The sequence below is a fragment of the Suncus etruscus genome, chromosome 8, assembly GCF_024139225.1.
Source record: "Suncus etruscus isolate mSunEtr1 chromosome 8, mSunEtr1.pri.cur, whole genome shotgun sequence".
NCBI lineage: Eukaryota > Metazoa > Chordata > Mammalia > Eulipotyphla > Soricidae > Suncus > Suncus etruscus.
This window is the reverse complement of record NC_064855.1, coordinates 113,336,864-113,408,714: the sequence shown is the minus strand read 5'-3', so window position 1 is coordinate 113,408,714 and position 71,851 is coordinate 113,336,864. Positions and strand designations below refer to the sequence as shown.

At 46.3% G+C, this 71,851-nt stretch overlaps 1 protein-coding gene across 1 annotated transcript; it reads right to left on the bottom strand.

Annotated features, from left to right (window-relative positions):
• Positions 1-27,004: 27,004 nt before the first annotated feature.
• On the bottom strand, positions 27,005-70,988 carry IPO5 (importin 5). The gene is made up of 26 exons (XM_049778635.1): positions 70,887-70,988; positions 63,984-64,064; positions 61,230-61,422; positions 58,761-58,863; positions 57,398-57,494; positions 57,083-57,187; positions 54,225-54,347; positions 54,028-54,148; positions 50,897-50,984; positions 49,428-49,534; positions 46,629-46,753; positions 46,440-46,529; positions 46,177-46,350; positions 43,142-43,360; positions 41,696-41,779; positions 40,428-40,560; positions 40,170-40,291; positions 38,872-38,968; positions 37,478-37,650; positions 36,711-36,822; positions 36,566-36,621; positions 35,426-35,548; positions 31,412-31,631; positions 30,925-31,153; positions 28,992-29,133; positions 27,005-28,412 (listed from the first exon to the last, which is right to left on the bottom strand). The coding sequence occupies exons 1-26, from the start codon at positions 70,974-70,976 to the stop codon at positions 28,326-28,328; spliced, it is 3,294 nt and encodes a 1,097-aa protein (XP_049634592.1). The 5' UTR covers positions 70,977-70,988; the 3' UTR covers positions 27,005-28,325.
• Between the last annotated feature and the right edge of the window lie 863 nt (positions 70,989-71,851).

Sequence of the window (71,851 nt, the reverse complement as noted above, 5' to 3'; positions counted from 1 at the left end):
CCCCCCCCCATCACCAGTGCAACATTCCCATCACCAGTGCTCCAAATCTCCCACCTCCCTACCCCCACCCCCGCCTATATTTGAGACAGGCTTTCTACTTCCCTCCTTCATTCACATTGTTATGTTAGTTGTCAGTGTAGTTATTTCTCTAACTGCACTCACCACTCTTTGTAGTGAGCTTCATATCTTGGGCTGGTCCTTCCAGTCCTCATCTCTATTGTCTCTGGGTATGATTGTCATTCACTCTTTTATTTTTCTTAAATGCCACAGATGAATGAGACTATTCTGTGTGTCTATCTCTCTCCCTCTGACTTATTCCACTCAGCATAATAGTTTCCATGATTGAAGGATACCTCAGTGCCCTACATTTTACTGCCATAAATAATGTTGCAATGGGGCCGGAGAGATAGCATGGTGGTAAGGCATTTGTCTTTCATGCAGGAGGTCATCGGTTCGAATCCCGGTGTTCCATATGGTCCCCCGTGCCTGCCAGGAGCAATTTCTGAGCCTGGAGCCAGGAATAACCCCTGAGCATTGCCGGGTGTGATCCAAAAACCACACACACACACAAAAAATAATGTTGCAATGAATACCGGGGGTGGGGGGACTTTATATATATATATATAAAGTTTATATATATATACATACACAGGAACTTTAAGTATTTGTATAGTTTATTTTCTGTGTTAATATTTTGTGAGCTTTTTGCTTTGCTTTTGGGTAACGTCATACAATGCTTAGGGGTGGGGCCCACTGTTTCTGCAGCTTTTGGAGAGATGCTCAGAAGCAGGATTGTTCTTGTTTGTTTGTTTGTGTGTTTGGGCTCTGTGCTCAGAACTCGCTCCTAGCTGACTCTGGGTGACCATATGGGATGTAGAGAATTGAACCGAGGTCTGTCCTGGGTCAGCGCATGCAAAACAAACACCCTACCATTGTGTTATCTCTCTGATCCTGGCTCTATTTTAAAAAAATTAAAGTTTTAAATTGAATCACTGAGATACATAGAAGTTGTTCATGATTGAGTTTCAGTCATACAAAGTTAGCACATTTCCTGCCACCAATGTCCCCCCATTTCCCCCCTGCCCTCTCCCCTGACTGCCTCTGGCTGACCTTTATCTTCTCTCTCTCTCTCTCTCTCTCTCTCTCTCTCTCTCTCTCTCTCTCTCCCTATCTCTCTCTCCCTATCTCTCTCTCTCTCTCTCTCTCTCACACACACACACACACACACACACACACACCTTTAGATGCTGTGGCTTGCGATATTGTTACAGAAGGGCTATCATGCCTATCACTCTAACTTTTTTCAGCACCCAGTTCTTGTCCTGAGTGATCATTCCCAACTGTCATTGTCACAGTGCTCCCTTCTCTGCCTCCACTGCACTCCCCGCTCTTTATGGCATGCTTCTTCCCATAGACTGGTCCTTCTGGACCTTCATCTCTATCCATGAGGATGGCTCTTATTGTGGCAGCACTATCCTTAGCTTCTTGCTGAAGTATCACAACCCTTTCCCAAATGGCCACACCAGTTGGTACCTCTATGCACAATACACAGGGTTCTTTCTCCACCCTGACCAATGCCTGCTAATATTATGACTGTTAATGTAAGCCATGCTATGGTGTGAAGGTGAAGGACCCAAGACATGCCCCATTTTTATTAACTTTTGGGTAACTGCTAATTAGTGGTGCTGGGGCTTGAACCAGGGTTGGCCATGTGCAAAGTTAAGTGCCCTAACCACTGTACTGCTTCTTCAGCAAGCTTGCCACTCTTGGAAAGAAATCAGTGCACACCTAACCAGACACAAAGTTCTGAGGGAAGTGGTGAAAATCAGGGGACAGAGCCTTATTCAAGGGGAATGAAGCTGGGTTCTTGCCTGCAAATTTATGCATCAGTTCTTTGTGTAGCCTTCTCAGTCCCCAACCATCTTCTGATTAAATGACATAGGCCAATATTTACTTTAGATTTATAAATACTAATGTTAAATCTAGATGATGTAATTTTAAATTGGTTAGAAATGAAAGAAAAGTTAAGTCCACCTGTTTTCAGAATCTGGTCCTTGGAAAAAGCTTCAAACCATGTGAAACTAAAATTCCGAGAACATTCACACACAAAAAAAATCTGTGTGAGTTCCAATTCTAGAAATAAATCAAGAGCTCTTTTGATTTCAGGCATTTCATCCAGTTTCTTGACCTTCTCCAAAGGTAGGTACAGAAATAAAAAAATCCATCTCTTCACACAATGGAGAAATCTCCGCAGGCCAGAGCTGAGCCAGGAGATAAATCGTGTCTGTCGCTGATTCCTGCTATGCTGTTTTGTGTCATTTTTCTGTTATACTTGTTTTGCAAAGAGTATTAGTCAAACTAAAAGCTCAAACTTAGGGTTTATTAAGACCACATTATCAAAGCTTTTTCTAGAAAAACAGAATAAGGTCCTCTGTCAATCTTGTTATGTAAAGTGTGGGGGGAAAAAAACACAAAAAAATTTCAAAGCCACTTTTTCATGGGGCCAGAGTGATAGCACAGTGGGCAGAGCACTTACCTTGCATGCAGCCATCCCAGGTTTGATTCCTGGCTTCTCATATCATCCTCCAAGCCTGCCAAGTGTGATCCCTGAGAGTAGAGCCAAGAGTAACCTCTGAGCATCGCTGGGTGTGGCCCCAAAACAAACTAAATAGAAAGCCACCTTTTCAGACTTCTAGAAATGAACCAGTCTTGCCATAATTTAACATTTCTGGGGGCCAGCGTGATAGCACAGCAGTAAGGCATTTGCCTTGTACGTGGCCTATGCCTGGGTGGACCCGGGTTTGATTCCCAACATCCTATATAATCCCCTGAGCCTGTCAGAAGTAATTTCTGAGCACAGAGCCAGGAGTAACCCGAGTGCTGCCAGGTATGGCCCAAAAGCCAAAAGCCAAAAAAAAAAAAAAAAAAAGAATCCTATTTCCTCTTGAGCTTGCAAGTGGAAGGCCCTAAGTTTGATACCTGAGAAGGCTGGCAGAAGTAAAATGGGTATAGGGATATACATATCTATATATCTATATATATCTATCTATATATATATATATCTATCTATATCTATATATCTATATCTATCTATATCTATATATATCTATATCTATCTATCTATCTATCTATCTATATATATATATATATATTGGAGCCACAAACATTCCTGGCAGTGCTCAAGAATGGCTTCCAGAAGTTTTGGTGCCATGGATGGAGCCCAGGTCTCCCCCATGTGAAAGCATGAACTCCAACCCACTAAGCCGATCCCAAAACCCATGGTGTGGGAGAAGTGGGATGGCCCTGGAGGCCTGGTGGTAGCTGTGATCAGCTTTTGTACTAAAAGTTCAAGCCCTAAAAGTCCATAATATCTAGACTCATGGTTGCACAAATGTCTGTTTCATAGAAATACGAAGATAAAAACATATAAACCCGGCCAAACTGAGGTTCTGGGTCAAAGCTATGCTCCCAGTTTCCACTGAGTCTAGGAGTTAGTGATGTTTTATCATTGGTTTTGGGGGGCATCTCCCAAGCTGTGCTCAGGCAGCCCTTCAAGTAATTTGAGGTTCAATGCAAGAGTCCGAGAATGCATTACTGTGAGGATCCTGCAGTATATTTGGAGCCACCTTGTCAGCCCTGACAATGCTAGAAAAGTTTTTAGGCTGCAGACAGCAATGCTCAGGGGACCATCTGGTGACAGGAATGGATCCAGGTCAGCTGCAGACAAGGCAAGTTCTTAATCCCTTTGCTGTGTCCAGTCTTGGTGCTGTTGTTTTTGCCAGTTCATTTGCTTCCCTGGTTTCTATTCCGTCATATGGGAGTGGAATTATCTGGGCATGATCCTTCACTTCCTGAGTATGTTTCAGAAGGTGCAATCAGGTTCCATCCATGTTGTCCCCAAAGACACAGCTCTGTCTATTAAAATGAGCAGTGCTCAGGGGCCAGAGTGATAGCACAGCAGGGATGATGTTTGCCTTGCAAATGGCCAACCCAGGTTTGATCCCCAACATCCCATATGGGCCTCCAAGCCTGCCGGGAGTGATTCCTGAGTGCAGAGCCATGAGTAACCCCTGAGCATCTCGAGGTATGGCCCAAAACAAAATAAAATAGAATAAAGCAGTAACAGAAATACTCAAGGCTTATCTGCCATTTCATGTTATTTTCACAGTCTCTGTCTATGCAGTCTTGGAACTCTTCTCCCATGGGTTCCATCAGATGTTCTTTGACTCAAATTCTGCATCCTAAAGACTTTCTGAGATCCTCAAATTATTTTTTGAATGAGACTCACTCAAAGTGATCTTCAGAAGTTACTCCTAGCTCTGGAGTTACTCCTGGTATGTTTTGGGGACCATATGGGATGCCAGGGATAGAGTCCAGGTTGTCCACTTATAAGGCAAGAATCCCACATGTTATACATTCCCTCCAGCCACTGGATCCTATATTTTAAAGGACTTCATGTCTTTGGGATAGTTTTGTGTTGGTTTACAACTTATAAAACAAAGATCACCCAAAATAAAGATCATCTTGAGTTTGTATCTGTTTACAACTTGGCTTTATCCAAAACAGAGTTCCCCACTCCCCATTTAGGATCTATCTAGCAAACCTGGACAGAACTGGCTCAGGATAGGCCTTCATCCTTATTCCCTTGCCCAGGTGTTCTCTCTCTCTCTCTCTCTCTCTCTCTCTCTCTCTCTCTCTCTCTCTCTCTCTCTCTCTCTCTCTCTCTCTCTCTCTCTCAGCTCGATGAGACAGATTGCCACTTGGCCACGCATATTTCTCACCCTGTTTTATTTGGATTATGTTCTGTGGCGACTCTAGCTCAAGACCCACTTTCCCTGGGTGAAAGCATGGTGTTTGGGGCCATGATACTTTTGGGTTCCAGCGTCTTTCTCCAAACATCTCACCAGAGCATTTCATCACTCCACCAGCAGCAGAAATAGAAACTGCTTTTTGTGCCAGAGAGAAACTGTCAAGGCGTCAAAGAATTTGCCTCACATGTATGTGGCTATTGACTCTGCTTTGGTTCCCAAATACCACCAAGTGACCCCAGTGTACAGAGTCTGGAGTACTCCCTGAGGATTCCTGGATGGCCAACTCCTCCCCTCAAATAAAAACTATTAAAAAAAATTTTTTTAAGGGGCTGGAATGGGAGCGGACATTTGCCTGGCACATACCTGACCTGGGTTTGATCTCCAGTATCACCAGGAGTGATCCTTGAGAGTTCAACCACCTAGCACTGCTGGGTGTGGTCACCCCCCAATTTTTTTTCTTTTTTTTTTTTATTATAAGAATTTATTCAAGAGACAATATTGATTAGCATATTGAGGTAAACTAACATAATATAGTAACATAACATAACAGATTATATAATTAATATAATATAATAATACATGTAAGTCAAAGAACATTTCTGATTAAAACACAATTTTTTTTTGTTCATAATGGCTTACATATCTTTCACAATCGTATTTTAGGTACATATTAACATTGAATCAGGGGAATACCCATCACCAATTATGTCCTCCCCCCATCCCAGTTCCCTTTCTACAACCCATATCCCCCACCATCACCCCCCTGGGCTGCTAGAGTAGATGGTCCCCTCTTTGTCTAGCTTACTATTAGTGATCATATATCTGTATGGTCCTGGTACCCTTCCTTGTTTCCCCCTCTGTTTGAGAGGCGGAGCTAGATAGTTCGAGTTATGTGGTTTTGTTTGAAGGAAAGAAAAGCAATAGATTGAGGTACAAAATAAGAGGAAAAAATAAAAATAAAAAAAGAAGTCAAATGCGCTGAAAATGGGTGGAGTCCTTCTAGAGGCTTTCAACCTCAGTTTGAGAGAGGATGTGAAAAAGGTAATTAAAACACCACAACAACACAGAAACAAATATCAAATTAAATAACCAGTGAGCACTACAGCAATAAAGACAAGCACCACACTATAGTCTCCATTCTGAAATCAAATCATGCAGGAGTGCAAAAAGAAAGAGAAAGATAAGATAAAATAAAATAATATTAGAGACATCAACTTCAATCTTTACACCAAAATAGAGACATCAAAAAAATCGATCAATCGATAAATAAATCTGTGGAAAAATAATTGTTTTGTGCTTTTTTTTCTTTTCCCCCCTGCATAGGCACAGTAACTATTGGGGATATTGTAGAGGGAATTCCCTTGGCCTAGGAGATATAGTTTCTCCACCCCTGAAGTATACTGTCATGGGATTAACTATAGTCTCCTTGCATGATCATTTACTCTCTCCTTGGTGCTTTTGTGTGTATGGAAGACTTCTGCTTTGTCTTGGAAAGAAACTGGCTTCAATGTAGCTGAGGGAGTAATAACACTTTCCCATTTTGCTTGATCTCCTTTGGCAACTATAGTTTTTGGTCCATAATAAACAGATTTAGAATAGTTTGTCAAATGCTGAAGAAGCAGGTTTTTAAAGGTACTGAAAAACATCACTTGAAAAGTCTCTCCCTGAGACATGAAAGGTGGAGTCACCTCAGGAATGTCATTAGAGGGAGCAGAGGGCAGATGCCATACCCAACCCCCAGCATGCCTTGCACCTGTTGGGGGCCCCAGAGGTGGAGAATCCAGCTTCCATCCAACTCACACACTGCCCTCAGGCCAGGACTCTAATTGGTTCCTGCTCCTTTGCTCTGGCTGCCATCAGACTTCACAATAACTCCGTCCCCCAGGGCTTGTGAAGATGAAGCGATAGCAGGTCTATAAAGCGTGAGGGAGGTGTCTTGCATCTAGGAAATGCTCCAGAGGCTTGAAACAGGGGTTGCTGAGGCTGAGTGCCAATTCCAATCTTCCGTCCCACTACTCACACTCCCTGTTTCTGTCCTTTGTTCTACCAGACTGATTAGCTCTCCTGTTTTTATGTGCTTCTCTTGGAAGAAAGAGGAGAGAGATTCACTCCATCTCTTGGAAGAATATAGTACAGGTTCTGAGGGATCCAACTTTCTCAAGCTCTACCACCTGGTGAAAATTCTCTGCCAGGGGCCATAACAATAGCATAGTGGTTAGGGCATTTGCCTTGCATGTAGAGAAGCAAGGTTTGATTCTGGCATTCCAGCAATCCATATGGTCCCTCGGACCTGCCAGGAGTGATTTCTGAGCCCAGAGCCTTCAGTAATCCCTGAACACCACTGGGCATGGCCCCCAAACAAAAACCAAAGAAACAACAACAATAAAAAGAAAGGAGCGAGGAGTTTTTGTTGGCATAGGATGAATGAACATGACAACAAAGCAAATGTCACCTGCAGGAGGGCTGTCACCAATCTTGGGGTTTTGTTGTCTTTTATGGGGGGACCATGCCAGGAAGTTGCTCAGGGCTTCCTCCTGGCTCTGTGCTCAGGAATCACTCCTGAAGGGGCTCAGGAAACCCCATAGGGTTCAAGGGTATAAAACTTGGGATGATAGTGTAGCAGGCAGAACATTTTGACTTGTCACCAACTGGGGGCCAGGCTATTTGGAAAGGAGAGGCTGGTGAGTGAGCGAGCCCTGGAACACTGCCTAGAAGGCAGCTGCTGACTGAAGTGAGGCCATCTTTGTCTGGAAGCTTGATGATGAGTCAGACAGTCTCCTGTGTGACATGTTCTGAGAGTCACCTCTGCCCTCAGGTGAAAGAGCATGTGTGGCCAGGTGATTCTTTCCCCATGAGTCAGCCTCACCAGGTGCCCTTTGTTCTGGCAGTTCTGGCCAGATGCCAGAGGACACAGCAAAGCCTGATTGGACTTTGGATTCCAGTCACTGGCCTCTCTTTGCCTCTGACTAAAATGAAAGACTTGGGGGTAAAATGCTTCTGAAAAAGAATCTCAGCTAGTAGATGGGGGCAGAGATGAGGAAACTGGACCATGATGGTGTCACCAGTGACGGCAGCGAGTACATTTTCCAGTGTCCCCCCTTTTTTTTTTGGATTTTGGGTCACACCCGGCAGTGCTCAGGGGTTACTCCTGGCTCTACGCTCAGAAATTGCTCCTGGCAGGCTTGGGAAACCATATGTGATGCTGAGATTCAAACCACTGTCCTTCTGCATGCAAGCCAAATGCTTTTACCTCCATGCTATCTCTCTGGCCCCAGTGTTCCCCTTCTTTTCTCCTATGGGCCTGGTTCTGAGCCATTCACTGCTCGATGCACCATGTGAGGCTTATTCTGGGATGGCACTGCTTGTTGAGCATTTTATTTTTTATTTGTCTTGTTTTTGTTTTGGGGCCACATCTGGTGGCACTCAGGGGTTACTCCTGGCTCTGAGCTCAGAAATCGCTCCTGCATGGGGCCGGAGAGATAGCATGGAGGCTAGACATTTACCTTGCATGCACAAGGATGATGATTCGAATCCCAGCATCACATATGGTTCCCCAAGCCTGCCAGGAGCAATTTCTGAGCACAGAACTAGGAGTAAGGGGCCTTGTGGTGGCGCTAAAGGTAAGGTGCCTGCCTTGCCTGCGCTAGCCTTGGACGGACCGCGGTTCGATCCCCGGGTTTCCCATATGGTCCCCCAAGCCAGGAGCAACTTCTGAGCACATAGCCAGGAGTAACCCCTGAGCGTTACCGGGTGTGGCCCAAAAACCAAAAACCAAAAACCAAAAAAAAAAAAAAAAGAACTAGGAGTAAACCCTGAGTGCTGCTGGGTGTGACCTGAAACAACAACAACAACAACAACAACAAAACAAAACAAAACAAAAAAACCAAGAAGTTGCTCCTGCAGGCTTGGGGGACTATATGGGATGCCGGGAATTGAACCCAGGTCTGCCTCGAGTTGGCAGTATGCAAGGCAAAAGCCCTACTGCTGTATTATCACTCTGGCCTTGTTATGCATTTTAAAATAAATCAGTGCGAGCCTGAGAGACAGTACAAAGGTGAAGGCATTTGCTTTGTAGGCTTGGCTGACCTGGTTTGATCCTGGTACCCCATATTGTTCTTCAAGCCTCATCCAGGAGTGATCCCTGAGCACAGAGGCAGGAGTATGATAGAGCACCACTGGATGTGGCCCCCAAATAAAAAAATCAATCAATTAATTAAATGAATCAACAATTATACAGATCAAAGAGGAAAAGCCATATGGTCATCTTAACAGATACAGGAAAAAAAACTTTCAACAACAAATTGACACCACTCACAATTTTAAAACTCTCAGTAAACTAGAAAAAGAAAAGAGCCAGAGCTGGAGAAGTAGCACAGCTGTAAGGCATTTGCCTTGCAAGTGGCCAACCCAGGACCAACGGTCGTTCGAATCCCATATAGTCCCCCGAGCCTGCCAGGAGCGGATTTCTGAGCACAGAGCCAGGAGTAATCCTGGAGTACCACTGGGTATGGCCCCCCTCAAAAAAAGTAAAGAGCCCCCAGTCTGAGTTTATACTTATGAAAGTTTATATTTATGAAACCCACTATTTTACTTAATGAGAAATACTGGAGCCAGAGCAATAGCACAGCAATAGGACATTTGCCTTGCACATGGCTGACCCAGGATGAACCCGGGTTTGGACCATGGCATCCTATATGGTCCCCGAGCCTGCCAGGAGTGATTTCTGAACACAGAGCCAGGAGTTGCCAGGTGTAGCAAACAAACAAATAAAAACCAACCAAAAAACAAAACAAACAAACAAACAAAAAACCAGAAACATTGGATTGTTTCCACCCAGAATTAGAGACAGGCAAGAATGTCTACTCTCTAAACTTCTTGTCACCATTGCTCTGGAAATTCTGTCTAGTGCAATAAAGGAAGAAAAAGAAATAAAGGAAATATGACTTAGAAAGAAGGAAACAACACCTTTTCTTTTCATAGCTGACATGATTCTTATTATTTTTTTTGTTTGTTTTTTTGGGCCACACCTGTTTGATGCTCAGGGGTTACTCCTGGCTAAGCGCTCAGAAATTGCCCCTGGCTTGGGGGGACCGAACCTCGGTCCTTCCTTGGCTAGCGCTTGCAAGGCAGACACCTTACCTCTAGCGCCACCTGGCCGGCCCCAATGATTCTTACTATGAAAAAAAAAAATCTCAATGAGTGAGAAATGTCCAAGGGAACTAAAAATAAGTAAGACTATTTGGTCTCGGGCTGGAGAGATAGCACAGTGGTAGCTGTCTTGTTCGCAGCTGATCCAGGACTGAATGTGGTTCGAATCCAGGCATCCCATATGGTCCCCATGCACACAAGGAGCTATTTCTGAGCACAGAGCCAGGAGTAACTCCTGAGTGCCGCTGGGTGTGACCCAAAAATTAAAAAACCAAAAAAAAAGAATATTTGGTCTGAGTTACAAAGTCAGACACCCCATAGCCACCTCCATGTAAACAATAGACCGATTTCATAGTGTCATGAGTAATCTCAGAAGCAATGCAAGCCAAACTGCTCAAGTTTTCAGGTTGAAAACTCTGGGGCATCCTCGAGAGGGGGCTAAAAAAGTGGCTGCCCTGCTGAAGCTCCAACAGCCACAAACATACCCCACAGCAGCTGCCCTTCAAATAGCCCAACTTTATTGTTTTAGTCCAATCTCTGAAGAGATGCCAAGCAGATGAAACTCCCAGGCACATTGAATTAGGGGCTGAAAACTCAAGTGTCTTCTTAGAGTGAGAGCAGACAGCCTCCCTTCATGTCCCTCTGTACTGCAGGAATCCCCAGCAACCACACCCACCTCAGACAGCCACTACCCTGTAAACAATGGTCCAGCTTCATATCTAATCTCAGAAGAGACTTCAAGACAAACCAGTGCAACTAATGGGATACCAGTCTTCGACTGAAAACTTTGGGGTGCCTTCAGGAAAAAGGCAGAGTGAGAATCATCCTAGCTCTACAGATTATGGAGCTTCTGGATGCTGTTACACCTCCAATTTTCACAATACTGACAAGTTCAGTAGGAGCAAATTAGATAGGAAAGTAGCCTAGAAGATAATGAAGCTCAATAAACAACAAAAGAACAGAGAAGATCCAAGTGTAACAGCTTAGCAAACCTTCAGAAAATATTAATAACTCCAAGGTGAGATATAACAAGTTCCATATTTCTTTTACTAAACCACTTTTTTTTTTTTTTTTTTTTGGTTTTTGGGCCACACCCGGTGACGCTCAGGGGTTACTCCTGGCTATGCGCTCAGAAGTCGCTCCTGGCTTGGGGGACCATATGGGACGCCGGGGGATCGAACCGCGGTCCGTCTCCTAGGCTAGCGCAGGTAAGGCAGGCACCTTACCTCGAGCGCCACCGCCCGGCCCCACTAAACCACTTTTTAAAATTTATATCAGTTGCCAATTTTGTAACAAGCAAAGAAAATTCTTTTGTGCCCGCCAAGGAGACAAGCTTGAGTAAGGGGTGGGAAAGCAGTGATGAAAGGAAGGTCGCAACGGTGATGGGTCTGATGTTGAAACATTGAATACCTAAAATAACTGTATTATGAACAGCTTTGTAAATCATGATGTTAAATAAAGTTAAAAAAAATAAAATCAGGATAGGAATGATAACAGAGCAGATAGAGCATTTTCTTTGCATGTGGTCAACTCAGATATGATTCCCAGCATCCCATCTGGTCCCCTCTCACCCAAGCCTGCCAGGAGTAATTTCTGAGTGCAGAACCAAGAGTAACCCCTAAGCACTGCCAAGGGTGGTCAAACATAATAATAAAGAAAATCAATACAAATAATTCACCCTGTTTTTAGAGTATACATGATCTGTTGCTATAGTATACATTACCCAAACTTAGTGCGATAAAAGGCTATAAACTTCGAGGCTGGAGAGATAGCATAATGATGGGATGTTTGCCTTGCATGCTGCCAATCCAGGAGGAACCCGATTTGATTCCTGGCATCCCATATGATCCCCTAGCCTGCCAGGGGTGATTTCTGAATGCAGAGCCAGAAGAAACCCCTGGGCGTGGCCAGGTGTGGTCCAGAAACTAATCAATCAAGTTATTTTGTGACCTGTATTATTGACTTTGCAATTTGGTTTTTGTTTGTTTGTTTACTTGTTGTTTGTTTTTTGGGGTCACACTTGATCTTGGGAATTTGCCTTCTCTTTGGATTCTTGCCAGATCTAGGCCATTAGGGAAGAAGAAGCCCTGACATGTGAAAGGTGACCTCTAATGGGTGAGCAAAATGTGATTCAAAGTAGTACTGTCCACGCAAGCCCATCTCGACTGCTTACCCACAGTCTTCTGAAGGGAAACAAGAACTACTATTCTATGCAATAATTTTGGAAGTGATTTATTATAGAATAAAAGCTCATCGGTAAAAAAAAAAGAAAGGATATAAACATCTCATAGTTTCCATGGACTAGACTGTATGTGTGTGTGTGTGAGTGTGTGTGTGTGTGTGTGTGTGCGCGCGCGCGCGCGCTCGCACCTTGATCAGGCCGACCAGCTACGCAATGTTGGCCAAGGCTGAAATGAAGGTTTTGACTGACATCTCAATCTCATCTAAGTCCATGGTTCTCTTTCTACCTCCTTCAGACTGGAAGCAGAATTATAGAATAGTCGCCCCCATTCAGCACCTAGTTACCACACCTTTGTAGAGGGAATTCACAATACTGCTGGGTTTTTCCTGACCATCAGGATAACACCCTCTGGCACTGCCCCCTCCAATCCCTTGCATCTCAACTTCTGATCTTTAGATTTTCTCGACAAATTCCCACTTGGTTAGGTTATGCCCACTCAGAGTCATATATTCAGTATAATTTAAAGTCAATTCATTATATAGTTTGTCATGGGGGCAAACCTAGGTGGACTCATTGCTCAGGAGTCATTCCTGGCACTTCCCAGGCCTTCTTCATGTAAGACATGAGCTTGGTCCTTTTGAAATAGCTCTCCATCTTGATTGGCATCTCAATTATATCTAAAAAAAAAAAAAAGTCCCTAACTTTGCCATCTAATATAATCTCTTCATAGAAGAGAGACCACCAGGCACAGAGTATGCCTGCATTCAAAAGGAAGGGAATCAAAAAATAAATAAGTAAGACAAAAGAAAAGGATCTTATGCAGTATGGATGCACCATCTGTTAGGAGCTGGGAAACATCTCAGAATCCTGCCACCAACAATTAGTAATAAAAATCATAAGTCAAGGGCCCAGAGAGATAGCACAGCGGCGTTTGCCTTGCAAGCAGCCAATCCAGGACCAAAGGTGGTTGGTTCGAATCCCGGTGTCCCATATGGTCCCCCGTGCCTGCCAGGAGCTATTTCTGAGCAGACAGCCAGGAGTAACCCCTGAGCACTGCCAGGTGTGGCCCAAAAACCAAAAAAAAAAAAAAAAAATCATAAGTCAAAATGAAAAACAATTAAATTAACAAAAATTGTGTGACTTAGAAATCTTACCATGAGTGTGCACAAGCATATGATCAGATGCCCCAAACAGTAAAACAATGATGAAAGAAATCAAAGACTTAAAAGGATGGAGAGTTGGGCCATATCTATGCCCTGGAAGGTTCAGGACCAACTAAGGCAGCACTTCTCAAACTGGCCTTTGTATAGAGCAAAATACAAATAAAATTCCAGCAGGGGGCGCTGAGAGATGGCTCTGTGGCTATAACACTTAATTAGCAATCATAATTTTAATGACTACTGTTACTGTGTGCAGAAATTGGCCTAGATATGTGATTTTCAACAAATTCAGTGGAGAGAGGATGCTGCCTTTTCAGAGAAGAGGGCTGGGAAACTGAACATCGATATGTAAATTTGACATCAATCGGGGCCGGAGAGATAGCATGGAGGTAAGGCGTTTGCCTCTCATGCAGGAGGTCATCGGTTCGAATCCCGGCGTCCCATATATGGTCCTCCCGTGCCTGCCAGGAGCAATTTCTGAGCCTGGAGCCAGGAATAACCCCTGAGCACTGCCGGGTGTGACCCAAAAACCACAAAAAAAAAAAAAAAATTTGACATCAATCCATATTTTGTCCAATAAATGAAAGGTAACTCAAAATTGATCACAGTTCTAAATAGCAAACCTAAAGATGTAATATTGAAGAGGAAACACAGGAGGAAATGTTTATGACCTTATATTAGGGAATAGTTTCTTTCATATAACTCCTAAAGCACAATTCACTGAAAACATGAAAAACAAGACTTGGCTAAAGTGAAAACTTCTCCTCCTTAAAAGACACTATTACACAAAAGAAAAGACAAGGAACATTGGAATAAAGTAATCTCAAGTCACCTACAGTTTTTGCCAGATACTGGATCCCGAATAATTTCTTTGTCAAAAAAAAAAAATAGAAATGTAAAAATAAATTTGAGGGACCGGAGTGGTGGCACAGCGGTAGGGCGTTTGCCTTGCACTCAGCTGACCTAGGACAGACCTTGGTTCGATCCCTGGTGTCCCTTATGATCCCCCAAGCCAGGAGTGATTTCTGAGCACAGAACCAGGAGTAACCCCTATTTCACAGAGTTCACCTCCCTTGTTTAAATGAACAAAAACAGGAGGGTCAGAAAGGAGAAAGTTGGGACTTGGAATTAGAACAGAATTAATGTGGTTGAGGAAACATGTGAAAGGTGGTAGGCTGAAAAGATAGAGAATGGGGGAGAAACACCATTCCCAAGTCCTGCAGGGATACTGGGGAGCACCTGGGGAGTGGAGGTTACAGTCCCACCTCCAGATGCCCACCTTGATCAGCTTGGCCAGTTCATCCCCACCCCAGAATTGCTTTTTCCTGACACCAAAGCATCTAAGGAAAGGACTGGAGATAAGTCTCGGTATTAGACGTTTTAATCACACACAGGATTAACAACTGGGCCACTTAAGCTTATGAATACAACAACCAGGGCCACAAATTTGGATCACCAGTGTTTTGGGTTCTAGTAGTATTATAACTGCTCCCTCCTCTCTGGAATGAATACTGCCCTACCACTGTGCTATCTCTCTGGCCCCTAATGTTCTCATTTTGATTGTTTAAAGTGAGATTCTTTGGAAGTGCGGCGATTAATCTGGTAAATAATTCATTAGTATGAGAGGCCTATTTTTTTGCTGGTAAACTTGTGCAGAACCATTCGGTGGAAGCATGTTTCATTACGTTGTTCCTCTCTTAAAAGCCTTCCGAGAAGATCCATTAGGTAACTTCCCCTGGCCTTGGTGTTGAGATATTCAGAGAGAGATTTTCTTCCAGAGAATTCGCTGCATGCACAAATTAGGGTGTGGAATGTCAGTTTGTGTTTTAAAAACAGGATGTTGATTTTTTCAATGGGTCTGTTATTGTGGGGAGAGTTTTTAAATTTTGGGATGGGGGTGTCTTTCTTCTAGGTACCGGGTAGTTGGTGCAAAAAGGAGAAAATAATTGAAATACTCCTTCTTAGGAGCCATGGCTAAAAGCTCAAGCTTGACTTGCCCACCAGTTTGGTGGTCCTGCTTTTTTACTTCACAGGGTTGGGCAGAAAAGACAAAAGTTTAGGAACCTGCAAGAAGTTAGTTGGTCCAACTGGGGACAGGCATCCACATCCAGGAATATAGGAATGCCCCCCACTTCTGGATGACTGGGGAGCTGGCAACAGCCAACCCTGAGTGTGAGCTGGCTTCATCTTTCCCTGATACTAGGAGGATGATAACCTACCTCATCAGCACACCACCTGCTTCAACAGCCAAATGGACTTAGTGGAAGCAGAAACCCCTCAGTGGGTAGACACAGACTCCCCAAAGAGGAAAGGTAGATGATGAAAAAGCAAAGGCCATTGGAGAAAACCAGAAGTTGTAAGTGTCCTTGCTTCTCATTGGCTGAGCTGTTGGGTGGGGAGGAGCTTCTTCTCCAAGGTTACAAAGCACCAGCATGGCCAGAAGGAGTCGTGAGTTTCTATTCCGGTTGCGCCCTGTGTCCTGCGCTAAGTGCATGAGCCCTCTCCTTCCATCTCTCTATTGTTGTTGTTGTTGTTTTTTTGTTGTTGTTTTTTGTTTTGTTTTTTTTTGGGTCACACCCGGAGGTGCTCAGGGGTTACTGGCTATCTGCTCAGAAATAGCTCCTGGCAGGCGCGGGGGACCATATGGGACACCGGGATTCGAACCAACCACCTTTGGTCCTGGATCGGCTGCTTGCAAGGCAAACGCCGCTGTGCTATCTCTCCGGGCCCCCATCTCTCTGGTTTAAGTGAGATTTCTGTTCATCTTGAGACTTTGCATTGTGAAAGTACACAGCAGTGGCTATTTCATAAGCAACATCTAACATTTGATATGATCTAATTTCATCAGCATATGCTCTACCTATATATTGTTATCTTCTGTTTACTTGCACCTTTTTAACATATGGATATTTGGAGTGCAAGAGAGATTCATAGACGTTTTTTAAAAGACAACTCTTAGAATGAGAATGTAGTTCAGTGGTAAAGCATAAACGTGGGCGTGTATCCTTATGCCGAGGTTCCTTTCATTACTATTCTACCTCCCATCCCCAAAGAATGTAAAAAAGAACATTCTCTTTGATCCAAATCTCTGAAAGTCTTTATTAAGTCTACTTTATTACTGGTCCTGTTCAGCTAGGTTTAATTTTCGCTCTCCTTTTCTTTATTTGATGTCATAATCTGAAATCTAGGTTCTAAGGAAACCTAAAAAGTTTCATTTCTTTCTTTTCTTCTTGGATAGCTGTTCTCTTTTACTTATATATTTTGGTGTTATTAAATGTGTGGCCTTTAATGAAAATGTTTTCATTTCAGTACCCTGTGTCATTCTAATGTGTCAACCATGATATTTCTTGGGGCTTTTGTCTAAAGTCAGAGATCATGAATAAGACCCTCCACTTTTCTGAGACATCTTCATTTGCTTCAAGTCTTTGGACATCATCTATCATTCAGCCTCTCCTTGGACTTATACAATTCATTTGGTTACTCTAAGAGTCAAAGGGTCTCCTTTTAGCAATCACATGGCCTTATAGCTTGTCATTATGTGGGGCTTGCTTCCTGTGGCCCAGCTGTGAAAAGGCCCTTGACCTGTTCAGTTCTGTCATTTGGTGCATTTGGCTGTGTGTAGTATTAAATAATTAACGATGGGGCTGGATGGCGATGGATGGAGGCCTTTGTGCTTAGGCCCCAGCCACGTGGCTTCATCCCCCATCCAGCTGGCGGGTTCCAGGCCCAGGTGATCGGCGTAATCAAGACTCACTCACAGGCAGGCTTCAGGAAGCATTAACCTTATTCATACCCTATTCACCACATGTGTGTGGCCTATCTCATAACCTTTTAAGCACTAGTTATTCTTGGCCCTGCATCTAAACTCCTTTCAGCCATCTTCCTCAGAGCGCCCAGCAGTGCAGCAAGGGCCAAGAGCCAAAAAGGCCCCGAATCCCCTTGGTTCCGCCTTATCTAACATTTCCCAGACCCCTCCCAGGAATGGGAGGGGCTCGCAGGTAAAGTTACACCTATTATCCGGTTCCCAAGACCCCTCCCAGAAAAGGGTGGGTCTAGGGTCTTAAATAGGTACACCCACAGCTGTGGACTTTCTTTCTTTTCTTTATTTTATGTAGAAATTCTTTTCTTTTTTCCTTTCCTTTTTTTATGGGGGGGGGGGGCATATCCAGCTATGCTCAGAACTTACTCCTGTCTCTGATCAGGGCTCACTCCTGGCATTGCTTTCAGGGTCAATGGGTGCTCTATGAATGTGGGACCTTATTATCCCTCATACCTTCCCGCCCCCACCCCAATTTTTATTTTTTTATTTATTTTTTGTTTTGTTTTAGGACCACACCTAACAGTGCTCAGGGTTCTCCTGGCTCTATGCTCAGAAATCACCCCTGGCAGGCTTGGGAGAACATATGGGATGCCAGGGATTGAACCCGGGTTCATCCTAGGTCAGCAGTGTGCAAGGTAAATGCCCTACCACTATGCTATAACTCCCACCCCATCCCAATTTTTTTTTTTTTGGTTTTTGGGCCACACCCGGTGACGCTCAGGGGTTACTCCTGGCTATGCGCTCAGAAGTCGCTCCTGGCTTGGGGGACCATATGGGACACCAGGGGATCGAACTGCGGTCCGTCCTAGGCTAGCGCAGGCAAGGCAGGCAACTTACCTCTAGCGCCACCGCCCGGCCCCCCCATCCCAATTTTTAAAAATAAGATTGAATATTTTAAAAATAAAACTGAGCGGGGCTGGAGAGATAGCATGGAGGTAAGGCATTTGCCTTGCATGCAGAAGGACAGTGATTCGAATTCCAGCATCCCCTATGGTCCCCTGAGCCTGCCAGGAGCGATTTCTGAGCTTAGAGCCAGGAGGAACCCCTGAGCGCTGCTGGGTGTGACCCAAAACCCAAACAAACAAACCAAAAATAAAACTGACGGAGCCAGAGCAATAGATATACAGAGGGCTGGAGCAATAGTACAGTGGGAAGAGTGATTGCCTTGTACTTTGCCGCTGGGGTTTGATCCCCAGCACCTCTTAGGGTCCCATGAAGCACTGCCAGGAGTGATTCTTCACTGCGGAGATAGGAGTAAGCCCTGAGCACCACTGGGTATAGCCTGAAACCAAAAATTAAAAACAAATAAATACAAATTAAAAGTATATAAATACAAATTAAAAATAAATGTAAAATATACAATAAATTTAAAAAACCCAAGTAATCAAAGCAAACAGACAAAATAAATTTAAAAATAATGTGACCAAAAGTCACATGCACTGCATTCTCAACACTGCATGCTTCCTCTCCCCGCACTCTGGAAGGAACCTTTGAGCAAAGAGATGGGATGAGCTCCTGATCACTGTGGGGCGTGGCCCTCAAACAAAATTTAAGAGACAAAATCTAAAAAGATTGTAGGGGGCTGGAGAGAGAATAGAGAGATGAAGGCAACTGCTTATGTGACCACACCAGCTGGATCCTAGGCATCAAACGTGCTCTTCCAAACACTGCTGGTAGGAGGGTCACTCCTGAGCACTACTGGATGTGACCAAATCCTTCACACACACACCCCAAAAGATGAGTGTTCCCCACCATCTCCTCGTTTTCCACAGATAGCTGGAAAGACTCAGAGGTCAATGAGCAGATTGAACAGAATAGGAACATTCTTTCTCTCCTACCTGCCCACTTTCACCTCTGAATCCAGCAAGCCATGATTAAATCGAGGCAGAAAACCCCTCTGGGTTTGTCTGATGCGTTTCCAAAGACGGTACCACTTATTAAGTCCTTGAGGGAAGAGAGGGTTTGTCTGCACAGCTAATGATCCGCAGCCGAGCTGGTCTCCATAGCTCCTGCAGTCCTAATGAGGCCCTGGCCTCGTGTTCTGGCCCCAGGTGGACACACTAACGTGGCTTCGAAGACGGTGACAAACCACCTCAGTCTGGTCCTTTCTGCAAAGGGCTGGTCCCAGGAGGGCTGGAAGAGACCCGCTGGGTTTGTCTGAAACTCTCAGCCACCCATCAGTGGCCTCGTGTCGTCCTCAAAACAGCATAGAACAGGAGGGCCAAGAGAGTTTTGTGACAATGGAGCCAGACCCATTTAGAAGGCCCTTCACCAACCCGAGAACAGTCTTCAGAGAGATGCAGTAACTTAGTTGGCAGGCTACATCATTGCCTCGTAATTTTTGCTTTGAATGTTGATCCTCCTTGGAGGTGAGCACTCAAAAGGATGCATAGTTTTTAATAAAAGAGCATGAGGGAGGTAGCTGGGGCTCTGATTGAGTGCCCAGCGGAGCCAGGGATTTCATGATTTATTCATATTCTAGTCATTTCCGGGCCCCTTGTGCACTTTCCTTCAGGCGAAAGTGCATGCATTGTTGAGGGACATGCAAAGAACACCTGTGGTATGTACAGAACATGACAAACAACACTCAATCCTTCCCAACTTCAATTCTTCCATTGCCCATTTACCACATCTTTTTTTGTTTGTTTGTTTAGTTTTGGTTTTTGATTTTTGGTTTTGGGCCACACCTGGCAGTGCTCCTGGTTCTGAGCTCATTTATCACTCCAGGCAGGCTTAAGGAACCATATGCGATGCTGGGAATTGAGCTCTCATTGTTCACATGCAAGGCAAATATCCTGCCCACTGCTATCACTCTGGCCCTTATCCCATCTTTTCATTCTGGATGTTACTGTACTTTTGGGGAGGATGCAGTTTTTTTAAATTTTCTTATCTGGGGGCCAGAGAGATAGCACGGAGGCAGGGCGTTTGCTGGTGGTCTGAATTCCGGCATCCTACATGGTCCCTTGAGCCTGCCAGGAGTGATTTCTGAGCCAGGAGTAACCCCTGAGCGCTGCCGGGTGTAACCCAAAAACAAAAAAACAACAACAAAAAATAATAATTTTCTGTTCTGGGCCACACCTGACAGTGTTCAGGGCTAACTCTAAGCTCTGTGCTTGGGGGTCACTCCTAGTGGTGTGTAGGGGATTGTATGCAGTGTCAGGAATAGAATTGGGGCTTGCCACATACAGGCCAAGTGCCTTAATCTCTTGTGTTCTTTCTCCAGCCCTGAAAGGTGTCTTCTTTATAGCAGGGATGAATTTAGGAATGTGTAAGGAACTGGAGGGAGACTGAGTCGAGTGTTGGGGGTAATGGACAACAATCCAATCTGTACCATCAGCCCAAACCCCAAAAAGTACTGGTACCCCTTGTTTACAGCTGTATGATCCACAATAGCCAAGGCCTGAAAATTTTATTCAGAGGCCCAAGAATTGGTGGGAAGAGATTATTTTTTATAAGTATATATAAAAGATTAGCTTTTATAAGGAATAGCTTTTATAATAAAAATTGTAAAGTTTAAAAATTAAAAACTAAAGTAACACTAGGTATGTGTTTCCCTCTGCTATATATACACACACACACACACACACACACACACACACACACACGCACACATACATATGATTTTTATATTATACTATATATTTCTATTCTTTTTTGGACGGGGGCATACCTGGTGGTGCTCAGGGGTTACTCTCAGCTCTGTGCTCAGATATTACTCCTGGCAGGCTCGGGGTACCATATGGGATGCCAGGTATCGAACCCGAGTCAGTTGTGTGCAAGGCAGACAACCTCCCCGCAGTGCTATTGCTTCAGCCCTGTTTTTCTTTTTTTCTTTTTGGTTTTTGGGCCACACCCGGCGGTGCTCAGGGGTTACTCCTGGCTGTCTGCTCAGAAATAGCTCCTGGCAGGCACGGGGGGACCATATGGGACACCGGGATTCGAACCAACCACCTTTGGTCCTGGATCGGCTGCTTGCAAGGCAAACGCCGCTGTGCTATCTCTCCGGGCCCAGCCCTATTTTTCTTAATGGGAAGGTTCACAATTGGCTCTGTGCTTAGGGCCCACTCAGTGGTGCTCAGGTAACCAGGTGTGGTGCTGGGATTTGAACCATGTCTGCATGGTGCTATTCTGTATTAGGCCAGCACCTTAGCTCCCGTACTATCTCTTGGGGCTTATTTCTACCCATTTTGGGGGGGGGGTGCTCACACCCAGCAGAGCTCAGAGGTTACTCCTGGCTCTACGCTTAGAAATCGCTCCTGGCAGGCTCAGGAACCATATGGGATGCCAGGATTTGAACCACCGTCCTTCTGCATGCAAGGCAAACACCCTACCTCCATGCTATCTCTCTGGCCCCTATTTCTACCCATTTTTATGTCCCTTCCCTTCATTGTTGATGTTGTGAGAACTCGCACTCGTGCCTGGCTGGGGTGCTCACATACCTGACCACAGTGCTCATAGAAGCTTGCCCTCCTTTTAAGTTGGGCACTTGCCCTTGTGCTCCCTAGGAGAATTCTCAACCCAGCTCAGGCTTCCACTGGGGCCACTGTGAGCTTGCCCGAGTGCCCACCAGGGCTTATAGGCAGCAGAGGACATATGAGCTGGCACCAAGGATCAAACTTGAGACCTCATAAGGCAGGCTTTGAAGCCACTGGCACCCCCATAAAGTGTTGGGTGTGACAATTCATCATGTATCACTTGATCAGTTGACACTGGTCAGACCCAAAATTTTGAAAGCATTTATTCTCTTGTGGGCACACTGTCCCTATTCAGGGGCTACTCTGGCTTTGTTGTCAGCAATCACTTACTTATTATATTATAGACAATATATATTATATAATTACTCCTGGTAGTATTTGGGGGACCATAATGAGGTGCCAGGGATTGAACCTGGGTTGGCTGCATGCAAGGCAAACAACTAACTGCTGTCCTAACGCTCTAGTCCCATGAAGTACATATTTAAAATATATTAATATATGCATACATTTAAAACATATCTATGTATAAAACATTATATAGATATATTCTATATTATTTCTAATTCATATATGTATGTCTGTAGTTGGGTTTTCCAAATATTACAGAAATATCTCAAGGCTCTTTAAAGCTCTGTGGCTAATCAGATTATTTGCCCCATCAATGGAGAAGTGTAATACAAACACTTGTCATTAGCCAGGATGGGCCCCTCCAGAGACTCATTTGCTCTTCGGGGCTCCCGAGGGCTCTAATTATCCAGGCTAACCTGCACTCTTGCTTATTCATTCTCTGAAAGTGGATCTTGGAAAGATGGAAGTTTATTTAATTTTGGGGTGGGGGCATTCCAACACATTTAATTCTAATGTGATTATGATCAGTAGAAACAACCTAAGAAAAATTCATGAAGTAATCCAAAGTTGAAATATTATCCATTTGGTTGTCAATTAAAGATTTTTGGGGCTGGAGTGATAGCACTGTGGTAGGGCTTTGCCTTGCATTTGGCCAACCCAGGACAGACCCGAGTTCAGTTCCTAGGCATCCCTTATGGTCCCCAAGTCAGCCAGGAACAATTTCTGAGTGAAGAGCCAGGAGTAAGTAATCCCTATGTATTGTCAGGTGTGGTCCCAACCCCCCAAAAATAATAAAAAATAAAATATAAGATTTTTATTGGTTGGGTTTCTATGATTTACAATACTATTTATAATGGGTGTGGAGGGACCCAAGTGATAGTACAGTGGGGAAGGCATTTGCCTTGTCTATGGCCAACCCTGGTTTGGTCCCTGGCATCCCAAAGGGTTCCCCATGCCCCTAGCAATAATATCTGAGCATTGAGCCCAAAGGAACCCCTGAGCACCACTGGTTGTTGGCTCAAAACAAACCACAAAAAACCTTAAGCACATCCAAAAGGTTAAGTCATCAATCATTACTAATTACTATTAGTGCAATTAAGTGATTTAAAACCAGTAATAGCACCTTCCACATCCTTATTTTGTGGTGTGGGTTTACTTGTCATTAGCAAGACTCAGGAGTGATGAATCTTGGAAATGTATTTTGCATACATTTTCAGGCAAAGAGCAAAATCTCTTTTTAAACATTGGATGTTCTTAGGTACTGAAGGTAACCAGAGTATCGATTAGTCCAGAAGAATCCCATTTTGTTTCGGATTTTAAGGTGTTCACCATCAGACTAGCACCTTAAGTTGTTCAAGGCAAAAAATTTAGTGTATCGGGGTGGAGTGATAGTACAGTGGGGAGGGCACTTGTTTTACCAGTGGCTGACCTGGGTTCGAACTCTGGCATCCCATATGGTCCCCGATTCTTCCAGGAGTGATAACCCAAGTGTAGAGCCAGGAATAAGCCCTGAGCATTGCTAGGTGTGGCTCAAACACAAACAGAAAAAGAACTAGTGGGTAATGTAAAAACTTTGTCAGGGACTATCCACTCTGTGTAGACACTGTGAGTGTGTGTGTGTGTGCACTGATCTTCATTTTAGGCCACACCTGGACACTGTGTGTGTGTGTGTGTCTGTGTCTATGTGTGTGCGTGGGTGCACTGATTTTCATTTTAGGCCACACCTGGCTTCCTCCTGGCTCTGTGCTCAGGAATCACTCCTGGTGTATCTATGCCAGAGATGGAAGCAGGGTTGGCAGAGCCTTACAGGCCAGCACCTTCCCTGCTGTCCTAACTCTGGTAGTACATAATCTATTGCCCCCAGAAATGCCACTTTACTCAGTTTCATGATTAGTCATGTATATTGCAGCTAGCAACTGCATGTCTAGACCAAAATTGGGAGAATAAGAGAGTGAGAGCTAGAGCGAGCGAGGGGAAATGTGCACTGGTGAAGGGTGTTGGACACTGCAAGGCTGAGAATCATGAACAGCTTCATAACTGAAAAAGTAAAAAGCAACTGTATGAACAACCTTGTAGCCACAATTTTTAAATAAATTAATTAAAAGACTTTCCTAAGATGAGGACTTCTAACACCTACTTTTATCATTGTGTTTTGGTGCTCAGGATCAAAATGAGAGATTGTACACATATAATACGCACTCAGTCCTCAGAGCTATTCCCGACTTTAAAATGTTTTATTACTGGGGCTGGCGATAGTACAGCAGGGCAGGGCTTTTGCCTTGTATAACTGACCCAGGTTTGATCCCTGGCATCCCACATGGTCTCCCAAGCACTGTCAGTAATGATTCCCAAGTGCAGTCAGGAGTCAATCCTAAGCATTGCTGGTATGGTCCAACCCCTCTCCCCAAAGCGTTTTATTTTCATTTACATACCTTGGTATCGGGGCCACACCCAGTCATGCTGAGGATTGACTCCAGACTCTATACTCGGGCTCACCCTAGGCAGGCTTGGGGTAGGTGGTGGGTGCAAGGCAAGTTCCTTCTCTGCTTTACTCACCAAGGGAGCAGCAAGAGGTGGCTAGAGGCCAGGACAGAAGAGAGTGCAGGGAAGAATAGGTTCTAAATCTTGAGGGGTTTTTCTTGTGGGAGGGTGGGGTTTGGGTCACACCTGGCAGTGCTCAGGGGTTTACTCCTGGCTCTGTACTCAAAAACTACTGGCAGGCTCAAGGGATCATATGGGATGCTGGGAATCGAACTGGGGATTGGACGAATGCAAGGCAGACACCCTACTGCTGTGCCATTGCTCCAGCCCCTAAATCTTGAGTTAAGAGGCAGGCCTAAGTCCTATGTGTTTACAAGAAAATAAAAAATCATGACTCCAGCACTTGAGGGTTCCTTTCAACACTCACATATCCTGCACTTCATGACAAGAGAATCTTCCTTGCTTAACTGCTGATCTCTGCCATGTGATGATGCCATTCTTCCTGTGTAACCTTGCCTGATGGTAAGACCTGCCCATTTCTGGGAGGGGTCTTTAGGAGGTATCAAGAGGATTACTTCAGGCAGGATGGAGGGAGAAGAAATGCAGGGCTGACTATGGATTCAGTGTAAAAAGTTATGATAGAAGCCACACCTGTTGGCTAGGGCCTGAATAAAACCAATGTCTCCTGAAACCTGACTGCTATGAGTCTTTTCCTCGCCGCCACACTAAGACCCACTGGCTGGAGGGAGTTGGAGGAGCGTGGCCCAGGCTGGAGGAGAAAGGCCTCACCCTGCATTACACCATCACCCACCTCCATCCTGCATTTCATAATTAACGTTATTCTACAATGAACAGCCTTGTTGGGGCCATTGAGACATTGGTCATAAAAACATGTTCACAAACCACCAGAATATTTCCAGAACAGTCAAATACAGATCAATCAAGGGACCAGGTAAACTGCCTCGCACTGGGCCACCCTGGCCTGATCTCTGGCAGCACGTGGTCAAGTGAGCACCAGGGGATGCACTGCTCCCCGTTACCCTCAAAGAAACCATCATTTTAAAACTCTGTATCCACGTTCATGCTGCTACACATTTCTTTTTTTTTTTTGGTTTTTGGGTCACACACGTCACTGCTCAGGGGTTATTCCTGGCTCCATACTCAGAAATTGCTCCTGGCAGGCACGGGGGACCATATGGGACGCCGGGATTCAAACTTATGACCTCCTGCATGAAAGGCAAACACCTTACCTCCATGCTATCTCTCCGGCCCCAGCTACACATTTCTTTACTTCAGAGATAGGACAGGAGTCTCGGACGTGGAGGATTCACTAAAACTTGCTCCCATGATACGTTTCCAGTCGAGTCAGGACTTATCTTTATTTTTGATTTTGAGGCCATACCCGGCAGCGCTGGGTACACTCCTAGCTCTGCACTCAGAAGTCGCTCCTTGCAGGCTCAGGGGACAATATGGGATGCCGGGAATTGAACATGGGTCGTCCGAGGTCCGTCACCTACAATGCAAATGACTTACCCCTGTGATTACTCTGGTCCCAGGACTTAAGATCTTTAATTGCTGTGACCACCAGTTCTTCCCATTTGAACAGACACATTTCCGTGTCTCTTGGCAGCCAGCTGCAGGGCCAAGCAATGCCCTGGAAGTGATACAGATCGTACTGGTGTGTCAGAGCTACATGTGGTGGCTACTGGACCTTTGACCTGTGAGCACCAAAGTGCTGACAACATGGGACCTGGCAAACTGAAGAGCAGAGCAAGCACTAGGATGGAAGTCAGGCTGGGCCTTTTACAATTGCCCATTTCAAGGCTTGAGTGACCTCTAGCTGCTGGGGCTGCCAGTGAGGGCCCAAGTCCTGGAAGTCGAGTCCAGAGGGTGGACCAGACCAGCTGTTCTGTTGTGATGTCCTCTCCTCCTCAGCCTGCGCTTGACTTGGAGTGACTCCTACAGCCCAGAGCATCTCTTGGGGAGCCTTGGTGGCTGTGTCAGGGTGCACTGCCCAGTACACTGCCCATCACCCCTGGCGTGGAACCAGTGAGCAGATCCTTCTTACCTGGCCGAGTTTTGTACAGTGCTTTTGCAGACACCAGATTCTCCCAGGCACACAACCACCTTCTTTCCACTCAGTCTTGGAAACTGGGTGTGGGAGAGGTGTGTTTGATGTGATGGAATGGAAAATAAACTTTTCTGCATTACTGAAGTCGGTGTCGGAAGAATAGGATCTGATTTTCAGTTTCTGTGCTGCCAGAGAGAGCACTAAACTGATTTCCAGTCTTTTGCAGCTCTGAAGAATGAGAAAGGGTTTTTTGCATTTTTTTATCCAACAGAAACCAAACACAGAGTAACTTGCCTCCAAGTTCCAGTGTAGACAAACCACTAGTTGAATCTAGGCTGCTTCTGAGCTAGTGAAGCCATGTTGGAAACTGATGATGGAGTTGAAGTTTATTTATTTGCTATCCAGAAAAAAAAAATATTGCTTTGATCTAGTCTCTTTCTCTTTTCTTTTTTTAATTCATCTCAGGTTTAATTTTAAGAAAATAATGCAAATCACTTAAAAGAAAAAAAATCTTTTAATTTCTGATCTAGGCATAAAATTCATTCTTAGAGCAAGGGTAAATTGAGTACAAACTATAAAAAGATTAACACTGAAGTTTCAACAGAAATCTGTTTAAGATCCTTTAGAAAAAGTAAACAGCATTAACTGCTAGGTTAATACACAAAGGAAAAAAAAAAGACCACATTCCCACATTTTACGGAATCATTTTCAGCCAAAAATTTAGCCATAATACTTTTTTTACTTATAGTAAAATTGTTGTGTGGAGCTTCAGGGCATTACAATTTGCAATAAAAATACTCAAACCGAATTGCAACTCTAATTGAAACCACTAATTTAAAAACAAAACAAAACATAGCCAAACCCCCCAAAAACCTAACAACAAATTGAAATGGGCAAACCTCTAAAGGCTATAATGGTGAAGGTGCAGACTTGTGTCATTGCTTGGTTGAAAGGCGAGAGGGCCAAAGTACTGCTTCTGCCTTTGAATGGCCTCGGGAAGACACTTGGCGAGGGTGGAAATTCAGAGTGACAAACTATTCCTTTAGGAAAATATCCACTTACTCTTCTATGAAAAAAAAAAAAAAAAACCAAACCACATTCAAAGGATCCAAAAGGAGTGAATTTGTACACCAAGTTCTTTTAGCATTTTCAACGCTATTTATTGAGCGAATGAGACTATTGCCAGGACATGCCAAGGACATTCAAATCAGCGGTGGGAGGCTGAGTGGCCTCTGGCAGTCACTGCGCCTTTGGGAACATCCCACGGGACATTAGAGGGTGACATGGCCAGGCCGGGCACTTCTCTCCTCCACTCTGCGCGCCCCTGCTTGCCTCCCCGCAATCCATGGTCACATCTACTGGTTTGCTGGCTAGAAGGCCTCTGTCTGCCTGTCCGTCTCCCTCCTCGACATAAACACTCACACTCCGATCAACAGAACCGGTGCTACTAGTGTGTCCGTTTGTTGGATGGAAACGTGTCTAGTGAGAAAAAAAATACTGAGGGGTGGTGGGGTTCCCTTCGCCTCCACAGGGCTGGGTTATCCCAATAGAAAAATACTCTCCGGGGTCACGGCCGGGCTTGCTTGTGGCCAGGGTGGGCTGTTCTCCGGGGGGTTCCAGGGGATGCCAGCCGTCCATCCGCATCCACACCAGCGCCAACCCCAGCGTCGCACTTCCTTTGCTGGGGGAGTGGCCCCCACACAACACTACTGTTCTCTTCTGGCTCACAAACAAAAACAAAAGAAACCTAAACAAAAGGGTAAACGTTTATTTGGAGTTGGCTGGGTGGCGGCTGCAGCGTGGGCGGCGCTTGCTTGCTTCAAGGCCCTTCAGGCCGAGTTGAGCAGCTCCTGGATGGCCGCCTGCTGCTCAGGGCTGAGCTGCGCGATGCATTCAGTCCACAGTCCTCCGGAGGTCTGGGGGGGAAGAGGGAGGCCATGAGACGGGCTCAGCAACCCCAGCTCTATGGCCCTAATGATGCCATGGTGCCTCCTCTCGATGGAAAGGGGGCCCATCTTTTGGGAAATTGGCGGCTGCTCCAGGGCTAGTCCGTGAACTCAAACAGCACCCTCAGAGCAGCTCCCCTTTCGTTCTCAGGGTTCCTAGGCTCCGTTCGGTTACAGGGCACCAGCAGAGAAAACCACATGGGAAATGGCACATGAGGCAGAGGGCATCAGGGACTTCTGCCAGGCACCCCCATTTTCAAGAGCATGCGCGCTCTTCCCCCAAAGGGAAGATCCCAGATATCCCACACCCGAGATGAAGGTTTCTGTTCTGACCAATAGCGAGTCTATCTAGACAAGATAGTATGTGAGATATGAAATGAGGGAGAGGAAAGAAGGGAGAGAGAGAAGAACAGAAGGCGAGGGGGAAGAGAGAGAGAAAGAGAGAGAATAAACTAGAAAAATGAAATGAGCTTGTGCAAATCTGGTTCCCTCCTTGGAACAATCCAGAAGAACCCGAAGAAACGATGGCCCAGTGGCCGAGCAGCTCACCTGAACTTGACGAACCACGTTAGCCAGGCGTTTGGCACAAGGGTCTTCGTGCTTAATGGCCTCGTGCATCTCTCCCTCAGCGATGATACTGAATATTTTGGGCAGATTGGTATTGTTTGGGCCAAGAACGATCGGGTGATTGCTGGCGAGAGGAGAAAGCCGGGGTGAGGAGTCATCACTGGAGCTGTGGTCTCCCCACCCACCCGCTTCCCCAAACAGTAGCTGCCTCAGATTCTGTGAGAGGAAAAGGCTAGGCTCATCTCTCAGGGCTGGACACTATCTGGATCCCAGGGTTGTTTCATAAACAAACGACCATAAAAGCTGACTGAAGCGGAATTCCCGTCCTGGCCAGACATCCACCTTGACAAAGGGCTGCATCCACCAACAGACAGACTGACTGGGCCCTCCAGGGGCAAAAAGGCCAGGACTCTACTTCCAGCTCCTCGCTATGGGCAGCCTTCAAGCCTGGACTCAGGTGCCTGGAGGCATGAAGGAAGGGCTTCCACACACCACAGGAGAGGCCTGGCGGCACCCCCACACTGATCTGAAAGAACCATTTAACAATTCTGCACAGCCGGAGCTATTTAATAGGTAGAGATACTTGAATGAGCAAAGGGGCACACCAGACAACACATCTCTGACCCAACAGTGCCACAGGCCAATGTGACTGCAATTCTGAAGCAGTGTCCCCAATGCCGGGGACCCAGGCCGACTGCCCTAATGGCTAACTTTTCTCATTATACCAGAATCTTTGCTTTTGGAGGAGGGTAGCAGAAGGGGCACACTAGCATTGGATTTTTAAGCCGCTTGGGACTTACTCCCAGCTCTGTGCTCAGGAGACCACAGGGATGCTGGGGATTAAAACTGAGTTCCTACATGCCAGGCAAGTGCCCTGCCCACTGTCCTATCTAATGGGCCCCTGAATGTTTAATGCCGGACAGACTTTGTATGAGCCTCTGTCATCACAGTAGTCAGAAGTGTGAGGATAACCCCCAAAAAAGGGGAGGCAAAGAAACAGACCTGAGTAAAGACACCTAAAGATGTGTTGGTTTATAGCTTATAACTTGGTCCTACCCAAAATAAAGATCTCCACCCCCCTTCTTTTTATGGTTTTTAGGTCACACCTGGCAGCGCTCAGGGGTTACTCCTGGCTCTGTGCTCAGAAATCGCTCCTGCAGGCTTGGGGGACCATATGGGATGCCGGGATTCAAACCACCTTCCTTCTGCGTCTAAGGCAACGCCTTACCACTGTGCGATCTCTCTGGCCCCTGCTTTTTTTTTTAAATGTTAGTTTACAACCTGGTTTTACACAAAACAGATTTTTCTACTTAGTATGTCTCAAGCAAATCTGAGCTCAGGATGGGCCTTTGTCTCTCTCAGGATAGGTCATCGTCCTTACTCTCCCACCAGAGGATGGTATGCCTCATAAAACCTGCAGTCTCAGGGCCAGAGAGATAGCATGGAGGTAAGGCATTTGCCTTTCATGCTAGGAGGTCATCGGTTCAAATCCCGGAGTCCCATATGGTCGGTCCCCCGTGCCTGCCAGGAGCAATTTCTGAGCCTGGAGCCAGGAATAACCCGAGCACTGCCGGGTGTGACCCAAAAATCACCAAAAAACAAAAAACAAAAAAACCCTGCAGTCTCATGTCGTGTGCGTGTGTCTGTGTCCTCCCACCTCCCCACCCCCCGCTTGAGGAGCTAGAATACTGCTTAGCCATACGTATTTCACATACTCCCTTGGCTTGCCACACATATTTCTCTCCCCCCATCCCATCTCTCGGCCTGACGAGAGATGCCAATACAGGGGTGGCCAAGAGAGCGCCAGGAGGCAGAAGGATGCCTCACTGTTTCATTTGGATGCCTGGACACTTCTGGACCAAGGCCTCGGTGCCGGCACATGTGCAGTGATAATGCGGGATGCTGAGGGCCTCACCTCTCGATCAGGTCGCACAAATAGCTGAACGTCTGCACGGCCTCCTCTTTGTCTTCGTGCAGAGGCAGCCATGACAGCCAGTGGGGTAGGACCTCTTCGACGTTTACACAGTCAGGCTTGTACTTCATAATTTTCCCGACTGCTGAAATACAGTTTTCTGTAGCATTGACATTTTCTTTGGTCTTCGAATCAGTAGACTGAATAACTCTTACCAGCAGTGGAAGCGCTTCTACACAGGGGGAGAGGGAAAAAGAAAGGCCAGTTATGGTCCACATCTTCCAGAGAATCTCACAGCCAGTGATTTCCCTCTGGATGATGGTAAAGATGGTCAAGGGCCGGGAACTTCTCAGAGCAAGAGCAGACTGCGGGGATGGCCAAGGACACGGGCGCTCGCTCCCTGAAGAGCCGCCCAATTAAATAAAGCATTAAGGTGTTTGTAAACTAGGGGACTGTGCTCAAGGCCTTTCAGTCTGTCTCTCAACTGTACCTGTACAGAAAGGTCGGTAGCTCTCTCCGCCATACTGCGCCATGACACCCAGGCCATAGGCGGCTGCCTGCCGGACCTCAGGGCTGTTGTCGCACACATACTGGAGCATCGGCCGCAGGAAGTACTCGGCATATTTAAATGAAGACGGACTACAGTGCTCGATGACATCATCAAAGATGCAGAGTCCCCACTGTCTGTCTGGCCATGGTCTGTGTGGACACTGAGGGAGAAACATGGTCTTAACCACAGCAGGAAGCAAGCGGAGCACGGGATGGGAGCACAGCAAAGAACAATGTTCACTTGGGAAGTGGAGGATGTCGCAGTAGCCGCCACTCTCTGGGACAGATGGACCAACCTTGCAACAAGGACACTGAGCAGACCACATGCTACAGGCCTGGAGATGGGGGGTGGGGGTGGAGGGGGACTCTCAGAGGACCCCATGATCTTCAAGTCCCAGAAGGCCCTCACATGTGTAAAAAGTGACACAGAGTAACTGGCAAGGCCTGTTTTCCAGAAACATGGCAGAATACCAAGTTGTGACCTGCCATGACTGTTGCACCCTGCTGGAACAGAGGAAGTCTGAGCCCTGCAAGTGAGCCTTGAGCCTGAACACAGAGCCAGGAGTAAGCCTTGAGAGAAAAAAATTGTGGTACTATTGGACATGGACTTGGATGGAGGCCTTTGTCCTTAGGCTCAGGACCACATGGCTCCATCCTCCATTAACCGTTAGGTCAGGGGTCTTAAACTGCAGGGTGTGACCCAAAAACCACACACACACACACACACACAAATGTTTTAAAAAAGGGGAGTAATAACAGCTTAGCCCAACTAAAAGATCTAATTTCTAACCGCCTGCATCTAACTTTGTTTTGATTAAGTTATTTTCTTTATAATTTAATGTGGATAACTAACGTCCTTTGCTGTTTAATTTTTTTTTGTTTTGTTTTTTGTTTTTGGTTTTTTGGGCCATACCCGGCGGTGCTCAGGGGTTACTCCTGGCTGTCTACTCAGAAATAGCTCCTGGCAGGCATGGGGGACCATATGGGACACCGGGATTCGAACCAACCACCTTTGGTCCTGGATCGGCTGCTTGCAAGGCAAACGCCGCTGTGCTATCTCTCCGGGCCCCGCTGTTTGATTTTTTTTAAAACATCCCACGGTTGAGGTTGGCTTGCATACAACCGCCACCTAGACAGTGATTCGAACCCTGGCATCACACAGGCATTCCTGAGTACCACCACACCATTCGAAGAAAGGACTCAATGCTTGTCTTTTCTCTTTCGGGTTTATGCGTTAGTGAGTTAGTGATTGGTATTCACCTTGCTTTTTCCTTAAAAGATTTAGCTAAGCACATGAGGCTGGGGTGATGAGTGAGCTGCAACTCATAATTGGACTCACTGGGACTGGAGCAGTAACACAGCAGAGAGGGCACTTGCTCTGCATGTGACCAGCCCGGGTTTGATCACCAGCTTCCCATATGTCCTCCACTGCCAGAAGTCCCTAAGCATTGCCAGGTATGACCCCCCCCCAAAAAAAAAAGTTTTAGATGCAGGTAAGGTTACACCTAATATCTGGTTCCCAAGACCCCTCCCAGAAAAGGGCGGGTCTCAGGTAGGTACACCTAAATCCAGGGTGAAGTTACATCTCTCCCTTCTCTGAAATATAAAGACCCTTTTGTAATTCTGACTCCACCTTTAGCCAAAGGTGGGTTAATATTTTCATGCAGCAACGTAATAAAGTGAAAATTAACATACCATCCCTTTTCAAAAACATAACATTTCTGCAAAATATACTATAAACCTGTAACTTAAAATTCTCTTAATGCTTTTCTACCAAGCACTATTCCGAAACTTTCATGTTCCTATACTTTTAAACTATATTGGGGGAACTTTTTGTTCCTATTAACCTTCCCTACACACAAGTACTACAGCATAAGTGCATAACATACATTTTATAAACAGGCTAAGTACATTAGACTTGTAAAACATTTTGCAATTGAAAATATTAACTGGAAAACAAAACTCATTTAAATTATAAAGAAAATGACTAAATCAAGACAAAGATGCAGGCGGTTAGCAATTAGATCTTTAAATGGGCTAAACTGTTACTACTTCCTTTTTTATTTTTAAACCACGAACTAACTAAAACTTATCCATCACCAACTATGAGTAAAATATATGACTACCCACTTAGTCCCTACACCTAAAACCATAAGTTCAGATGCTGGTTTGTCCCACGCTGATCTCACCACGTGGCTTCCTTCCATAGTCCCAGGTCCCGCAGACGGTTTGCTCACGCTGTTTCACCTTTGTGATCTGGAGGGTGGATTCCAGGCTTGCGCTTTCCGGAGCAGAGCAGAGCTGAGCCGAGCTGCTTAGAAGCTTTTTGCCTGCCGTTTGCTTTTCCCCTCAGGGCGGCACTTAGCAAGCAAGTTTTTGGCCACAGCTTTTTTGCAGGGGGCTTTTGGATGTTCAGAGTTCTAAAAGTTCAGTCCGAAGTTTTTCAAAGTCGAAATCCAAATTCAAGCCGAAGGTCATTCTCAGAAAATCTGTCCACTTTCAATAGTCTTTTTTCTCCTCCGTTTCCAATTAAGCTTTTAATCAGTCTTTGAGGAGGCCGAGGTTTTTGTTTATTGTAACAAAGTGTCAGTCCTAGTCCTGGGCCTGGGCCTGGGCCTGGGCTGGAGGTGATACAAGCTTCCATCACCTTTGTTTCAGTGGCCTTTGAGCCCCCAGATGGGGTGTCGGCCATCTTTGAAAATTGTGGCAAGTGGCCCACGAAAAGAGCCAAAATGAAACTGAAAAGCAGAAATCTCACCATCATTGCTGTTTTCTTGGGTCCAGGGTTCAAATCACAGTTTGAGCACCATTTGTTGTATTAAATAATTAACGATGGTGGTGGATGGATGCCTTTGTCCTTAGGCCCCGGCCACGTGGCTTCATCCCCCCATCAACCGGCGGGTCTGGGGTTCAGGAAAGCGACGGGTATTGAACTCACTCACAGGCAGGCATCAGGAAGCATCAACTTTATTCATGCCCTATTCACCACATGTGTGTGGCCTATCTCATAACCTTTCAAGCATTCAGCCATTCTTACCTGGTTGATCCTGCCAGTAGCATATGCTTGTCTCAAAGATTAAGCCATGTATGTCTAAGTATGCGCAGCCGGTACAGTGAAACTGCGAATGGCTCATTAAATCAGTTATGGTTCCTTTGGTCGCTCGCTCCTCTCCTACTTGGATAACTGTGGTAATTCTAGAGCTAATACATGCCACGGGCGCTGACCCCCTTCGCGGGGGGGGGGGGGGGGAGAGCGGGCCCTCGGCTCTGGCCGTGGGGCGGGCTACGGCGGCTTTGGTGACTCTAGATAACCTAGGGCCGATCGCAGGCCCTCCGTGGCAGCGGCGACAACCCATTCCAACGTCTGCCCTATCAACTTTCTATGGTAGTCGCCGTGCCTACCATGGTGACCACGGGTGACGGGGAATCAGGGTTCGATTCCAGAGAGGGAGCCTGAGAAACGGCTACCACATCCAAGGAAGGCAGCAGGCACGCAAATTACCCACTCCCGACCCGGGGAGGTAGTGACGAAAAATAACAATACAGGGCTCTTTCGAGGCCCTGTAATTGGAATGAGTCCACTTTAAATCCTTTAACGAGGATCCATTGGAGGACAAGTCTGGTGCCAGCAGCCGCAGTAATTCCAGCTCCATCCAGCACCATCTTTAATTATTTGATTCAATAGAAACAAATGTATTATGATCAACTATGCAATACATGCTCTTTTTAAATTAAGTAAAGAAAATCATATTGTAATTTAATGAAACAAACAAACAAAAAAACCGTAACCAGCAAACTTTAGACACATTTTGAGTGAGAAGACACTGAGTGTGATAAAGGAACCTTGGAAAAATGAAAGAGTCTGAGCTCTGAGTTCACATTGTTGAAATGTGGCCACAGAAGAGCTCCAGGCCTGCTTTCTCACGTGCTGTGGAGAAGAGAAGGGAGCACTTACAATTAGGTTGACGATCAACGGAAGCAGCTGTTCAAACCAGGGCAGTACTTTCTCCTTGTAGCTACTGAATATTGAATGTAGAATGTCTGACACTTTGGTCAGGATATAGACATCGTTATCATCCTAGAAAACAAAAAAAGGAGCAGTCAGACGAAGGAAGACGAGCCCACAATGTTTATAGCAACATGCATGATTTAAAACCATGCAAAGTGAAATGACCAGGAGCTGGGCCCATGCAGTGAGTGGGTGGCCTGTTCTTGCTCTGAGCAGACACAAGCGATGTCAAGTGTGGTGCTGTTTACACAGGCCCCAGAGCTGGGACTTGGCGTCCACTTGCCCAAGGCTTTGGGTTGTCTTTAAGAATCAAGGTGGGGGGCCGGGCGGTGGCGCTGGAGGTAAGGTGCCTGCCTTGCCTGCGCTAGCCTAGGACGGACCGCGGTTCGATCCCCCGGCGTCCCATATGGTCCCCCAAGAAGCCAGGAGCGACTTCTGAGCGCATAGCCAGGAGTAACCCCTGAGCGTCACAGGGTGTGGCCCAAAAATCAAAAAAAAAAAAAAAAAAAAAAGAATCAAGGTGGGATCAGTTATACCAGGTATTGTGTGGGTGTGTGTGTGGTACGTGAAGTAGGGTGTGTGCAGTGGATGACCCAATTGAGAGCTGTCCTGTGCCTCAGATCTGGATCCCAATCTGTTTGCTGCCGTCAAGTGGCTGGCTGAGAGGAGGGGCAAGTGCTTGTCATGCTGCAGCCCAGCTATGTATGAACAGGACTGAAAAGCTATGTGGGTCTGGAATGTGCCAGAGAGGCAGTGGCCAGGGCTGAGAAATCCTTAGGGCTTACTTTACTATCAGCCCAGCCTTATGTGCGGCTTCTGGCAGCTAGTCAACTTCATTCTGGAGGGGAATTGGGGGTTTGGGTCACACCAGGTTTGCTCAGGATTTACTCCTGGCAGGGTTTGGGGAACCTAGGGGATGCTGGGGCTCAAGTCAGAGGTCAGCCGCATACAAGGCAGGCACCCTCCACACTGTACTGTCTCTCTGGTTCCTGCTAGTCCACTTGCCACTATCATGGCCAAAGCACTACCGAGAATGTCAGATGAACTAGAAATAAGCACTGAAAACAACATCTTCAGCTACTTTACCTCATCTTGGAGTGACTCTTCCACCTGCTCATCATAGTCTTCGTCTTGTCTTTTAACTAAAAGACACCCAAGTAAGTCCCTTTTTAAAACGTTTGTGATAAGGGTCAAGTCTATGTCCAGAAAACAAGATGCAGGGCTAACTTACCTTGCCGCAATTCTTGATTTTTAAAATGCTCTTCCAGCTTTGCTTTCAATATACCTCCCAATTCTTCAAAATGTTCATTATTAAGGCATCCATCTCCCATCACTTCAATGCACTAAAATGAGATGCAAGGAGAAAAGATGACCAGTGAGACAGGTGCACAAAGTAGGGACCAATTCCTCAAATAGTCAAAACCAGTAGGTGTCTTGCGAACATCCCGAGCACAGACTCTCAAGGGCCAGGCCTGAGGCAGAGGGGCTCAGAGCTGGCTGAAACGAGCCCTTCTGGGGGAGCAGTGACACCACCCCCCAGCAGATGCCATGGAGACAGCTTCACCTGGAAGGAGCATCCCATGGGCAATGGCAGCATCTGAACTGGAGTATATTGGTGGGGAGAAGGAAGATACTGGGGAATGTCCACACCATCATGTAAAGGCAGCTCTGGGGTTCCCAGGAAAGAAGAGGGGTCAAGGTGGGACTCAAAGGAAGAGGTGACTCCAATAGCAAGGGCAGGGGAAAACGGGAATGGCAGGACAGATTGATTACTGGACAGGAACTAGAACAGAGCTACAGAGGACACCTGAGCTTCTGTAGTCAGATCATTAGACAAACGATAGAGCAAGACTAGAATCGATAATGACGATTAAAAAGACAAAATAAGAGCACCAGCCAAACACTCAAAACAATACAGCAAAACTTAGGAAGCTGTAGAAAGCCAGTTTAACAAGTCCAGTAAATAAATCTAAGTTGTGTGAAGGAAAGAGAACTCACCTTGGCAAAAGAATGCATTATTTCCGAGAGCACGTCCGAGTCAGGCTCTGTGCCGATGGCCTTGATGAGTGCATCGCACATGAAGTGCCACATCTGCGTGAGGTACTCGGGCCCTCGAACTTGGGCACACTCCAGGAGAAGGGGCATAGACTCGGCTGCCGCCACTCGCACGCGTTGCTTGTTGTTAAGGAAACGAAATCCCTGGCCTACTCGGCTGTGGCCTAGGAGCACCTGGCGGCGGCTGCTAACCCTGAACTGCTCGCCAAAAGGCCGGTGGTAAATATAACCCGAGCTTAAAAATAGAAACCCCTGTCCGTTCAGACAGACTTCCGTCCCATCACCCGTGACATTGGCAGTGAAGTCAGTGTCACGAGGAACCAGACATGTGTGCTGGGAAGGCACTGGTGTGTTTAAGATGCCCACACGGTATCAGCTTTTAGCAGCAACAGCACTGTCCAGGCAACTCTACAGCAGTGACTAGATGAATCACTTGGAGGAAACGGCTTTTCTAACTCCCGCCCTCCTCACTTCAGTCCCCAACTAACACTAACCTGCACCCCTATGATGAATCTGTCAAGGAAGGTCCTGGGATTTCTGGTGGACTGTTCGCTCTGCCCACTGGGATCCTGGGAAATGGGTGGGGCAGAGTCTCCAATGAAGCTCCCTGCAGGCCTCTGTGGTCAGCCTGGGGCCCAAGGACCCCTCCACCCCCATGGGCTTGTTCTCCTGCAGAAAATGGTGCCTGTATCGAGGCACAAAAACATACGTGTTTCTGGTCCAACTGTGGAGGGCAATGTTTAACACACAACTGATTTGTCTCCAAAGAGGTTCTTTTCATCTGCAGCTTTGGCTTTTAGGTTTTCAAGTATCAGTGGGTCTCTGACCCAAGGGGAGTGTAAATATCAGTGGGTCTCTGACCCAAGGGGAGTGGAGTGTGAGTGAGTGAGTGTGTGTGCGTGGGGGGGGGGGGGCGGGGAGAGGGAGAGATAAAAGACTAGCAAGCTGAAGTCCTTATGATACTGTCATTTTGTCATGCTACGGGCAGTAGTAAGACCCAGGGACATACAAGGAACCAACTTCAGAACCAGAAGCTTGCTAGTGCTGACATTACGAGGATCGCCCACCTCACAACTACATAGCTTAGTGCTCCAATAAGCTCCTTCATTACCTCTCTGTAGAGATACTTTGTTCTTTTTTAAAGTCTTTTTTCTTTGTGACTTTTGGCTTAATGGATCCCCCCAAGAGTAAGCTAAGGGAGCTCGGGGGGGGGGGGTGGTGGGCCAGGTGGGGGCATATACAGTGCAGAGGATGAAACCTGGGCTGGCCACAATGCAAGACAAGTACCCTGCCCCACTCTTCAGGCCCCAAGAAGTTCGGAACTTTGACTAGGATATCATCGTGGAAGTAAAATTTCAGCAAAGGGACCATCAGTTTGACCACCTGTTCGGTATATTCCACAAAGCCTTCCTTTAACTCCTTTGCATAGCAAACCTGAAGCCAAAGGATTGGAAAAGAAGAAAAGTCCAGGTTAACTTTACATTTTAAGTAGTTATAGCAAAATAGCAAAACCTGGTGCCACAGATCTTCTATCCTGACTACAATTACATTTAGAGCTGCAGGATTAAACACACATATGCGCGCGCACACACACACACACACAAAATCCTAAGGTAAAACATCAAAAAAAAAAACATTGCATCTTGATTTCCAACTAAGGATACCAAAAAAAGTATTTCGATTAATTTTAGGCACTAAATATTGAAGGTCAATATATATACTTTCATATAATTATATACATATACATATATATATAAACTTACTTTAAATGAAGCAGAGAACCCAACACTTTAAACTGAATCATTGACTTATATCTAAAAACATGCCTTCTTCATCCCTGCATTTGGAGCATTTAGTGATAATCTCCATTCTATCTTAAAACAAATCCTTTAGTGTCATAACACAAGCTCAGAAAGAAACCCAAATCCCTTACCACCACCACCGATAGTAACCAACAACATTTTCATTCCCAGCCTCCACTGTTCCTCAATTCTGGGTTGTCCCTAAAGGACCACACCCTGCAGTGCTGGGGCCCAAATGAGGAGCACACCCAAAGTCTGATGAGCCCACCACAATAGGGAGCAATTGGTCCTTAGCAGAGCCCAGCTGCTTGAGCCTGGCTATGTGATAACAGAACCGCTGGAAGTATTCCTGGCAGTGTTCGGGGGTCACGTGGTGCTGGGGCCTAAATGTGGGACACACACACACACACACCCTTAGGAATGTGCTCCTGTGTTCCCCTTCCCCCACCCGGCCTCCTGTATTTCTTTACTCAACTGAAATCACACCATTTCTATCTTTAACATCAAGAGCACATTCCTGCTCATCCATTCAAAGTTAATCCTTGGCCAGGGACTGCACGTTAATCAGAGAACAGAGAACCCCTTGTTCTTGTGCAGCCTTGCAAGGGCCACTGTCCTCCTTCCTGGCCAGAGCGGTTCCTGCCACCTCCCTAACAGAAGGGCTCCCATGGGCTGTTGCACGTTGTCCCACTTTTACGGCAACAGCACCAGTGGCCACAAGGAGTGGTAGGTCTTCAACACGGAGGAGCAGCAGCATTCCTGCTCAACGAACCCTCACACGCGCATGGCGAGAAGCTGGAAAAGACACTGAGTGAACAAAGGGGACCACTCACCAACATCTGGCACGCAGTGGATTTTTCTTCCAATCCTGCAGTTTTAATACCAAAACTCTGCTGGTCGCCAAGATTCACAAACTCCCAACCATCATCATCACTCATGTTCTCCATGTCTTGGGCTATTTGAAACAAGAAGAAAACGAGGTCAGGTAAAGAAAGGGCAAAGGTGTGTGCATGAAAGAGAGAGAGAGACAGACAGAGACAGAGAGACAGAGACAGACCTTTCCAGCACTGGGTTCCTCTGATGACACTTACTGTCCAGAAGGGCGACTTCTGGCTTGATGGATGCGGTCTTCATCAGGGGGCCCATGACCACTGGCAGGTACTGCTGAAATTCCTTCCCGAGGATCTTGCACATTCTGGCCCATGCAGAGATCATGTAAGAGATCTGAGGGGAAATTAAAACTGACTTCAGGGCCAGAGAATTGGCATAGTAGTTGAGCATTTGCCTTGCATGCGGCCGACCAGAGAGGGACCCGGTTGAATTGCTGGCATCTCATATGGTCTCCCAGCAACCAATAAAGTGTAAAAAACAACAACAACAACAATTAAAAAAAAAAAAACTGACTTCAGAAAAGAAACAAGGGCTAATTAAGACAGCCGAACCAGGAGGTCCTAATTTGACAAGGTTTGCAAAACCCTTTAAGCACAATTCTGAACACTATGGGGGTGGGGGGGGTGGGGTGGGTGGCGCAATAAGAGTGATGTGGTCGCCTCCCAGGAACAGGGGCAGCAGAGGCGAAAAAGGCCAGTATTGACCAGGTTCCCTTTCTACCTGAGAGGGCAATACGTGATTAAGGCCCATTTCAACCCAAGCCCTAGGCACTAGCTTTCTCTGGAAGGTAGGATCTATTTCATTTGCTTCAACCTTACTGACAGGCCTCCCGACCATTAAACATTAACAACCCACAAGCACGTCTTTCATAAAACTGCACAAATCCGTATAAATGGCTGCATCTACTTAAGACACTCTGATGACTATGTTTAGACAGACGGAGCACAGAAAATTACCACTGAGCGTGTCTGTACTTCATTGTGCTTACAAGCCAGAAAATGACTTTTACTCTGCAATATCACACACGTACCCACCTACATATTCACCCACTATTAAGACTAAACTATTTGAACATTAAAATAGTCCCTTCACGCAAAAACGTACTGGATGCTTCCCACACAGCAGACAAACCTTAGATCCATCTTAGTACGCGGCTCCCCGCCTCCTCCGTTCCCATGTCCTCCCATCTACTGGGTGGGGAAACCACCTGCTAGCTTGTCTCTGTACCTACAAAATACAAGCGTGCTCTACCTTGCCTTATTTATTTCTTCCTTTTCTGTCTAAGCATTCAGGGAGTTATAGTGGAGCTTTGTGAAGGCAAAACTGAATCCAGCCATGATGCCTGAATGAATGAATGGTAGGACATCGTGCCAGGGACCCAGAGAAGGATGCCTGAACCAGGGGCTGCTCTTTGGACACTGCGCTCCCTTGTGTGCTTTGGTCACTGCACCTGCGGCAGCAGCATTACCTGAGGGTCGTCATCCTCCATGTCGCTGAAATCTGTCTGGGTCTTCAACAACAGCTGCATCACATCCGATGCGTCTTGCATGAACTAGAAGGAGCAAGCAGAAAGGAAAGATAATGCCATCAGCAGGCAGTGTCAGCAGCTCTCGTTGATAACCAGCTCTGCTTCTGAGGCGGGAACAGACTCCAATGGCATGGCAGGTACATTTCCCATAAGCCCCAATCTCTCTCCATCCAAGCACTATGCTAAAGATTCTCACCATGGTGCAATGCATGGAGGAACTCCCTAAACTCTATTTAGGAATCCGAGCATGAAGATTTCCCCCAATGACAGCACGTTCATGTATTTCTTGTAACAGAAACCCACAGAACTGTGGGGGTCACACCTGCTCCCTATAATCCAGACAACCTCCAACATTTGTGTGTATGTTGAGTTTTCAAGAGAGCTGGGAAGCCAGAGTGCAGAAAGAATTATGCAACTGGCTTCTTAAAGGCAAGCAGCATGAAGTTCCCACTGATACTGGCTCTGAGAACAGACACATGGATCCCCAATGGATGCAAGAGCAAAAGATGCAGCAGACCAGAGCCACAGAACCCATCCCATCTTCTGTGCTGGTCTTAGAGACAAATGGGAGAAGAGGGACTCTAGTCTGAGTGTGACCTCAGAACAGGATTTGCTGGCAGGAACGAAAAAGACAATGTCCTGGGGCCGGAGAGATAGCACAGTGGCCAAAGGTAGTTGGTTCAAATCCCAGCGTCCCATATGGTCCCCTGTGCCTGCCAGGAGCTATTCCTGAGCAGATAGCCAGGAGCACCCCTGAGCACCGCTGGGTGTGGCCCAAAAACCAAAAAAAAAAAAAAAAAAAAAAAAAAAAAGAAAATACAATGTCCAACAGGCCCTTCAAAGCCTTTCTTCAGGAGCCTACAGCTCTGGGGCCAGAGTAATAGCATAGCAGGTATCGAGGCCTTGCATGTGGCTTAATGGGGTTCAATCTCTGACATCCCACATAGGTCCGAGAATCACCAGGAGTAAGCCTTGAGTGCAGAGCAGGAGTGACTCCTAAGCACTGCCGGGTGTGGCAAAAAAACAAATGAAAGACCCTCAAAGAAACAAAAATGAAAAAAAACAAACGCAAAGAGCAAATAGTACTCTCTGAATTCTTCACACCCTCTGAAGCAAACGCCATGTTCCCAGACATGTTTAAACAGGTGGAATTTAACCTAAAGCCTGTGAACTCCACAAGGTAGGCAAAAGGCAAAACCGCAGGAGGAGGAAACCTCAGCAGCCAACCAAGAAGAAAAACAAGTGAACACATGTGTCAGGCACAAAACAGAGTGATAGGGTGAGACCAAGGGGAGACAAAGTGGAGGAAAACGCCCAAGTGTCCCCAAGCAACTGGCTGGGAGAATCTCCGTGTCGCTTGACCCACTCGAAGTCCCCAGGACTCACCTTTTCCTTGCCAACCGCCAGCCCGATGAGGCTGATGCACTCAATGGTCTTCCCACGTAGGAGCCGGAGCTCCTTCTGGACAGCATTCTCCACGATGTGTTTCAGCGATGGCATGAACAAGTCATAGTAGGGAACAAACTTTTCCTCAGCAGTATCAGCAACTGAAGCAATGGACGTCACGACTTGTTCCAGGACTAACTTGGTACCTTTCTGAATCAGCTGGAAAGATACAAAAAAAAAAAAAACATTAGTGGAGGATGAGAAAAATGAACAAGGACCCTGCATCAAGTCCCCAAATGCCTGTGTCATACAGCAGGACAGAGACCACCAGTCCTTCAGTCAGAGCGGAGCATCTGACAGAGCAATTTCAAATCTGAGAACCCCTAAGGCTCAACTGGAGCATGGGGCATGGATCTCATCTCTACCAAGCTTCCAAGAGCACGGTGCTGGCCTGGAAGAAATTCTCTGTCTTCGTACACTGGAGCAATAGCACAGAGGTAGGGCATCTGCCTTCAAAGCAGCCGGCCCAGGGCCAAGGTGGGTTCAATCTCCAGCATTGCATGAGGAGCGACTTTTGAGTACAGAACCAGGAGTAACCCAAGAGTTGCCAGGTGTGGACCCCAAACCAGAAGAAAAATAAAAGTCTGTCCTTCACCTTCCCATCTGACCCTGCCCAGAAGCTCCCACACACAATACCATGAGCGCCTGCCCCTTTCTGTGCCTGATGCTGTGTTGGTAGGACCAAGGGACCACCCCTTTTTCTGCTTAAGGATGGGTAGTGTCCTCCGAACTAGTGGTCACAAAGGCAGATGCAAGCTGTCAAAATTATCAGGACCAACTCTGGATGGAACCTTAAGAAACCTGAACCAGCCAACTACCTGGTGGTCTCACCCGAAACGTGAAGGACTCTGATGATGGCAGAGGAGTGCTGTGCCTTGGGGCACACTCAGTCCGACTCACCAACCGAGCTAGACCTCCTTCCCAGTCTCTGCATCTACCTGGTCACCCCAGGGAAGATGAAAGCCAGTCACCGCACTGCAGCCCCTAGCTCAAACCTTTCTTTCTTTTTTTTTTTTTGGCCACACCCATTTGATGCTCAGAGGTTACTCCTGGCTAAGGGCTCAGAAAATGGCCCTGGCTTGGGGGGACCATATGGGACGCCAGGGGATCAAACCTCGGTCCTTCCTTGGCTAGCACTTGCAAGGCAGGCAGTTTACCTCTAGCGCCACTTCACTAGCCCCAAACCTTTCTTTCAAGCCCTATCTGAGGGCCTATTGCTGAGTCAACCCCCTCCTCCCAAGTCCTCCCATATACTATTTTCTTGGACACTCTTGGTCTGCTGACACTCAACGTTACCGCTTCAAACTCCATTCCTGACATTTGAGATATTCCACTGACCCTCGCCTGTGCTCTACTACATGGTCTAAACTCACTACACACAAATTAATTTAGTGTTAGGAATGAATGAAAGCCTTTTCATTTTGGTCCTCTGTTCTACTGTCACTCTATTAGAACAATAAACTAACTGGACTCAATCATTGCTATTCTTTTTTGTTTGGGGGCCATAGAGGGCAGTGCTTGGGGCGCGTTCAGGAATCACCCCAGAAGGGATTTTTGGGGGGGGGGGGGCCCATAGGAGGTGCTGGGGATTAAACTAGGGTGTTATAAAACCAGTGTAAACTCACTACAGCATCTCTCCAGTTCCAATCACTGCTATTTTTACCAGTACCTTTTTGTGCACTTCTTAACCTCCAAATATAAAACCTAGTTGGATAGTTAGCAAATAAAAATAAAAAATTCATAGCTTAATTTTTTGGAGTGGACCTTTTCATTGTTTCGGGGCCACACCTGGCAGTGGTCAGGACTTACTTCTGGTTCTACACTCGGGGAATTACTCTTGGGCTTGGGGGACTTAAAGGAGGCTGGAGATGAAACTGAGGTTGGTCGCATGAAAGCAAATGCCCTCTTGACCTGCTGTACTATGCCTCTACACCCCCTCATACTTATTTTTAAATATTTAAAAACATATTTTTTCTTTTTTCAGGCCACACCCGTTTGATGCTCAGGGGTTACTCCTGGCTCAGAAATTGCCCCTGGTTTGGGGGGACCGAACCTTGGTCCTTCCTTGGCTAGCACTTGCAAGGCAGATACCTTACCTCTAGCGCCACCTCGCCAGGCCCTTAAAAACATATTTTGTCTGGGCCCGGAGAGACAGCACAGTGGTGTTTGCCTTGCAAGCAGCCGATTCAGGACCAAAGGTGGTTGGTTCGAATCCCGGTGTCCCATATGGTCCCCGGTGCCTGCCAGGAGCTACTTCTGAGCAGACAGCCAGGAGTAACCCCTGAGCACCGCTGAGTGTGGCCCAAAAACCAAAAACCAAAACAAACAAACATATTTTGTCTACTACTGACACAAGATTTTTTTCCTTTCCTCTCTTTAAATGCAAACCAGCAGAAAGAAAATGTTAAAGCTTTCCAAGAAATGTCATTTAGAGTCACCTTTCCTTCTAATTCCCAGTGTTACCACACAAGTTCCCAGAACAATGGTTGCACTTTCTCCTCATGCCTTACAAACACTACAGTGTTCATCTGCTAAAATGGCATTATCCTGAATCTGTGCCACTGCTAAGAACACAAAATAAGTACTTCCAAATAACCTATATCTTGGGGCCAAAGTAGTAGCACAGCAGTAGGGTGTTTGCCTTGCACATGGCTGACCCAGGACGGACGTGGGTTCAGTCCCTGGCATCCCATATGATCCCGAGCCAGGAGCAATTTCTGAACAAAGAGCCAGGAGTAACCTAAGCACCATGGGGGGGGGGGCAACAAAAATATCCCGCCTCATCTGCAAGCCAACCACCCCAGTATATTCCATTTCACATCAAGCTATTCTCATTGAGCCCAATCCAGGATAGACTTAGTCTGCTCAGCTCAGCTCTCAGTGGCAGAGTTGGGTCTAACTTCCTCCCTGTTAAGTCCTACTGAGAAGCCCCCTTTCTCCAAGCTCCTGTCATTCCTGAGCAGATGGGCCCTTACCTCCTGCAGTTTAAGTGCCATAATGGAGTGGAGGTGTTTGACCAGGTTGTCCAGGTAGGGAACCAGCAGGGACTTGGGGCAGTCTTCGGTGAAGTTGATGAGCGCGGCTGCAGCATGGGCCTGCACGCGCTGGTTGCCTTGGTCTTCCATGGTCTGCAGCAGTGCAACAATCACCTGCAAAAAGCCATGGCCTGAGCACAATGACTTGTCCTAATCTAGGCCCTCCCCGCCGACCTCCCTGACTCCGAGGCAATGTGGCTGACCTTCTCGTGGAATTTCTTTTGGAAACCAGGAGCAAAGTCTGTTGCCATCTGTCCTACGGCATTGCAGGCTGCATACCTGACTCTGGGGTGCTGAAGAAGGGTCCTGGGTATTAGTAAAGCGAAGGGGCACCCAAGGGATAAATTGTGGCAAAATAAAAATCAGCGAGAAAATCACTTCCCCATACTTACAGGATCCTGAAGAAAAAGCAAGACAAAATTTACTATCTCATTGAGAATTCCTTCCATTTGCTGGTGGCAGCCCTCGCCAATGGCAGATAAGGCCATTAATCCCGCGTGCCGGTATTTCCAATCAGCTGCAGAGAAGAACCCACACACAAAACAAGTCACTTGGCACTGAAATCATGCCCTCTGGGTAGCCACAAGCACTAAGACAAATTTTCATTTCTTAGAGAAAAAAAGATTTTACGTAATTACGAGAAAAAGTACAGCATGGAAAATCTCACTGTTAATGTGGCCATATCAAAGAATCATTCCTATTCCCCACGCTACAAGGGGCAGGTGGCAGAAAACAGTTTACCATATTAGCTACTTAAAATAGGATTTTCCTCCAACATTACCAATTGGCAGTAAGTATCTAGACCGTGTCATACACTCTGTTGAATATAGACTTAACGGATTTTGGAAGCAAAATGAGGAACTGAGCTGGCCACATTTCTCTAAATGGGGTCTAAGAATTCTGGGGCTCCTGAGATGCAGCCTGAGGGGAAAGCAGTTTTAATTATGCCTTTCTTTCACCATTCTCAGCTTGAGGGTGCCCTGAATCACCCCAGGGATTAAATAGAGTGTGAAATCCCAAGGAGTGAGGATAGAAGCAGCTCAAACTTTTACAACTGAAAAAAAAAAAAAAAAGGGAGGACATTCTTACTGAATCCTTTTTCGGTTTTGGAAGTGATTCTTCATGAAAAGATAGTATTTCTGTTACTATTTTTTTAGTTTTTGGTTTTATGGGCTGTAAATATGCCCCAAGTGCTGTATTTCCAACCATGGGTGAGCAGGTCAGAAGTAGGGTCCCTGCACAAAATCCAAACCAGGCTGAGGGTGAAACACATGTAGTCTGGCAATCTTCTGCCTTGTATTGAAAGCAAGCGGCTGGCTAAAACTATTTTTTTTTTTTTTATTAAGAACAGAAACCAACCCTGGGTGGGGGAGTAAGGACAGAGTAAGGACAGACAGCTCAGGCTATCCTGGGCCAGTCCCACCCAGGTTTACAGGTAAGATAATCTCTGTTTCGGGTGAAACCAAGTTATAAACAGATACAAAGCCAGGGGTGATCTTTGTTTTGAGTAAAATAAGGTAGAATCTAACAATGTACCATCCCTGTTGGTGCTCAGGGCTTACTCCTGGTAGGCTTTAGGGACCCTATGGGGGTGCCAGTGACTGAACCCTGACCAGCAGCATACAAGAACGCAATAGTCTAGATTTAGAAGTGACTTCCTACTTCAAACTGTTATGGTTAGTGTGTAATCTTTAGTATTTAAAGCAAAAGCAATAAAATCATGTTTTATTTTTATTTATTTATTTGGTTTTGGGCCACACCTGGTGGTGCTCAGGAAGGAGTTCATATGGATGCCAGGATCGAACCCGGTCGCCCTGTGCAAGGCAAACCTCCTACCACTGTTCTACCACTCTAGTCCCAAAATTATGCTTTAAAAATAAAGTGTTTCCCCCCCTCTGGAGAGAAAGTGCTTTTCTGTTAAGCACGGATCCCTCATTCAGTGCCCCAATTCTCTAAGTAAATTTCTTTTCATAAAACTATTCTGCTTCCAATAAAACCACACACACCAACCAACAAATAAACTATGTGGAAAATAGGCGCCAGCTGTCAAGAAACTTTCCTCATATTGATTAACTACAACCTAAATCCTGGTCTACGCCAAGCACCCCTTTTTTGCTTCCAGAGACCACAATCCCAGTGTAGGAATACAGCTCAAACTCCTTCATGTAGTTTAAGTACATCTACATAAGAATTCACTATCCTGGATAAATCCATGTGGATCCAGCTAACAAGCTGTTGCAGCAACTTAAAGTCAAGTTCTTATATATCACAATTATATCAACAACAAATTTGGATGACCTTATATACTTTTGTGGTTTTTAGGCCACACCTGGCAATGTTCAAGGATTACTCCTAGATCTGCACTTAGGTAATATGGGGACCATATGGAATACTGGGATCTAACCTGGGTTGGCTGTGTGCAAGGCAAAGCACTACCCACTGTGCTATCGCTCCAGCCCCAACAGAGTACAGTCTTTTAACAACTACTGACATAAGTATCTTTTAATTTGAGAAGAGAAGAGTTTGATTCTAGCAGCTACTGGCTAACTGTATTCCTTCAGAAGAAAAACCCTCCAAACTCCAAGGAGGCGTGGAAAAGGGGAAACCGGTCACAAGATCCGGATACAACAATCACCTCACTAGGCTAAGAAGGACGGCTCAGATACTTTTCATGCAGAACCCTGAGCTCAGGTCCCCAAAGAGAGAAGGTGGTAGGCCCCTCTCCTTCTTTCCCCCAAATCTAACTACCAAATAAAATGGTTCATTTTCTTTGAATTTGCTAAGTTTTCCTTCCACACTGAAGATGCTTTGGAAATGCACCAAATACCTATAGTAGAAGAAAATATTTTTTGACTCAACAAATTTAAGATTCCAAAAATACGAAGATATGTGTGTGTGTGTGTGTGTGTGTGTGTGTGTGTGTGTGTACTCACACATACATGTGTGAACATTCTCCAACTATTGCTGCTTTGAGCTCATGGGACCAATCACATGGTGCTGGGATTTAGACCTAGACTTCTTGAGTGCAGACAGCAAGCAGTGCACTGAGCTACTCTGGGGTCCCAGAAAGCATTTCCCCAGCATCACAGACACAGTGAGGTCATCTCTCTCCTCCCCTCCTATTCCCCCCCCCCATACACACACCTCTTTCTCTGAGCCACAGTCCCAGCAAGGGAGAAAATAGAGCTTACGGTTTTGCAGCATCTGCATGATGTGTTCCTTGATCATGGGCAGAACCAGCTTTCCACCGAGTCCACAGGCCATTCGGTCGAGAGCGCTCTCGCCAGCAACTGCATTGCTGCAGAGACAAGGGGGGAGCCACTCACTACCACCACCCAGAACCGGATTCCCGACTCAACACACACACAACCACACATGAACGTGAACCACACAAGGAACCAGCCCAGCCACCTTTTGAATGGATGCAGTGACAATGTGAGCCACGAACCCCAGGGAAAAAAAAAACTTAAAATAAAAAAAGGTTTTGTTTTTGGGTCACACACACACCCAGCAATGCTTGGGGGACTCAGCATTCACTGCCAGGGATGAACCCAGGCTACCTGCACATAAATTATGAGCTCAGTCCACTGAGTTCTCTTGTCTGGCTTGCAAATAAAATTTCATCACAATTTACCATGGGTAAAAAAAGTTCTTTAGCTTTGAAATGCTTCCCCCCTTTCTTGGGCAGCAACTGTACAACGGGGCGGGCATTCCCTTGCCCAAAGCCAATCCAGGTTCAATCCTTGGCATCCCATATGGTTTCCTGAGCACTGACAGGAGTAATTCCTGAGTGCAGAGTCAGGAGTAACCCTGGAGCACCAGATATGGCCCCAAAACTACAGGGGTAAAAAAAAGAAAATTCTCTCTTCACTAATCAAACTTAGTATCTAAGGGCCAGAGAGACAATCCAGTTAGTGAGTAGGGCCTCCTCTTGCATGTGACTGCCTGACATCCCATATGACCCCCAAAGCAAAACAAGTATCACCCCACCCTAAATAATACACCACATACACAGCCAATTTCTCTTCTCTCTTTTTTTTTTGATCCTTCAAGCCTCAGTAGTATTTGATCCTAAGATTTATCTCAGTTCTTACCAATACCTGCAAACCCAACCAATGGGCAGAACACAGAACCCTAATGGTTCATTCAGGCTGTGTGTGTGTGTCCCCCTTCCAGGATAAGTTTATTTTACCTCTAAAAGAGGTGCAAACTGCATTGCTAAAAACGGTATGGGGAAAGAGCTTAATTCCAGCATTTTTCACTGCAACAGAACTGGAGCTGCCAAATCTGTTGGCTGTGAAGGCTTTCACACTTGGGAGCTGTTAAGGTTGGTAGTGAGAACTATTCTTTGAAGATAAGCGACCTTGACAACAGTTTCTTCGAACCAATCTCCAAATATACTTCCAGTCAACAGGCTCACAAGACGATCTTATACGGCGTGTCCAGCACCACTGAACTAGAAGCCACCCAACCAAATTCAAGGCCAGTAACTGAACCAGGGGAGGGAAACACGATCTGACTTCTCTGGAGAAGCATCACTTTCAGGGGACACAAAAGCGAGCCAGAGTGAGACCAGTCACTCGCAGTCATGGAACTGAAGTCCTCACTCTCAGACTGGACAGTGCTGAGCAGAGAAGGCTGGGGGAGGGTCAGTCCTTACCTGTCAAAGTCGTCATCCTCCAGCTCGTCTGCATTGGCCCAGTCTTCATCCTCTTCAAGATCGACCATCATCGCTAACATCTGAGGAACTAAGTAAGCCAATCGTTACTGTGAGCTCAAGACTATGAACTGTCCTTTGGGACAAACAAGAAGTTTAAGATTTTATTTTTAAAAAAGGGAAGGATTGACTTTGCCTTGAAGAGCAAGACAAAAAAATTATTTGCCTGTGTAACCAAGTACCTGGCTTAATTTCTGCTTAGATCTTCTTGGTGGTTTTTTGTTTTGGAGGGGCACACCTGGCAGTGTTTGGATGTCACGCCTTGCTTTGCACTCAGGATATACTCCTGGCGGTGCTCATGGATCATAGGGGAAGAAGAATATCGAACCTGGGTCCATCTGTATGCAAGGCAAACACCCTCCCCACAGCACTATCTCTCCCATCCCAGATCTTGCTTTTTTTTTTTAAGTTAACATCAAGAGGGGCCAAAGATGAGACTGGAGAGATGGCGCAGCGGTGGGGTGTTTGCCTTGTGCACGGCAGATCCAGGACAAACGGTGGTTCGAATCCCGGCAGCCCAAAAGGTCTCCTGACCCTGCCAGGACCAATTTCTGAGTGCAGGGCCAGAAGTAACTCCTGAGCGCCACCGGGTGTGACCCAAAAACAAAACAAAACAAAAAAAGGGGCCAAAGAGATAGTAGTTTGCCTTGCACAGAACCCCTAAATTGAATCCCTGGTATCTGTATGGTCCTTTGAGCACCATGGGAGTGATTCCTGAGTACAGAGTTAGAAATAACCCCTGAGCATTGCCAGGTGTGGTCCCCAAAAAGCAACAAAAAAAAGTAACAAGAATTTTTTAAAGTCAAACTTCTCCAAACCTTTCACACTTTGAGGAAAGCAGTAATATCCTAACCTATCTCACAATTGAAGTTTAACTTTTATGTAAGACTTAGGACTAAGTATCTTGGTTTTTGGGCCCCACCCAGCAGTACCTCTAGTGGCAACAAGGCCTTTTTGCACCTTATATCCTGTTCTTTCTCTCTCTCTCTCTCTCTCTCTTTCTTTCTTTCTTTCTTTCTTTCTTTCTTTCTTTCTTTCTTTCTTTCTTTCTCTCTCTCTCTCTCTCTCTCTCCTCTCTCTCTCTCCTCTCTCTCTCTCTCTCCCTCCGTCCCCCTCCCTCCCTCCCTCCCTCTCTCTCTCCCTCCCTCCCTCCCTCCCCCCCCCCCTTCTCCCTCTCCCTCCCTCCCTATCACCCTCCTCCTCCCCCCTTCTCACCCTCCCCCAAGATTTTACTTGTTTTTCTGGAGACACCAAAGGTCTCAGGACTTCAGGAGTAAGTGCTAGGGAACCACATGGAAAGTCCGGATGGAATCCGAGTCAGCTGTGTACAATGCAAGGGCTCCACCTGCTATGCTATGGCTCTAGCCCTTTATTTTTATGTAAAAATACATAAAATATTTTATGTGGATGGATCTTAGCCATTTCCAATGTTTATTTCAATTTCCATTTCTAAATTTTTCCACAACAAAATTTGCTTTGATGAAATTCTTATATCGATCTTTGGGGTCACACCTGGTGGTGACCAGGGCTTATTCCTGGCAGTCAGTCTTGATGAGGCTTAAGGAAACATATGGAGTTGGGGATGCAAGTTAGGTTGGTTGTGTGCAAGTCAAGAACCCTACCTGATGGGGCCGGAGAGATAGCATGGAGGTAGTGAGCTTGCCTTGCATGCAGAAGGATGGTGGTTTGAATCCTGAATCCTGGCATCCCTTATGGTCCCCCGAGCCTGCCAGGAGTGATTTCTCAACGTAGAGCCAGGAGGAAGCCCTGAGCAATGGTGGGTGTGACCCAAAAACCAAAACCAAAAAAAAAAAAAAAAAAAAAGAATCCTACCTGCTATAGCATTCTCTCTAGCCCTGCTGAGATGTTGCTCAGTTGAAGAGCATTTACCTCCAGGTCTGTCCCTGAGTTTGTTCTTGACCCTCAGCACTGCAGAATCAATCAATCCTTCTTTAAGAACATACTACATTAAGCATTATTTAGGTCTTAAGGGGAAAAAAAGTTTTTAGGGGCCAGAGAGACAGTATAGCAGGTAGGACATTTGCCATGCATGTAGCCACCCTGGATTCAGTCCCTAGTGTCCCATATGGTCCCTGAGCTACACCAGGAGTGATTTCTGACACTGCTGAGTGTAGCCCCAAAAACAACAAAAATAACAAAAATAATAACAACAAACACTAAAAACCAAAACAAAACCTAAAATAGCGTTTATAGGATAGTTGAGATTGGGACCCCCCCCCCACACACACACACATAAACTGCAGGGGCCAGAGCACTAGTAAAGTTGCATGTAGCTGACCCAACCCAAGTTAAATCCTCTGCATCCTGTATGGTCCCAAAATCTGTCAGGACTGTGGCTCCGAACAATGTGGGGCATGGCCCAAGCAAACCTAAAGAGAAGGTTGCAGTGACTTGTGATAAAAGATCTAGTGGCTCTTAGACCTGCCCTCCCTCAGGTCTATCTGCCTACACGCATACCACTGACTGATTCTCCAGAGAGCCCACAGCATAAGGACTCTTAATTCTGCTCATCCAAAAGTCGTTGCTACTCATTTTCCACATGAATTTTAGAACCACTCTTAATGGCCTGCTCTGCTAGAACTGCCCTATTAAAATAGCTTTGGTTTCACATGAAACCGAGAACGGATAATTGGTTCTTTCACTGTATCCGATTTCCCCCACTAGTCTTCTGCTAGATATCAGGGTCCAACAGGAGCAAGGTCAGGGTGCCTGTAGCCTGGCCAGTGGGGAAATCAGGCACTCATATTCAAGAATATTAGAAAAAAACAAATTGCTATTGCTGCTCTTTGGGGGGTGGGGCATGGCCATATCTGGCTGTGCCCAGGGCTGACTCCTATCTATATGCCATCAGGACTTAGTGGAGCTGGGGTAGGAGAAATGATGCCATATGGGGCGCCAGGGATCGAACTCGGGTTGGCAGCATGTAAGGAGAATGCCCGACCCGCTGTCCTACTCACTGTTCTGGCCCAGAGCACAACATCTTAGATGTGACCTGCTCAGCAAGTAGGTTTAAGGGACAGCGAAAACAGACCACCTGGAGCCCTGCGACTTACTAGTCTGCGCGATGATATTGGTGTGCTTCCGTAGCATGGCAGCGGCGGTCTCCGAGAGGGTGACGATCACTTCGAGGGCGAGCTGGCGCTGCATGTTGTTGAGGCTGGTGTCTGCGCAGAGCTGCAAGGGGGACAGCAACAGCTCAGGGGCAAGCTCGTGGCCAAGAGCGAAGTGAGGCTTGCCGGGAGCTGTTTACCTTCAGACTGAGCTGTAAGGTGGCTTCTAAGTGAGGACGCAGGTACTTGGGGACCGTGTCTGCAATCTCAACGAGGGATTTTAGGACCGAGTCGTCGTTCTGGTAGCATGAGTCGTTCACAGCCTAGGAGAGATGAAGTGGTTCAAGGAGTGGAAGTTTGTCCCTCTAAGAAGCCTCATCATAGGCTATTTACAGAAAGGCAGATGACAGAAAAACTGCGGACTGTGCCCTGCACTGCCAGTAGTAAGTCAGCAAGTAACGCTATGAAACAATCTTACTTACAGCGACAGGTATATTGCTCCGGATTTAAGAGCAATTTCTGAGCATGGAGCCAGGAGTTTCCCCTGAACACTGCCGGGTGTGACCCAAAACACATATACACACACAATCCTACAGCGACAGATATATTGCACACACACACACCACACACGGTTTCCCCTGAGCACTGCCGGGTGTGACCCAAAAACACACACATGTCCATACATCTAAGTCTAATCCCAAACCCATAAAACTATAGCCACTGCTGCCACCACTAAATGGAGCTACACACACACACACACACACACACACAACTATAGCCACTGCTGCCACCACTAAATGGAGCTACACACACACACACACACACACACACACACACACACACACACTCCATTCACTAAATGGAGCTTCTCCTAGATCCTTGGCCACTGTATGGTTCTCCAGTGTGGCCGCTTCTACCTACCCGTTTCTGAATAATTATTCCCAGCTCTGGCAAACATTTTAAGCTACCCTAAATTCAAAGGAATAAAAGCTCCAGACAGATAGGACTGACTTAGTAGCAAGTCTTAGGCAACAAGCCTTTAAGACAATAGCACGGAACAGCCAACATCTTGCCTCTTGCCTTCTCTTTTCACGTAGGGGGGACACAGAGAGAAAAGTCCCTGGCTAGTCATGCAATCACCCAGGCCAGAGAAGTTGCGCTCATCAGTCCCTCTGAACCCCCACACCCTCATACTCCTTCACACAGACTCCATTTCTCCGAGGACCTGTTTCTGGAACAGTGACCGAGAATGGGCACAGATGAGGCTATTCATGCACCCCAGCATCTGAGATACTAGAGATTATAATGAGCTCAAGTGATATTACGTCAGAGGACTTTAACTGTCAGACTGGGAGAAAAACATGTCAAATTCATGATGACTGGGCCGGGGAGATAGCATGGAGGTAAGGCGTTTGCCTTTCATGCAGAAGGACGGTGGTTCGAATCCCGGCATCCCATATGGTCCCCCGTGCCTGCCAGGGGTGATTTCTGAGCATAGAGCCAGGAGTAACCCCTGAGCGATGCCGGGTGTGACCCAAAAACCAAAAAAAAAAAAAAAAAAAAAAAAATTCATGATGACATATGCTCTGCAGGCTAGGTTCAATCCCCAAAACCACACGGTGTGGATCCTTCTTCGTATCCCCAAAATACTGTTTATAGCTAGAACTTAACTACATATATTTTTGCCTCTTCTAATGAATCATCATTTTTCCCTCCTGCCACCCACCAATAAGAAAATATCCAACGACCAAGTGAACTTTTCTTGTCCAGAACTTTCAGGAAATCAACAGTAGTGACATTTGAGGAAATCGAATCAATAGTAATTGCGATCACGGGTCTGACTTGCTAATAAAACCTCTGTACCAGTGCACAATCTTAGCTACTACACTCTAAAACATTCAGAAGTGGGGGTGGGGGGGGGTGGGGGGTGGGGGGAGAGCCAGGGAGGGTGCGGACGGATTGAACTATCTTTTGTGGTTGTCCAGTCAAGTATTTCTATGGGGAAAAAGTAAATCTCATTGGATCTTCTTAGAACTCACTTAGGGTTACATACTGAAGTGGAAAGTGTTTATGGATTACTGTATGCATTTCAGTTTAGCACAGCTGTAAAAGGAGTTTGGTAAGGTTAAAAATCATGGTTCTGTATTTCAGAATGAGGCAAAAGATTGCTGGTATCCTGAACAGTGAGGAAGGCACTTGTCTTGCATGTAGTTCAGCTAGGTTTGATTCCCAGCACCCCACAGGGTCCCCAGAGCACTATCAGGAAAGACCCCTGTGCAGAGCCTCGAGTTGCCGTGGACATGGCTCCCAAACCTAACCAAAACTAATTTATCACTTGTCATTAGGATACAATGATGGGAACTAGCCACAAAATTGGGCCGGGCGGTGGCGCTGGAGGTAAGGTTCCTGCCTTGCCTGCGCTAGCCTAGGACGGACCACGGTTCGATCCCCCGGCGTCCCATATGGTCCCCCAAGAAGCCAGGAGCGACTTCTGAGCGCATAGCCAGGAGTAACCCCTGAGCGTCACAGGGTGTGGCCCAAAAACCAAAAAAAAAAAAAAAATTTTTTTTAACTTAAAAAACAAACTATTACAAGTTCTGTGGTGAAGAATAAGTACCTACAGCCCAATTTTGGTTTGAAAAGGCAAACAGGATACACCTCAGAGCCTTGACCTTGGGGAAGGAGGCACATTACCAATACTGTTTATCTTCACTTCATGTAAACTGACATTAGGGTTCATAGGCTTCAGAAGCTATCTGAGCTTATGAAAATAATTCCTTGTGGTTGTAGATTCAAAACAAGCACAAACTTGATTATAAGGAAAAATAACAACATAAAAACGACACATTTTAAGACTAACTCTACTGAAGGCAACAGATTCGCACTCAGTAAGAGATGGAAGGTTTGCAAAGAATTTTACTTAATCCAGCAGAGAGCAGCCAGCAACTCTGATACTGATGAACTAACTGAATGCAGGCAGAGAACTCAAGATTTTAATGACTCAAAGCCAGAAAGGACATAACAACCATCACCCATCGGCACTGTTTTATTTTCTTACCTGTAAGAATCCAGGCAGCAAGTCGGAAAAGTGTTTGAACAGAGCAACATTGTGCTCATTTGCCAGTATGAACGCAGCTGTGGCTCGAGCCGATAATGTCCTGATCTAAAACAGAGGGGAAGTTCACGTCAGACTAGATAAAGTACTGAAGGCAGCGAGGCTCATGCGTGCTTTGGACGAGCTCTTTGGTTTTATAATTGGCAAAACTTTTTATTAAGCGTGAAAGTCAATTTCTCCAAATATTGGCATTTCTTTCACAAGTCAGATGCTCGATGGGACTAGGTGCTAATATTGCTAAAAATCAAAATGAGTTACCGCCGGATGCTCCTGATCTTGCATGCACTGAACTAGCATTCGTTTGATGACGTCTAAATAGTGCTGTTGCTGATTCCCAAAAATTCCAGGAAAGTTCCTAAAGAAAGGATTCAAAGCACTCTTTAAAAACTAGACTTCAGAAAATAAATTAACAACCGTACTTTTCTTTCTTTTGGAGTCTGGGCCATTCTCAGCTGTGTTCAGGGCTCGCTCCTGGCTCTGGGCCCGGGAGACCATATGGGTGCCGGGGATTGATCTAGGACTGGTTCTTGTGCAAAGCACCCTGTCCACTGTGCTACCCAACCCCTGTATTCTCTGGGGTTAGCTAGAATACTGAATGTTCTAATCTAAATCTAAGAGCCTGCCCGAATCTCAAGTGTACTGTACACTGACCCTTATACCAGCAATACTCTTTGGGCCTGGATGGACAGAAGCAACTGGACAGGGAGAATTAGGTTGAAAGTTTACCCTTCTTAGTCGGTCTCAATGGCTGCTAACCCAGAGCACCGAGTGCATGGTTTGGAATGTAACCGCCAACACCCTCGTTTCTGACTATTTGCCCCAAACTTAGGGCTAGGTACTTTCAATCTGGTAAAACAGCTATTAAAGGGAATATTTGGAATAGTTTATCTTTTTCTGATGTTCAAGATTTAGCTTATTTAAAAATTGCCTTTCTTGTAATCCAGAGGGATTGTACAGGGGTTGAGGCACATGTCTAGCTTCCTGTTGACCTGGATTTACATCCCTGGCACACAATTTGGTTCCCCTGAGCACTGCTGGGGTCACTCCACAGCTGAGCCACCCAGAAGGAGCCCTTGAGCACTTGAGGTATGGCTTCAAACTTGCCCTTATCATAAACAAACAAACAAAAACGAAAAAAAAAAAAAAACCTACTAGTAAGTTATAGATACATGATATGTTAAAAGTGGTACTGTCTGATAATACAACAGGATAAAATTTTTCTCAAGGTTTATTTTTCTACAAAAGAAAGTTTCTTCAATGCGCATATAGAAAAGTTGCTAGCACATGTCAAGCATTTGTATTTCTATAAAGTTTGATCAAAGAAGATCCCCAAAACAAGTAGGATTCAGTAGCATTTTTCTTATGAAAGTGGCTTTATAAAAGCTATGCCCCAGTATTGTTTTAGTCTCCGGTAGAGAACGATCAAAAAAAAAAAAAGTAAGAAAGTAAAACTGCAGAACCCTGCATATAAAAAGGGCCATAAACACCATAAAAAGCCTTGTTATGTTTTCAATTTTACAGCTACTCTAAAGAGGCCTTGTTTCCTGTCTAAGGAAGGACAGCCCTGAATTTAAAAGGGGCCAGGGGCACTGAGGTTTAAGGTAAGTATAAGGGCAAATACCAGAAAATGTGAAGAGCTGCTTCCCGCAGCCCCATATTCTGCGAACTGACAGAGTCGAATAGGAACTTCAGACCTTCAGGCCACTGGTTGTTGCCATCATCATCTACAAAGAAAGAAATTCAGGCATTAGATGTCATGGTCAAGACCACACATTGCCAACGAAACGGAGCTTTTCACATGTCATTAAGCTGCAAAATGTGTCGCCAGCTCTGGACCTTTGAGAAAAGCCAAATCAATCCAGGTTCTTCAACTGTAAACCAGCATGCACCCTCGTGTAGAAATTAATTCTGTTCTATGCACGAAGTTTCATGGATGGTGGATTAGTGGCGCTTGCTTTTTATTTCTGAAGAATGGGAATTGGAGATAAGTGAACACATTTTGACTAGAAGCTTTAAATGGCTTATTAGAGAGGCCAATCTAACAACTGGCCATCAAAACAAAGTAATCATTACTTCTAAACTGCTAAGATATGAAGGGTTGAAGAGACATAGTATAGCAGGGGGAGGGGAGTCCAGAGTTGATTGGTTATCCAGCCTTCACCCTAAACAAGATAGCTGTATTGGGCTTCATCCCAGTAACAATGATGGCTGCCTCTTTTGCATGTCAAAGACCCACCTGGGCAGGAAGAATTCTAGCTAAGTCCTTTAACTTTGCCCCCTAGCCCCACAGAGGTTGGTCCAATAAATACGGTGGTCCCAGCCATCCTCTCTTTTGTTCAGCAAGGTAGAAAGGTGCCTGCATCCATGTTTCATCTCTCTTCAGCCTGGTTTGGATTATTTCCTGCGGTGGCCCTGCTCCAGACCTGATCTCTCATCCCCTTGAGATTATGGCATGTGAATTATTCACCAAGTTTCTTCAGGATTAGTCCCTGAGCACAGAGCCCATCCAGCACAGAGCCAGGCTCATGCTTTGCTGTTTTTAATGCTGCAGGACATTGCCAATATGTTTGCAACATAAATGAGCAACTATTATTATACCTGTCAGAGAAATTACTGATTATATTAAGAGAGCCTCAGCAATGTAGAAATTAGACAGTCCATCCCTTTCAATGTAAAGATGATGCTTTTATGAGTATAGTATCGATTTTCCTCTTTTGGCTTTTTGAGTCACACCTGGGCAACTCTGTGGGCTACTCCTGGTGCTCAGAGGACCAAGCTGGCATCAAACCCAGAGGGCCCTTCTGCAGAGAAAGTGTGCACTCTATCCTTTCAAAAACAAAAATGCAGACTTTGAAACATTTGGAAACACTTTATTACTGAGTGATCTGAAGTTACCCATGCCACCTAAAAAACCTTGTAATGTTGCAATTTGAAAACAGAAATTTCTAAGTTATTATAAAGCACCCTGAAAATTAAGGGACCAGAGAGCTGATCTAGGGGTTACCGTGCTTGCCTGGTATCCTGCCGATCCTGTTCAATTCACAGCACCACCTGGTCTCGAGTACTTAGTCAAGAAAACCCTCTGAGCACTGTCAAGTGTGACCCCAACCCCAAAAACAAGAAAAAAAGAACCCTGAAAATTAAGAGTTGCCCATCAATATTGGAAGCCTTATGTTGACTTAATGTTTTCGATTAGCTTTAAAAAATGTGAGCATTAGTAAAAACAAGTATGGACTTAAAGATAGGCTGTAATCTTTCGCTTCAATCAAGCCATTACTGAGATATGTTCTCCCCAGCAAAAATACTGTAAATAGCCCGCGAATTGGTCAGAAAATAAAAATGAAAAAAGTCAGCAAAGCACACGTCCCTGCACATTTTTAGTGGGACCCAAGAGTTAACAATAGTAAAATGCACCTTTAACCTTGTTACCTCCTTTAAACGGTTTTTGGGGGCTGGGTAGGGGGAGGAGGATGGACCTGGGGCAAGCCCAGCAGTGGCACTCCTGACCTATGAGGTTGCTGACACCCAACACCTCCTTTACAGGCTAGGCTGCAATTCCTGTGACTCTTCTGTTAGGGGACCCAGCACCACAACCAACTGTGTGAGATGCCTGCTCATCAGAAAATGAAAGGGAAAAAATAAGACAACTGTAGCCTAAAAAAAGGGAGGGGGAAAGGCTTTGATATTTTATAATGCAACATTATAGAGCAGTATAACAGCAAAAGTTCCCAGTGTCCTTTCAGTTCTAGTTCTACTGGCAAGTAAACAAAGGGAGTAACAAGCTAGGCCATGCTTATACACCTTTTCCGTGCAAGGGGGAACAAGTGCCTATTTTCCCAGCAAAGGGGAGTCATTTCTTCATGTGCATGCTTCAAAGACCAAGAGGACTTATTGTGATGTGACGGCAGTTTCAAACATTTGTAGCTGAGTTCTAAATGTAGAATCCACCATCACTCATTCTCACTTCCAACAGTAAGTGTCTAATAATAGTCTTCTGAACGTTCCCATTTAGAAAGTGTAAAGGACACACTTACCCTTTCCTCGGGAATACAGCAAACAAACCAACCAACAAACATTGGGGCATACACACCTATCAAATTCCTGGCCAGCTCCGCAGCAATGTCACATATCTTTTTCCTCATGCTAGACTGTGTTTCCATTTGAATGATCATGAGCAGCTCACTCTTGATGGCAGCCTGGACATCGGAAGGGAGGGTCGGGTACACTTCTTCAAACGCGGATGACAGGAGGCGCCTTAGGAGGACGGCAGCCATTTGTCTGGCCTGTGGGACACAAGGTGGTCAGTGGCTTGGGTTCTACTCAAGACCAGAAAACTTCAGCCAACCAGACTCACCCCGCTGTTGATGGACTTCACAACTCTCTTGTTTTAAGCAAGCTGGAGACTCTCAGCACTGCTTTGCTTTAGCTTTCTGAACAGATACCTAGACAGAAACTTGCTATGCTTAAGAGCCGTGAGACCTCACCATACTAGGGCTCAGAGACATAACACTGTTTTCCTCAGTTCCGAAGGCAGAAGATTCTTTGAGTTTTAAATGTGTTGTCGAATGCTTTTTGGATACTTTGCCAGAGACAGTCCAGCAGAGAGGACACTTGCCTTGCATGTAGCCCACTGAGGATCAATCCCTATCATAGCCTATACTAGTTTCTCCCTGCAATGCCAGGAGTGATCCCTGAGTGCAAAGCCAGGAGGAAGCCCTGAGCACCTCTGGGTGTGACTCTAACTTAACCGACCTCAGCACTGACATGTGTTATCTGTGACTCCCATTTATAATATTTCTTGGAGAAAAACACATCTTTTTTTTTTTTTTTGGTTTTTGGGCCACACCCGGTGACGCTCAGGGGTTACTCCTGGTTATGCGCTCAGAAGTCGCTCCTGGCTTGGGGGACCATATGGGACACCGGGGGATCGAACTGCGGTCCATCCAAGGCTAGCGCAGGCAAGGCAGGCACCACCGCCCGACCCCATCTTAATATAAATATTAGCTCAATTTTGGGGGGTATGTGAATACAATCTAGCTATGTTCTGGGGATCACAATGGGTACTAGGGATTGAGCCTGGGCTAGCTGCATACAAATGCCCTACCTGCTGCACTATCTCTCTGGGCCCTATAAATATCAATCTATTTAATAATCTTTTCCACCAAACTCTCACTCTAATAAAAAAGCCTTTCCTACTTAATCTATGTTTCCACCAGGGCTAGAGTTGATTATCAAACTTTATCATATCATATACTTTATTACCATGCTTTCAGCTAATCTCTGATAAAAATGTAGTAAAATCTTATGCAAACAAATAGCACAAGTTTCAAGTATCTAGGTCTATACATCAATCCCCATGTATATATTCTTAACATACTTCCAAATCAAAGAATATATTTGCTAAACATTTTCTGATTTACCATAGTAAGACAAGCAAGCCAGTGAAAATACTAAACCCAATTTAAATGTTCTTCTTTTCCCCAGGGCTGTGGATACTTATCACTATGGGACTGTGGACCCCCCACCCCAAAAAAAAGATAAACTATACAACGATAAACTTTCCCCTCCATGTAATTTTCAGAGAAAACAACATTTTAGACAGGCAAACTAAGTTTTATGTTTAACGTTTCAGTGGTTAAAATCCCCACAGGAGTCATTGAAATAAATGTCACTTCATACTCATTCTTTATATCTGAAATTTTAAATGAAAAATAAGCCCCCAAAGATGAAGAAACACATCTGTCATCTTAAAAATAGGGCACACTTTAGAGTCTAAGTGAATGGAGAATATCAAATTGTTGACTTAATGACTAGAAATCAGGTGAAATGAACACTATGTAAAGTAGTTTGATGTGATTTTACTTCTAAAATATATTATTTTGCATAGTGTGACACTTTACAAATTTTAAACACTATTTTAGTACTCGGTGAGTTTTCTGCTCAGGTAACAAAGTCTTTTCTAGTAAATAGGAATATTCCATAAAGAGTAAACATCAGGATGTCCATATACACATATATACACACATTTTTGGTAAGAAAAAAATAGCTGCTTAAGTGCACAGAAAAGCATAAAGAAACTACTTCAATTAACAGTAATAATTTTGACTTAAAAACAATGATTTCCAAAGACAGTATAAAGTGTCACGGTTCCTAAACATTTTAACACATTTTCTTAATCACTTAAAGAGATGCCTGTATGCATATTTTAAACACAGTCAAAAACATTTTTGTTTTTTTCAGGGGTCAGGCATTTATTCATCTGCTTAGGCATTAATTCTGGCTCTGCACTCAGGAATCACTCCTGGCAGTGCTCAGGGAATCGAATGGGATGGCGGAGACTGAACCTGGGTGGGCAGAGTGCAAGGCAAGTGTCCGCCCCGCTGTACTATCACTCAGGTACAATATTCAGAAGCAGTTGGCAACACATTTAAAACACTAAAAGAAACTTCTGCCTTCAGAACTGGGGAAGACAATTTTATGGCCATAGAAATAGTTGACATTTAAGAATACATACATAACTAGTCAAACTCTGCTAGGTTTGTTTTGGGGCCAGACCACTTGTGTTGGGGCAGCTGTGGAGTTCTGCACGCTGAATGCAAGATTCCTGCCTAAACGCACCCTGAATTTACAATACAGTAAATTTCAAAATATCTTAGAACCATCATCACTTTTTACATGGAAGAAATTCCACTCTTCCTATAAAATCCCAGAGTTTAACCTTCCAGCAAATAACATGTGTTCTGTAAATATCTGCCTAACAAACAACACTTCTGTCTGATTGCTCACTCTGACCACCATCGAATAGCCAATTCTTTGCTACTTTTTCTATCACCTCGGGACTCACCTCCTCAGCAGCTGTTGTGTTTCTGATGGCTTGCAAGAGGAACGTGATCTTCGACTGGCCTGGGATATTCTCATAAGTTTCCTGTAAGAGAAAGAAAAACCTTTGCAGTCAGGATGCAATACAAGCACAAGTAACAGTATCACCAGTGATAAGAATGGTGGGAGAGACCCACGTTCAAGAAGTCAGACTCTAGGGTCAGTGAACACAGAACTGATCCAATGTAAATCACCATGACTTCCAGCTACCAGAAAAGTACCTCAGATGAAAAAGTCAGAGAAAACAAAAGCACCCTAATTCTGTTTGCTTTTCTGGTCAGTCACACTAAGCAGTAGCCGAGGGCTTATTCTGGGTTCTGTGCACTCGGAGGTCACTTCTGGTGGGGCTCAGGAGACCATATGGGATGTCAGGGATCAAACACAGGTCAGCCCTGTGCAAGGCAAGCATCCTCCCACTCGGGCTCAGCACTCCCAACTCTTCATGCAATTTTCTTTTCCAGCAAGAATCATGGGGAATCACACTACAGACAGACAGACAGACAGACAGACAGACAGACAGAAGTGCCTGAACACCATCAGGAGGAATGTGGCCAGCACACATCAATATCCTTTCTCCCACTGGCAAGCTCAAAGGAGCCAACTGGTTAGCAATGCAAAGGACATCAATGAGAAGCTCAACAGAGGGAAGCCTCAGACAACCCCACATGGGCCCAGGACGTAGAAGCTCGAGTGTGTAGGAAAGTTCTAGCAAAGGGAGTCTCTTAGTACGAAGAATCTCTACTCTCAGGTTCACTCCAGACAGTTCTCCCAGCAAGACTCAGTGACAGACCCGGTTTCTATGACCGGAAGAGACGAAGCCGGAAAAACGGGGCTTCTAGGATTCCACCCACTCCTTGACACCTTTTAGAAACAACTCCAAGGCATTCCAGAAATACTGACACAAAAGGGGCAAAAGGTTCTGGAGTCAGATGACTCACCTGAGATCACAGGCGAAAAAGTAGACAGCCGGGTTCGATCCCTGGCATCCCATCGGGTTCCTCCCCATGCCCTCCACTAAATCATCTGAGCGTGATTCCTAAGTACCACTGGGTACAACCTCCCCTGAAATTAGGCAAAGCTCTGGCCTCTGGATAACAGTCCCCAAACTCTCCGAGGGTTCCGAGCAGGGGGCTGGCTCTATTTATGCAGTGCCCAGGGCGGCAGGGTCCGAACTGGTGGATGCATTCCTCTGACAGCGTCAAGTTCCTCCCCACAGAAGCACAGAGATCCCAACCAGGTTGAAAACTGTGACAGTCTTCACAGCTGAGGAGAGAAGCTGATTTGAATTTATTTATCTGGAAATGAGCTAATTTATGTAAAGATATTCACAAGAGGACTGCATTATGTACCTTGCAATTTTTCACTTAATCTTTATCAAAGCCACTCAAGAAGGAAGAGATAGCCCTTTTAAAAGCTGAAATAATAATAATTAAAAAAAAAAAAACCTCCAGGAACATAATCAAAATGCCTTTGTTTCTCGTTGCCAGCAGTTTCTGGGACGCTGTAGATACTGTCTATGTTGAAAACATGGGGACTTTCTGGGTTCTAAAGCAAGCTCTGGAAGGCAGAGTCTCTGTGTGGAGCTCAAAGATGCTGAAAGGAGCACTCACTCCTTTCCTCTACTGGAGGACTCGAGGACAGTGTGAATTTTCAGGGGAGCTACAGAAACACTAGGCCACACCTGAAACTCAGCCTCGAGGAAGGGAGAGGGTGCCTGGGGGACATCTGATTCCCAAGCCGGCTCTCCCCGATGACCAGCTCTGCTACACTGGGGCACTGGACGTCTAGAGTTACACCTGGCCACAAGAGCGGTCGAGGGGGAAAAAAGGACGAATCTAACTTTTCTGCAGCCTAAACAGGTTGAATTTCACAACCAAGAAAGCAATGGGATCCCAGTTCCTGATACTCCTGTGGCACACATTCTAACAGGGGTCTCAAATTCGTGGCCCTGCCCTAGAGGAATCTTTTTGTTTTGTTTTGTTTTAGTTGTTTGGGTCACACCCCCCAATGTTCAAGGCTTACTACTGACTTTGCACTCAAGGATCACTCTGACTTTGCCTCCTGCAGACCCCAGGTAAATTGCGTTTGAGACCCCTGGAAGGCTATCCCAAATGCCACACTAGATGGGTTCAGCTAGCCTTGTGGCAAACCAAACGCCAAGGCCACTGGATTCCACCACATACCACCAGAATGTCAGGCAGATTTCACCACCCCCACTTTCCTGCCCACAAAGGAAAGCCACTAGCAGAGACTCATCTCATCCGCTCCGGAAAGACAGACAGAAGGGGTCTGCCCTAAAGGGACGAGGAATGGAACATGAATGGGACCCATCACACACCCAGCCCGCTCAAATCTTGCCTGATATTCCATCAGGCTCCCCTTCCTTCCAATCTCATGAATGGTGTTCTCAGGGATAATGAATGGAAAAACCAAGACAACAGAAAACAGAATATTCAGAGTCCACCACGCAAAGCTAATACTGAAATTTATGACATGCAGTAATGACTGCTGTGAAGGTTCCAGATATTCTAACTGAATTATCTTCCCGTTAGTTGTTCATGCTAATTAATGTGTTTGTGAGCGTGCAGGACTTTTGAGTCAGAAACATTATTTGTGATGTTAAGACAAAAATCTGGGGCTAGAGTGGTGGCACAAGCGGTAGGCATCTGCCTTGCACAAGCTAACCTAGGACAGACCACGGTTCGATCCCCCGGTGTCCCAGATGGTCCTCCAAGCCAGGAGTGATTTCTGAGCACATAACCAGAAGTGACCCCTGAGCATCACAGCGTGTGGCCCCCCCCCCCCCCCAAAGACAAAAATCCTTGGAAGATTTCCGTCCCCCCACTGCAGTTTTTTGCCATTCCTGGTGGTGCTCAGGGATTTCTCTGGGCTCTACACTCAGAGATCACTCCTAGCTGTGTTCAGTGGACCATATGGGATGCCGAAGACCAAACCAGGGTTGGCCACATGCAAGGCAAGTGCCTAACCTGCTGTACTAGCACTTCAGCCCTTCCTAGGAGACTTTAAATGAAATATAGGGGGGCCGAGAGATAGCATGGAGGTAAGGTGTTTGCCTTGCATGCAGGACGGTGGTTTGAATCCCGGCATCCCATATAGTCCCCCAAGCCTGCCAGGAGCGATTTACGAGCGTAGAGCCAGGAGGAACGCCTGAGCGCTGCCGGGTGTGACCCAAAAACCAAATGACAAAATCCAAAAACCAAAAAAAGGGAAAGAAATATAGAACCCACCAAATGGCTTACACAATGGAAAAGATTCTAAGACTTTAAAAGTCGGAAACCATTACATGATTTCAACTGTACAGCAACAATGGAAGTCTTTTACTGCATGTGATCTCATTTATGAAGACACACTAACCTTAGTCAGAAGTTTGGAATTGGCATCATCTAAGTATTTTTGAGCAAATGACAAAGCTATCTACCAAGCCTACGCTGACTCCTTAGCTCAAGAATTCTTTGTGTATTTGCTGTACCAGCCTGTAATATTCAATTTCATTTACCTATAAAAGGGGGTAAGATGTCACACTGCAGCCTTTTCTTGTTTCAGTGATTTCCTACATCCTTTTTAAAGACCAACTCAGTACTACATCATAAGGATGCTAGGAGGCTATACCACAATATTTCGTTTTTGGGGTCAAATGAATAAAATTTCATTATTATAGTACTTACAGTAAGTATTACTGTATTTCTAGGATGTATATGGGGCAAAAAGTATTGAACACCTTCACTAGGAAGAGAGACACCAGGGGGTCTAGGTGTCTTTATTTTTAATTGTTCTTTATGAGAAAAATGAAGAACTGGAAACCTCTAACCAAAGTGATGGAAGTGATCAAAGTTCAACCAGACACTGGTGTTTAGTTCAACAGAAGAGCGATTCCCCACTAGGCTGGAGAATAAAGACTCAAGCAAGGAAGAAAAGTGGGAGAATCATAGCTTCTAATTATGATGCTGCTCTGCTTTTATAACACACTGACATTTCTACGGTGGGGTGGGATGTGGGAACGAATTTGCGTCAAATATTAACTTCTGGTTAGCAGAAAATATAAAAACGTTTTTTTTCTCAGGGCCATCTCATCCCATGATAAAATAAAAAGAGTGCAGATTGAGACAACTAATAAAAGCAAGGAAATCTAAGGACAAATACTACTTGCAAAGATTCTACAAATACACCCAGCCAAGCTTGAAGGTTAAGTATACGCGGATTCCTCTGTGCGACGGAATATTGAAGAGGTGACTGGAAAGGAACCTCACAGTTCATTCAAAAGACATTGGATGAATGAGAGTGCAGAGATATGATGACCACCAAACTAAGTAACACTTAATGTGAAATAAATTAAGTGCGAAATCAGTTGAACAGTCATGTAGGATTACGGGCTTGTCCCTGAAAAAGGAGAAGAGGTGGCAACGTTTGGAAAAGTCCTATGAGAGGCTGAATCTGTCTGCGACCTTCGAGGACTGTTCATTCACAAAACACTTAAAGAGGCGGTTCCTTCTGGGTATTCGGATAAAAAGTACCGGGCACCATTTGAAGTTTTACCGCAACACATCATCACTAGTTTCAAAGTGATTTGTAAAAACTACATTAAGAGTCCTAAGAGGATCCATACATCCCCTCGCATATTTCATCAACTCTTACGCTGTGTTAGGCTCCCAAAAAATGACCAGACAATCGACCAGAATCTGGGAAGATGAGATATGCCTCTCGCCCATCTTTGATGGGCTTTAAGGAAGCCTCTCCTGCATCATCAAGTTTGGAGCTGGGTTCTTCTGATAAGGGACCCTAAAGAAAAGAGTTCCTGCCCTCTCCTGCCAGTCGGGGCCCCGGGAAACACTGACAGCCTAGAATCGCTACCTGCACCCGGCCCTGGTATGGGACTGGCAGACAGGTTAAGAATCCTGTCTTCAGCAAGGAAAGGGGGAGGGAGAGAGGAAAAAAAAGAGAGGGGGGGGGCAAAAACAGACAGAGAAGGGAAGAGAGCAAGAAAGGTGAGAAAGGAGAGAGAAACAGGAGAGAAGAGATGAGAGCAAGGGAAGAGACAACAGAGGGAGGTGAGAAAGCAAGGAAAGAGAAGAGAGAAGTGAGAGAGCAAGGAAAAAGAGACAGGAGAGAGAGAAGTGATGAGAGCAAGGAAAGAGACAGGAGAGAAGAGGTGAGATGGAAAAGGAAAGAGAGTGAGAGAGCAAGGAAAGAGGAAAGAGAAGAGATGACAGAGCAAGAAGAGAGACAGGAGAGGTGAGAAAGGAAAGAGACAGGAGAGGTGAGAGAGAGAGAGAGAAAGGAAAGAGACAGGTGAGAGAAGAGGTGAGAGAGGGAGGAAAGAGAGACAGAAAAAAGAGATGACAGAGCAAGGAAAGAGACAGGACAGAAAAGAGGTGAGAGAAAGAGACAGGAGCGAGAAGTGACAGCAAGGAAAGAGACAGGAGGGGAGATGAGAGCGAGGAAAGAGACAGGAGTGGTGAGACGGAAAAGGAAAGAGAAGAAAGATGACAGAGCAAGGAAAGAGACGGGAGAGGTGAGAGATCTCGAGCAAGGGAAGAGAGAAGAGCAAGGGGGGGGGGGGAGAGAGAGAGAGAGAGAGAGAGAGAGAGAGAGACAGACAGACAGAGAGAGACAGAGACAGACAGAGGGAGAGATAGAGGGAAAGACACAGAGACAGGGAGACAGAGGGAGAGAGACAGAGAGAGACAGAGACAGAGAGGGACAGAGAGAGCGAGAGACAGAGAGAGCGAGAGACAGAGACAGAGAGCGAGAGACAGAGAGACTGAGGAGAGACAGAGCGAGAGACAGAGACAGAGAGCGAGAGACAGACAGACTGAGAGGAGAGACAGAGACAGACAGAGAGAGACGGAGACAGAGGGACAAACAGAGACAGAGAGAGACAGACTGAGAGACGGAGAGCTGAGAGAGCGAGAAACAGAGACAGAGACAGAGAGAGACGGAGACAGAGAGACAGACTGAGAGAGACAGAGAGAGAGAGAGCGAGACAGAGAGACAGAGACAGAGACAGAGGGAGAGAGACAGAAACAGAGAGAGCGAGACAGAGGGAGACAGAGACAGAGAGACAGGGAGAGACAGAGAGAGGGAAAGACAGAGAGTGAGAGACAGAGAGACAGAGGAGAGAGACAGAAACAGACAGAGAGCGAGACAGAGGGAGACAGAGACAGGGAGAGACAGAGAGAGGGAAAGACAGAGACAGGGAGACAGAGAGTGAGAGACAGAGAGACAGAGGGAGAGAGACAGAAACAGACAGAGAGAGCGAGAGCGAGACAGAGACAGACTGAGAGACAGAGAGAGATGCAAGCTCGGGCCGAACGCGACCTCCATCCATTCCTCCAGGCATCCCTCCATCCATCCGCACACTCGGCCCCGACCGACGGCAGCGGAAGTTCCGGCCACCGCACGGCGCGTCGCGGGAGCCCACGCGTCCCGGCCCGGCCCGGCGAGGCGAGGGAGGCGAGGTGGCGAGGGAGGCGAGGTGGCGAGGGAGGCGAGGTGGCGAGGGAGGCGAGGTGGCGAGGGAGGCGAGGTGGCGAGGGAGGCGAGGGGCCCAACGCGCGCGCGCGGTCCCAGCGGCCGGAAGGGGCCACGCCGGGGGTGGTGGGGGTGGTGGGGGAAGAGCCGCCTCGCAGCCCTCGGGGCCTCCCCTCCCCCTCCCCGCGCCCCACGTGCCGGCGGGCGGCGGGGGGAGGGGCGCCCCTGCCCACGTGGGCCGCCGCCCGCCGGGCCGCCCCGGCCCCATCCGGCCGCGCAGGCCGCCCGCCCGCCTCCCGCACACGGCGAGGCCCGGCCGGGCGGCGGCGGAAGTCGGGGCTCCCGCGATGGTGCGGGGCGAGCCGCGCGCGGCGCTCACCTCCGCCTGTTTCCGGACTCCATTGTCGGGGCTGAGCAGGTTTCCCAGGAGCAGGTAGAACTGTTGCTGCTCCGCCGCGGCCGCCGCCATTGCGCTGCGAGGAGAGGAGGAGGAGGAGGAGGAGGAGGAGGAGGAGGTGGAGGCGGGAGACGCGCCGTGAGCGCGCGCGGGCGGGCGGGCGGCCGGCGGGCGGCCGAGAGGGAGCGAGGCGAGGGGCGTGGCCTCGCGACCTCTCACCCCGCCGGCGGCTCCGCGATTGGCCGCGCGCGCGAGGGGCGGGGCCCGGCCGCCCGGTCGGGGTTCGCGCTCATGGGCGACGCTCCTGGCGGGGCCGCGTGACGTCACGGGAGGGGCGGGGCGCCGCTCCGCGCCGCGCGCCGGCGTGTCTCCGACTGACTCGGCGGCCGGAGCGGCGGGCCTCGCGCGCTGCCTCCCCAGCCCCGAGGGCGGAGGGGCAGGAGGGGCGTGAAGGCCCCGCCGGGGGGGGGGGGGTGGGGAGAGGAAGGGGAGGAGCCAGCCCGGAGCGCGGGAGATTTCGGCGCCTCGGGCTGCACGGCCTCTTCCTCCCCTCCCTCCTTCCTTGCCCCTTTCCTTGCCTTCTTTTCTTCCTCCCTCCTTCCTTACTCCTCCTTCCTTCCCTTTTCCTTCCTCCCTTTCTTCCTTTCTTCTTCCTTCTCTTTTCCTTCTTCCTTCCTCTTTCCTTCCTTTTTCCTTCCCTCCCTTCCTTCCTTCCCTTTTTCTTCCTCCTTCCTTCCCTATTCCTTCCCTCCCTTCCTTCCCCTCCTTCCTTTCCTTCCTTCCTCCCCTCCTTGCTTTATTTCCATTTCTTCCCTCCTTCCTTCCTTTGTTCCTTCCTCCTTCCTTTCCTTCCCTTCCCTTCTTTCCTTCCTTCATTTCCTCTTCTTCCCTCCTTCCTTTCTTCCCTCCTCCTTTCCTGTTTGTTCTTCCCTCTTTCCTTCCCTCCC

What these genes read in the sequence shown, in the direction of transcription:
- IPO5 (XM_049778635.1), bottom strand. Translation starts at nt 70,976, where the DNA reads ATGGCGGCGGCCGCGGCGGAGCAGCAACAGTTCTACCTGCTCCTGGGA. An exon ending in GCTGGCCAGGAATTTGATAG is followed by an intron (nt 58,864 to 61,229) that starts GTGTGTATGCCC and finishes CTTTCTTTGTAG; the next exon opens with ATGATGATGGCAACAACCAG. An exon ending in TGCTTTTTCTTCAGGATCCT is followed by an intron (nt 46,530 to 46,628) that starts GTAAGTATGGGG and finishes ACCCTTCTTCAG; the next exon opens with CACCCCAGAGTCAGGTATGC.